Genomic DNA, 63,900 nt, shown 5'->3' with positions numbered 1-63,900 from the left:
ATAGGATGAATACAAAGTCAAAGATTGTTTCTGAGTTTTTTCTTCACCGGTCAGAACTCATTATACTTATCGAGCATTATATACAACATGTTTTATAATGTAATTGCTTTAGTTCATGCAAAAAGCAAAACAACAAGGAAGAACATCAACATAGACTTTTTGAATTTAGTTAACTGTATTTCCGCATTCCAGTATTATTCACGAAGATACTAAAATGCACGATAACCACCGTTTGATTAGTGTGTATGAACTGACCAACTGAGCCATCATAGGCGGCCTGTTTGAATATCTGGGCTACCTATTCCTGCCATCTGGATACTTCAACAAGTTATCTGTCTTTTGCTTGTTTCAACAGATCATTACATCAATTAACTGCACAATCTATTCAGGTGCGTTTGTGAAAAGTTCACTACCTTTCTCTGTATAAGTTAGGAAAGAGCACAATCAGAGATAATGTGGTTGCTGGCAACATACATCGAAAAGAAAGTACATTATTCAGATGTCGATTCCTGAACTGCTAACATATAATTGGCGATCACTCAATATTTGTCGTCAGGATCGATCAATAAAAACGAAAACGGAAATTTGTTGAAATAGTTTGCGCTGAGAATTCAATATTGTACCAGAAATATAATATTGAATAAAGCTAATAATAATAATACAATGATTGTTTAATTTTTTGGTAGTTAATTTATTTTGTATCTAAATATAACTGGAAGATAAATTGATTGTTTTAAAATATTCACATCTACTCACTAGTGACTGACTTCAAGAGATACTCTTGGAGTTCTAGTGAGAAGCCGTTACCAGTGGAGTTCAACCAGGTCTGTTGTGAGATATAAACTCGCTGAAAACAATGGTGTACGGTGGCACAACTTCGTGAATTGGTTGAAGTTAGACATTTACACCGTTGGATGCTGGCTCAGTGGACTAGTTGGTTAAGCGCCTGGAGCGAGACTGATATGTCCTGAGTTCAAATCTCGCGGGGGCGGGACCGTGGATGCGCACTGCTGAGGAGTCCCATACTAGGACGAAACGGCCATCCAGTGCTTCCAGGTTTTCCATGGTGGTCTAGCTTCGATTGACTCATGATTTCAACCAGTGAAACTACAAAGTAGTTAAAAACAGTTAAGTATCCACCTGGAGCACCTTCTGGGTTACTACCGGTCTCAAGCCCGGATAAAAGAGGAGGGTTGAGCATCGTGTTAGCGATCCAACCCCGTAGAAAACTAACTCGCCAAACAACGCTAACCAGAACAGATTATTCAAACCACTTAAAATCTGCCTTGGGAGTTAGGTAATCACTCAGAAGAGTTATGACGCCTCACGATGAAAGCCGAATTACTTCGGAAGTCATGGGGCCTCTTCTGAAAACCAGAGCAAACATGAATTTAGGTACAGGAATGCTCGTACAATGTGGGGGACCGGGAGAGTTTTTTTTTAGAAAAAAGATACGATTATTAATTTGTTTGACGAACAATTCTATTTAATCTATTTTCTTCAATTATATATTTATAAAATATTTGTTTAAACAACTACTTAGAACTACTAAATATTTCGAATATTTTAAGAAAAAAAGTATTATATTAGTTCAATGATCTATTTGTTGTCATAATTAGATCACAGATATTAGCACTGGACACACATGACTTACAATAATTTAATTTAGAAAACACCCATGACTTCAGATACTATCGCAAATTCACTCAGTGCGTTTATATTTGACTCAGAAAGTGGAATTACTTTTTAGGCGTGGTTTAAGCGCCATGAGGATCTGTTTATTAATGATTGTAAAGAGTGAGACAAAGGCCCAAAACAGACCATTGTTACGAAAACTCGGAATTCCTGAACATGAAAAGTTTGTAATTTTATTCTCCCAAATAAATCAGCCAATCTAACCTTCCGAGAAACGTATAGTTGGTGAACGATCACGAAAATTTCACACTAGATACCAGGGTCTTCAGCTTGTAAAAGGTCTACGGTACTGTTACGTGGTGTATGCCAGTATCGTGGATCGGGAGTGTGAGCAGTTCCATCTACAGAAATTGTCTTCAGACCAATTTGAATGTTCTATCTTTGTGTGTAGAATACGATCTTCCCACTACTGAAGAGTCGCATATTGGGACGAAACGGCCTCCATGCGCTTCCAGGTTTTCAATGGTGGTCTAGATTTAATCAACTCGAGATTTCAACTGTGGAAATCGAATATTTGTGAAAGAACCTCAGATATTAGTAAGACAAAGACCTGGTAACATTGTAGAGATTATTGTCACGGAATATAAATCTTTTAGTATTATTTCTAATATTTTTATAGCATGGATTGCGCGAATATGGTACAATCGAAAACTATTGTTAGACATGTGTTATGAATGACTTAAGTAGCCTATGTACATTAATACGTATGTAGTTTAATTTTCACGATAAATCAAACTTGTTTTGTCTGTACTATTGTTTTATTATCATCGTTATTATTATTTTGAAATTACTACCAATTTTTATTGTTTATAAGTAACAATTTGCATATATTTCTTGTTGATTAATTGTATGAACTGTCTACTTAATCCTGTTCATATATAATTTGAACTTTTATGAATGTAGAAAGTATTTACGATTACTTGAACCAGTTAACTGACGTATTCTCATGTATATTTTTTACAATTATTTTTTATTTATATGTGGAAGATTTGAGAAATATGAAATGAAATAAATCCACTTCAACTAGGAATGTTTGGAGTGTTTCTGTTTGATAAGGAATATTTATTAAAAGAACTAGAAGATCTAAGGGTGGTAAAAGTAATATATTTATGAACTCCGATATCATATCATCCATTTGATGTGTGGAAATCGTATGTTAATGTTATTTTGTTCCGTTTCTCCGTCTACACCAATAAAACACTAATTTGCCTTAGACAAATATCGTAATCTACACACAAAGATAGAACATTCAAATTGGTCTGAAGACAATTTCTGTAGATGGAACTGCTCACACTCCCGATCCACGATACTGGCATACACCACGTAACAGTACCGTAGACCTTTTACAAGCTGAAGACCCTGGTATCTAGTGTGAAATTTTCGTGATCGTTCACCAACTATACGTTTCTCGGAAGGTTAGATTGGCTGATTTATTTGGGAGAATAAAATTACAAACTTTTCATGTTCAGGAATTCCGAGTTTTCGTAACAATGGTCTGTTTTGGGCCTTTGTCTCACTCTTTACAATCATTAATAAACAGATCCTCATGGCGCTTAAACCACGCCTAAAAAGTAATTCCACTTTCTGAGTCAAATATAAACGCACTGAGTGAATTTGCGATAGTATCTGAAGTCATGAGTTTTCGAAGATACCGACATATTCTTGACCAACATTTCGCTGTTTCAATAATGATGTCAGATGATCGATTTTGTTGATATAAAATCCACTTTAACTGAAAATTTGAGCCTAGGTCCATTTTAACCACCATTGCCACTGAAGTAGCGCTTGGTTTTCTCCCTTACACCAATTTGCCAGACTAAGCAAACAACTATTCATTCTCCTCGCCTACACAGAAGTCAGTTGATAAGATTACTCAACATAAAACTAAAAGTTGAATCTCTGCAGTCAATAAAGTGATTATGAATTTTGTATGGGAATGTAGGATAATTGTATTTCGATTACCGATATTTACTTAGTGGGAACTATTGTTTTAGAACAAATCAGCTTACTTAAACTACTGTATAGCTAAACTTCTCAATAGATCTCTAGCTAGTGAGGACTTCATACAGTGAAATGATAGTTTATTTTAACATGCATATTCTTTTTCGTTATATACTTCCGAGTTTCTTGACTTTCACCTTCGATTTTTCGGAGCAGACAATGGACTATTTTTCCTAAATTTCTGTAGAGTTTTTAAACTTGAGTACGTTAGAATTATTTTTGAATTTTGATATGATATTGCATTTTAAGTTTAAAAATGACAAATCATGGAGTTTTGCTGAAAAATCACTTTTCAACAAATACTGTTAGAATAAAAATGAAAATGTCTAATTATATATGTACATATAATCTGGAGTAGAAAAAGAAAATTGAACAGTGACAAAGTTTTAGGATGGACGTTTATGTTTCCAAAATTTCCGTACATCTTCATGACCTGCTTTAGACACAACCATAAGTCTTCGTTCAGGATTTTCCCAGAGTAAAACACCAATGTTCTAAAGATAAAGAAAAAGCCTCCATTAACAAAAAAAATAATCACAAATTTACTTTAGCATAATCCCGAACCATTTCAAAATCTGTATTCCGAGAGAACTGTTCATACAAACAGCCTTCTTGAAATAGAAATCTATCTCGTTCTAATTCCCATAGTCGTATTTGATCGGTTAAAGTAGGCGGTAATATAGGATTCTGTAGTACAATTAAAAAACAGTAAATGGAGTTAGTGTACATTTTATAAGTTATGTCTAATTTGAAAACGAATATAAGCTTAGTTTTCAAGTAATGGACGCTCGTAAAGTCATTCAAACAGCCTCAGACTACGATGAACAGTGAAGAAAAGAAGTCAGTTGTCAGATTATTTTAGGAAAAGACAATGCGGTGATCCATCCCTTCTAGGACATTAGAACGGCGGGCGGAACAGTAAAGGACGATCCCACTGACCCTTAGCTATTCATTAGTTAACTTCTACTCATATATAAACTGGAATGGAAAGTAAAACAAGTCTCGTAAATTTTAGTAAGGTTAAAAACGTACCTAAATTGAAGGGGAAAGGCCTGATAAGTTGCTTTAGAAAACTCTTGAAGTATGGTGGGTCACTTTTGGCAGTTAAGTTTCTTAAGACGTTAGCTACGGTGTTGGAGACGGACGCAACCCCATCTGGTTGGTGTTATTCAAGATGCTTCAGTTGATCGTCAACGTTTATTTGGAATGGTAGGGCTCCATATGTTACATCTGACTAAAATTTAGCGAGACAGAAATCTATTTATGAGATATTCAATATAAAAAGTAGACGGAGTTGATGTTCCCCATCACACACGATCATGGTTGTCACGAAGCTGTCGATCTGTGTGGTTATTTTAGGTATTCATTAAATAAGTTTCAGCTTGAGTCAAAAACCAGAAATTCCGTGACAGAAATAACCGAAAACAACGCCTAAACTAATCACTGATAACGTCTATATGATACTGGCTGATAGGAGTTTGAATTCTACGGAGAAAAACGATTCACTTAAGAGTACAGATAAGCCTCGGTGATAAATATAAACTAGTCCAGGGCTCTTTACCGACTGTCTCTAAACACCTAACATAGAAATCATTGATCTCTATACATCAAATGGTTTATTTTAAAAACCAACTATTATACAGACCATTTACATACTTCTTTCATAAATATTCAAAACTAACATACTGAAACATATGCACAAAACCTTAGAGAATGTAAGAATGCCGTTAAAATTACTAAATCTTACGCTTGACAATTTACACATGGTTAACTATCTGTTTTGAGATTTCGATACAACATAGAAAATAAGTTACAGTAAGGAAATACAACAAACAAAATTTACCTGTAATAACATATCTGGATGTGCATTGGTTGTTAAGAAAGATAGAATCTATAAAATTAAGTTGGTTAAGATTAAAATGGGAGTATTATTAAAACTTACCTGATTTGCAGTTATTCCACGAATTAATGCTTCACGAACTGAGTCACGAGTTATATCAGCAACAACAAGATTAGGAAAACGTGCACGTATTTTGCTAAATAAACTAAGAAGAGCGGTACGAAGCGGTGAATCTACGAAAGAGAAATAAGTTCTGACATAAACATAGTAAAACGCAATTAACATACAATTTTATTAATAATAATAATAGTCATAAAGAGTGGAGATGTAAATATTTCGTATATGAAGATGATTAACCTGAAAAATGTATAAATCAACTACAAACTATAGCACGGGACTGAGAATCTTACTGACAATTAAACAACAGTTATATATCCATATAATTGTTTGATGAGAATCAGAGAGGTAAATGTAATGTCCGTAGAATGTTTGGATAATTAATGAAAATTGATTACAACGAATACTGATCAGGTGGAAGACGTTCAATTACCTGTCACAATTGTTCTCATCTATTCACCAATCAGATGGACAATTGCAGTACAATTCAATCTTTTTTAACACAATAATATTTTTTAAGCAGTTGAACAACATAAATTGCTCGCTTACCAGTATAGGCGTATAGTCGGAAATTGGTTTCTAGCAAAATATAACCAACATCGGAAGAATTCGATACTGAAATTTGCGAAAACATTTTGTTGCTATCGGTGGGATCTGTTTTTGAGACACCAGTAGGAATAACTCCTAATTGTGGACCCCATCCACCTGATTTACTTTCCAAGAAAGTAGTATGACCTCCAGCTACATCCAAAGCAAGAGGAGTTACATAAAAACGAGGCGCTGTACGCTTTCGTTGATAAGCTAAGCCGAGTTCGCGCATATGTTGTAATACTTCCTGTTGGGCAGTACTCAGTGCCTCTACTGGATAGCTCTACAGTGAAAGTGAAAACAGAAACGCAATATAGAAAATACTTCTGAAATACGAAACAATAATTATACAATACATTAGGCATGTCAGGAACTAGTAATCTAAGAACTTTATGGCAACTATTAATTATTGAGATTGAGAGATAGATCGCGTTCAAAAAGTTAAAGGTTGTGTTATTCATTAGATGAAAGTTAATGATATAATGTAAAAAATGTTCCATTTTTCTAGGATATTATCACGAAACTATTTAAATTAGGAAACTAAACAAATGCAGAACAAACTAAAGTTTTTTGAGGAGATTAGAGAAAATCTATATATGATACAGTTAACAGTTGTTTATTAGGAACGTAACAATCTTTCTAGTCGTTCACTTTGCTAATTACGTCCTCAACTGTTAAGGGGTATATTTATCTAAAAGAAAATATTGCTTTGAGGTTAAATCCGGAACAAAGTATATACAGAGCGAGGCATATTATAAAGTAATATCACAGTACCATTTAAGTAATATGAGAAATAGATAAAGAACAACAGGATGACTAGAGAGAAACAAATAGTGACACTGAATAAATGCGACAAATTCTCCTACATCTTTTATTAAAATTACTCCACGAATAAAACAAATAAATGATAGTAAATTGTGGAAAAATCGACACTGGATTCTCCTTCGAGTTACTTAAATACGATTGACACTAGATAATATACGAGTTAATCACTACTCATGAACAATACAGGATATAGAACAGATGTTCATAGATCTAAGTAAAATACTCCACATCAGAACATAAAAATAAGAAATAAAAAAACTATGCAGTGGAAAAGTAGCATCGATTTTAGCAGAAGACTAAACATAAGAGAAATAATTAGGAAGAAATAAATACAATCAAGAAATGAGATTTATTAAATATTATAAAAACTCAAATACTAGCGAAGAGAGAATCAATTTGCGGAGATTATAACATTTTCACTATTGAACTCATGAGTCGATCTAAGCTAGACAACCATTGAGAATCTGGAAGTACTAGACGACCGCTTCGCCTCAGTATGGGACTACTCCACAGAACGTATCCACGATCCCGCACTGTGAAAATAATGCAATCTCCACAAATCCCAATATTAATAACAATCATGTGATCACTAGTGACTAGCTTCAAGATGGAACTTCTAGAGTTCCAGTGAGATGCTTTGATCAGTGAAGTCCGATCCGTGTTAGATAGAGACAGGTATCTACTTCAAACAATGGATGAAGGGTTGCGCAAGATTATGGATAGACTGAATTTAGATATTAAGACCGCTGGACGCCGGCTCGATGGTCTAGATGATAAGCGTTTGCGCACGGGACCAAAGGTCTGAGGTCCGGACCCCGCGGGTAAGGTCATGGATGAGCACTGCGGAGGAGTCCCATACTAGGGTGAAGCGGCTGTCCAGTACATACAGGTTCGCAATCGACTCATGAGTTTAACAGCGTGAATTACAAATTATGAAACATCTCACAAAATGTCAGTAAAAAGCAAACTACTTATGAGTACCCTGAAAATGATATCGAAATATGTATAAAAGCAACATAGAGATTTTGAAAATAACCAACCACATTGTAGGTAATTGTTGCTTCACAATGTCAAAAAACTTTAAAATAAACGTCTAACTAGCAGAAATTAAAAGGTGAGGTTAAGTGATTTTCAAAAGCAGGAAAATGTGGAACGAATATCTGTAAGAATTCTCTGTCAACAGGATTGCGATGAACAAAATGATGAAGCTATGAAAAAGTACAACCATTATTCATTCCGTATAAGTTAGCGGTTGTAGAGTTATTTGAGACAGACTCAACAACAGAAATCCCATCAGGTTTCCGCGAACCACACTCTAAACAGACGTTGGACTAAAAGTAAGGTAAACAATCACCGACCTTACATAGACACACTTGTTTGGGCTTGGAAAAATTCATACCGACTGGAAGTTTATGTTAACCTTCTACTGCCCCCAAATGCCCTGGTATGAACGAGAGTGGGGAGAGTCAGCTCTCCCTCTCGATATGCTCTCACATGGCCACGTGCATACAACCACTGCCAGGTAAGTCCTCCTCACTGCCTTCTCATGGTGGTGTTGTTTACGAAATTGAGAGCATGAGAAGCGAATGTCCGGTGCTTTAACTGGGTTAGTGGACACCGAGAGTCCACCTAGAGAAGTTGGAAAATCCTGATTCCAAACCACTAGTGCAAATGGGCTCCAGGATGCTGAAGGAACAAATGGCGTATGAAACAATTATTGGTCACCTGCTACCATAGGACTGTATCTCCTTATGTTGCTCCACTGCCTTGGGGATTAGACTTTTAGGCCGAAGGCCATGTGTGACCCCCTAAGAAGACCAACTACTTCGGTTTGGGCACCTGGGCACTATCACAGCCCTCACACAAATCTCATTTGATTTGTAAGGCGCATATCTTTTTAGTGCTTCTTTGTACCAATGTTTATGTGTTTAAATAAATAAATACGATAATCTTCTACTTCTTTGGACTACCAGAAATAAATTACATGCTGAGGTAGACAATGGTCGGATACATGTTTCATGTATTGGAGCAATTTCATTTAATAAAGATTGTTTCATTAAGAGATTCGCGGTCTTTTAATCAGTCAGCTACAACGTAGGACCAGGCAAATATATGCCTCGTTCCAAGTTGACACACCTCATTAGCACAACAAGATGAATATCAAATTCATAAAACAGTTACTTCAATGGTAGCAATACATAAAATAAAGGATATGATACAGGAAGAAAGAATTAGTTGATAGAAAGAAAGGCATAGAGTAATTTTAGTCTCATGGTTTAAGGGAAGACAAAGAGTGCATACACCTACGCCATTGTGATCGATTCTGAAACAAGTCACTAAGAGCCTCCAACGACTGGTTACCATAGTCACGCAGACCCCAACCAAGTAGTCTGAATCTACCAACATGGCTCAGACTAGAAGTTAGTGACTTCAAGCACTAATGTCACGTTTTGGTTTGACCGCCCTAACTTTCTGCCAACCATTCCCAACACTAGTCAGAATTGCGCGCCGTGGTAATCGGTGTTCAGGCATACTTGACAAGAGGCCACAACTTTATCAACTGATTTACCATCATTCCCTAATACCCTGCGTTTAACCTCACTATTACTTACCCGGTGATCCCAGCAGACGCCAGCAATATTTCTAAGACATCTGTGGTCAAATACTAGTAGCTTACGAGTACCTTCTACTCCTAATGGCCACGTTTCGCAGCCGTAAAGTAAAACAGAACTAACTGCCGCGCAGTATACTCGTCCCTTAATTGATAGACGGATATCTCGCCTTCGCCATAGGTGACGTAGGTTGGCAAAAGCCAAGCGAGCTTTTCGAATGAGTGCTGAGATTTCGTCCGATACCAACCCATTAGGGCTGACCAGACTTCCAAGATAAGTGAAGTTGTCAACGTGTTCGACTACCTCACTCCACATCCTTAGTTCAGGTGTTGACTCAGGTCAGTCCTGAAGAAACAATTTGTATTTTGAGGGGGAGAAGTGCATTCCAAACATTCTGGCATTGTTGCTCAGTGCTACCAAAAGACTCTGCAGTTTACCAGTGTCTTCACCAAACAGGATTATGTCGTCTGCTTATTCTAGGTGGACATCCTGGAAAGAGAAATACGCCTAACCTCCAAATTTCTCATTAAGTCACCCAACGATACAGCAAGAAATGCTCTAAGACATCGATGACCCAATACTTGCAGACTGTGAATATCTGGTTTCATAGGTTATCTGCTAGCTACATAGTGTAATACAGAAAGGACAACTGCGCAGAAGGATATCTCGTCTAATGAGTGAGAGGCATATGCTTGTAGGGGCTAAAGTAGCTTTCTAAAATCATGCGTAGATTTTACTAGCCATCAAATTTTTATGGATAATGAGACTTTTACGATAAATTAAGTGGTCAACTAGCTCAAATTTATGCCACGTAATAAAATTTCTTCTCACTGTAGGCAAGTTTAGAATAGGCGTTTGGCTTTACTTTTGACTTCTGTTTGGATTCATACCTTATGATTCCCATCAAAAGCTCGACTTTTGCATTAGTATTGATACCAATATAATTACCCGTCATTTATTTTGCTCTGCGTATACTATTATCAATTGTCTGCTTAATGACATTAGTGTCAATGAGAGAAAATATTTCGTAGAAGATATATACTGGTTTCTCGTTAAGAAACTAATGAACTGCTGAAGAAATTTCAACTTAATGGAGAATATGTATAATTTAACACTTATAATTGCTTGAAATTTATAGTCGGTTAAATGTTGAGACTATGATTTGATGGTGACTCCGCCTCGAGACCTAACGTTTGATTCTGGTTCAAAGCCCAGATAAATGGAGAGGGTTGGACATGGGGTTACCAACCTTATCCGGTGGAAAAGAATCCTACTGAAAGAACGCTAAACAGAGGAGCAAATATTCCTATGGTGTGAAGGTTCAACAGTAATTTATGGATTTTAAGTTCGCTTATCCTGCTTTAGGTTACATAGGGATTTAATGTTAACCATTCCAAATAAAATGTAATTTACTTAGTCTTAGGGGTTTTGGAATACCCAAATACAACTTGTAAGGAAGAAAGTCAATATAGATTTAAAATGAATGTAAGGCCAACTTCCAGCACATTTTCGTTACATTACTTTAAGAACTTTCAATGGATTTTCACTACATATTTTTGGTGACAATTACCCAGCTAGTAAACTATAATCATTGTAATCTATATATAACCGATTAACTTACATGTATTTTAGTTATAATGGGGGTGGGTCATCAGCAACAAAGCTTCCATTACAAAAATGGGCCTACTTTAGTTAGAAGGGTAAGTAAGAAGAGGATAGTAGTAGTTTTATTCACTGTGTTGAAGTTGGAGTTGTGGAACATAAACCTAGTGTATGAATATAATAATTACCCATAACAAAATATGTGTGACCTACAACCTAAGACAGGAAAGTGTGTGCAGTTATTGGGTCCAGTGCATATTAACCTTATAAAACAAATGCAATTAAGCTCACCTTTGTCGGACACAAAAAACTAAGTTGGAAAACGAACTGTAGGGCTCCAACTAGATTTTTACTATTTTCCTGTTAAAATAAAAAATAATAGAGCACAGTTAGTAGCTGAATTACCTTTAAGTAGTCAAAGTAGTGCAGGATGAAAACTAGCACTTGAAACTGTCGACTCATAAGCAAGAAATGGAACCCATGCTTTGTGATACCGATTGGACAATCATTACCTTCACTGACAGTTAGTGTATACGAACATATATCCACTGTTAGAAATTTGAACATACCATTTCATTAAGTTGGACAATAAAAGGACATCCTTCACAACACTTCCAACTTCCGCTGATTCAGAACCTACCATAAAGTGAAGTATAGCCTGCGAGAAAGGAAATTAGTTCACACGTAAACTCACATCCCAACGTTCAGCTGCATACGATTTTAAAAAGTCAACACTTTTTGAGTACTTATCGTTTGTCACTATGCCTAAATCTCCAAGTAAGGGTTTTCCACTGTAATTTAATCATAAAGATTTAGAAAATGAACAAAGACTACCCTCCAAACAGTGATATCCGAATCGACTCTTGATACTTTTTATTTAACGACCAAGAGCCTCGAGAAACATTACTGTCTGTAGAATGCCATATTCTCAAATCAGTCAAAGCTTTACATGAGTCATTTAGAAGTGCACTAGAACCCTTTTCAACCCACCCAGAGACAATGGATTTTGGTATTGGTTGTTCAATAAATAAAAGTCGCATGACAAAATGTTTCGCTAGTTCAGGTAATTCTCTAAAAACGACAAGACATGTTGGAGGATGAGTGTACAGTTCGTCAAGCATATGAACACCAACATTTTTGAGATATTCAAACAAAGATGAATATGAGTGGACACCCATTTCTATGTGCGAACTTCAGTATCACTGTACAACTGGCTGCGATGATGATAACTGAAAGCGATAAAATACATATAAATATTTAAGGGAAGAAAAAATAGTTAGAATATATTTGCACACTCAGTAAAAAAATGGAAAAAACACATCAATGAATACCATCACTAAGACTTGACTTCATAATGTTTAATCAAAGTGAGTATTGTGTAGACTTCTTATAATATAAATGATAAATTTGTAGTAGCTCAAGTAATAGACTTGGTATGGACCACTTTTTTAAAAGAATTCTGAAGGAATATTAGGGATTTGCTTCTATGTCCAGTTTGGTTATTACAAGGGTTTCATTTCTAAGACAAATAATCGGAGAACGTTGTTCTCGAATCACTGTTGGACGAAACATGCAAATACTACTACATGTTTGTATGGGACAATATACAACGCAAGCACAATATCTTACTGACCTAAGTTTTTATTATTCGGGACAATACACGAAGGAAGAAAACAACATACCGATAAATCTAACGCAATGGTGACTTTTTATGATTTATGTCAAGATAATGGATCAAAATCAGGGGAAATTGTGAATCTGAAAAATGATAGAAATAAAATCAATCAGGTAGGAGAGAAAAAGACTTAGGGTTAAAGAAGGGAAATGAAAGCGGGCGGGGCAATAAAGTATTTATCATTTAAAGAAAAATAAAACCTGAATGCAAATGAGTCACTGTGAACTAACAATTTTCAATTCAATGTTTCGTCTGCTCGGATTTTGGCTGCGAAACAATCACTTCTTTAACAGAATTCACGTTACCAATTAGAGACAGTGAGTGGGAGTTTGAAAATAACAATATCGAGGATGAAATTTAGAGCACAATAAGCTATGCAGTTGGTCGGTAAGGGAATTTTAGGACATCAATGTGAAGACATATTACGTAACACTGAACAAATTCTATGAAAATAAGAGTTCATTATACCCAAAAGTATATTAAAAGTAAGAAAACGCAACAATATCTTATCTATTAAATGTTTGAGTTATTATAGTCTGCCAACATAAAACCCAAAAGCCAGATTGGAAACACTGCCTAAAACAATTAATAATTTTCTATCAACCGGCACCATGTTTTCAGTGAGAAGAATGAAGGACGAGAGACACGTATTAATCCTCACGATGCGAGACATTAACTAACACATGCTAGCTAATAATTTAGTGCTCAATATATACACAAAATATACCAAAGTAGTTTTAAATAAAAATGGATATACGAAATACACATAAGGATTGAGGCATACAATCGTACACCATTGATCAGTGACATTAAAGGGAAGTGATGAGACTACAATTTATAGGCAACCTCTGTACGGCGATTAAGTGACCTTGGTAGTGTTTAAGTACTTCTAGGGGTTATTTGATGGCTAGGAATTATTGTTGGAAGCGAAGATAAGAATCTACAGATGGACGTTAGAGTTAGGAACTAGGACTGGGATATCCGGTGAGACTATAATTTATGACAACTTTTGAGCGACGCTAAAGTGACCTTAAGAATGTCCACTTAATAACCAGGACCAAATGAAGATTATAAAGTTGTGTGAGGAGTTCGAATTATGATTTACAGTCGATGATTAATGTTAGGAATTAGACTCAAGGTTTTCATCACGAACTGACATTAGCTATAATACCAAAACTCTATCTAGCCAAATGAATGAGTGAATTTCGCTTCGTAATCCGAAACCTGTTATCTTATACCTGATTGATTCGTCCATAAATTGTCGTCTTGCCGGATATCCCAATCTCTCAATTTTGGAGAAACCGTTGTAGAAAATTTCGGGGAAATCTTGGGGAAATGGCACAAAACCCCAAATGTTCCCCCACTTCCAGAGAGAGACGACTGGACTTTGAGGAGAACCCCGAAATCTCTCAAAATAGGGAGATTGGGATACATTACGAAACTATATAAGCTATATTTTATTAGGTATTTATAAATCACAATTATAAACGTAAAATAGGCACACGAATAAATGAATTGAGCCCCTGAGTCACAAACCGGTTGTCTTAAATATGATCAGCCTGTATTCAGATTATAGTATCGCTAAAAAAAGAATTAAGATCTTATTACTTTTCGATGTGATATGATATCGATATTACATGAATAAGCAGAAGTAATTTAAAACAAAATTATTTCCTTTTTCATGTAGATCGTGTGAAACTCAGTGCAAAAACATTAACCCTTGAAGCAAACGTGAGAAGCACTTATAAGTAACCAGTGTATACATCCACAGCATCTAAGGTTTCAAGGCCATCCAAAAGTTTGGATTAGGCTCGTCCGTTCGCAACTCACGGTTCCAATGTGATTCAAATGGTCGATATTGGAAGAGTAGAAGCTCTCGCTTAACAGACTTCTGTGTCCACTAATGACAAATAATCAGTGCCTTCAAGCAGGAACCTAGCTTTATTTAACGATAAAAAGAGGAATGTTAGTAAACTGTAGTGAGAAACTGTCCTGAATCTTAAAGAATACGTCTCGTTTCCCATTAAAGGACACCTGTAATTCACTTGAACTGCACCATGTCAAAGCGTACTACAAACGTTTACTACTCGTAGACAGTAAAACATGTCATGACGGCTATTCTGTTATGTTGCCGATCTAAAATCTGGGTGTTCACTCTAAGATTTATATTGGGACTGAACCTAAGTAGGGGTTTAAGGCGATTCATAAATTCATTTGAAGTTCATCTTTTGAAGTGCCTATGCTTTGATGAGTAACGATTCAGTGGTTTGAAGCACTGTTCGTGAGGTTCCAATTTATGTCCACGAACTGATTTCTTGGCTCATCGTAGGATGCGTTCCAATTTACTCATATCCTTTTGAAGTGAGGAGGGAAATACTACATCTCTAAAATCTCAGTGAGGACTTATAAAACAGTTGATGGATGATTGGAGAGTTCTATTGTCAGATTGGCCGAAAATGCGCTTTAAAGTTACCAATACAAAATCTACTCAAAAAAGCATCATTGTCACAGTCAGTGTAAGACTTAAGATAATAGAGAATATACCCTTGGACCTTTTCCAACTCCAGACATCTCCGAAAGGGATTAACCTAAGTCTTATGTGTGGTAAGTAATAAACCGGACGATACTTGCTGAGGAATGTCATCTCTATAAACTGAGAAAAATACGAGGTATTTGTACAGGTAGTCACGTATACTGTCGTATATGCTGCACTTTATCATTTTTGAGGCTATTAAGAGTCTTACTAGTTGATAGCACGAAGTTCCACTAAATCGTCCTCCTTTAAAAAATGTCTAGGTATACTGTAGTATTTGAAAGTATCTAAATTATTACACGAAGGAGTGAAATTTAGACCTAGTGAGATTAAGTGAGCACAAATGAATATTTTGTATTTAAAATTTAAAATCAAGCAAACACTCATTTCTGGACAATTATTAATTAATACAAGCACCACATATACGCCAGACTCAAATTGTCTTCGATAATGAATGACTTGACCTAGCTAATGAGAGTTCATTAAAATATGCGATGTTGCTATAATCGAAGTAGCTCCTCTCAGTACAGCAGGTTGCACCATAACCAGGCCAAAAGAAGTATTCTTTTTTGAATGCTTAAGTTCCTGATACACTGGTCCAGCGCTTAGATTTACTTGCGGGACTGTTGCTGAGTATCAAGTGAGATCTTTGAAAATACTGTCTCCTCAGAAGTTCTGTGTCGTCATCATTGTTCGTCGGGCCGTTTGGATCTATCAACTGGTAAACTCCAGGTTGTACGGCGGAATAATCTTCAGATAAGGGACAGATTTCTCGACTATGTTGATCTGATAACATCGCCTTTTCCCTCTTGTCGCTCTTATGCATTGGTCCCTTGATTATTGGAACGACCTATATATGTTGTGACCACTAATTCGTCCATATTCTGTAGAGTAGCACCATTTAGGTCCTAGCATTGAACAGTGCGACCACTGATGGCTGTAGTTCACATGTATTCAAAACGAACAGAATGCGTAAAACCCCCAGCACACGACTGTCGCACCTCGCTTTTGCAGCAAACTCGCTATGCGTGTGAGATGACCTCATGGTGCACTGCACAGATTAATCGAGAACGGCAAACTCTTGAAAGCTCATATCACGTGCTGCCAGTCAGGAGAACAGAACCCCGCTGCTCATCCCAATTTTCCGTTGTTGTGAAATACACGCCGGATATTTTTAGATTACTGTCCGTGATTTAAAACGCTCAAGTCCCAGTTGTCCTTATTAGATGTGAAATATCAACATATATTAGTCCACGCAACTTACTGAGTTCGAATAACATTTGATTTTTCCGAATTCCATTGTTTGTCTAAATTGGACTAATGTGAATGGACAGGTAAACTCTCGTTCGGTAGTTTTTTCCTTCTTGTGTTCCTCTTGTCGTTGACGGTCCAAGTGTAGTTGTCACTTTCAGTTATTTTTAGTACTTAAATCCTGTCATGTATCATGTTCGGATGTACGTGAACTGCTGTTGGTAGATGGAGTCTGTTGACACGAAGCGCTTCAAGAGTGGTGGCTGCCATTATGGAGGAAAATAAATTAATGATCACCTGGATATTGTCACTAACGTATCTTTCAACTTTAATCCCTTTAGTTTCCACACGTTCAAAACAGGTATCATTACCTAGTACGGCTTAACCTAAAGCAAAAACGATGGTTTGCTAGATGAAACTTATACCACAGAATAATTTTATTCAAAAATTAAATTAAATGGTGGCATGATAGACGTGTTTATTTGTAAAAACTACGATCCTACACACTTTAGGCAATATATGGGTTAAAGTGCGAATTCGTTCACGTGAAAAGTTTCGCAAAGGAGATTGGGACGTCAAACTTCATTGACTGATAACATCCCGACCGTTATTGCTACCTTGACGTGCTAGTCGGGCTTGCTTATCGTGATGAAGCAACTGAGCTATACTGGCTGGAACAACCGTTCCTCAAGGTCCTACCATGCCAGACAGGTTGGTTGAAGAGCGGTAAGACTAAAAGCAACAAACCCAAGGTCCAAAGGCGAAGTCGTACTGCTGACTGTATAGAGGTGTGGTAGCAGCAAGGTGTTTCCTCCAGACAACCAGCATGAAGGCGATGATGCCTTCCCTCAAGGATGGGTGGGGTTAGAAAAGGTCGACCCTAAAAATGCACACCTCACCTTATCCCATGGATGTCCTTCTAAGGCGGTAAGGTCTCAACAAGTACGGAGCTAACACAAACATTACCCACAAAATAGTCGTGTGTGACCGACCTCAAGCAGTTGTCCCTTGAGCACAGCGGCCACGCGCTCGGGTCACTAAGACCACCCCTAATCCAATTTCCTTTTCAGGTACCTCCAGAACAGCCCTTCCACGGTGTGGCAACCGAGAAGTGACAACCGCCCTCATACCTCTAACAGCACTCAAGACCACTGTATTCATGATCAACCTCCCTCTTCCATTCCTATTACTCCTCCTACATCGCCTGTCAACTCTAAATTTCCCCTTTCGGCCTCCTCCTCAATTGTCACCATAGCCAACGATTTTAGTGCTCAAAATATAGTCCCAAATCTACTGAAACCTCGCTCCAAACTACACATTGGAGCGTCCAACGTACGAACCCTATGTCAAATCAGTCAGCAGGCTTCCTTGACTAAAACCCTAGAATCTCGTACGATTGATGTATGCTGTGTCTCCGAAACACGCATACAGGATTCCAGTGTGGTCATTCACTTGACCTCACCTCGGCAAAACGGAGAGCCAACGTAACACACCCTCCGTGTATCTGGTGACCCGGTGGCCAGTTCTCGTGGACTGGTAGGTGTAGGCATAGCACTAAGCATGAGGGCGGAACAAGCACTGCTAGAGTGGATCCCCGTCAACAGTCGTCTATGTGCTGTTCGGCTTAACGGCTATGCAAGAACTCGGAAGGATAGGGACAAACGTCGTTGCCTTTTCGTCGTTTCTGCCTACGCTCCCACTGACTGCAGCTCAGATGAAGTGAAAGATGAATTTTACAGAAAGCTACCTGAACTTCTTCAGAAAGCTTAACGTTCAGACATAGTACTCGTAGCAGGTGACTTTATTGCCCAGATAGGTAGTTTAAACCAAACAGAAAGGCATTTAGGTGGGTATTTTAGTATTCCGGCACAACGAACAGATAATGGTGATCGTCTGCTGCAACTGTGCTCAGACAATCGTTTATTTTTAGCAAACACAAATTTTAAGCATAAGGAGAGACATCGTCTAACATGGCGACCCCCTACACCAAACCAACGATGGACTCAAATAGACTATATTGCCATCAGTCATTGTTGGAGAGGGTCGGTAGAAGATTGTCGCTTATTCTGGAGTACCTGCTTGTACTCCGACCACGCCCTCATACGGGCACGCATCTACTTGCGCCTCACTGGACGCAAAAAGCCACATTAAAAGACCCATTAGAACTGAGTTGAGTAACGAGAAAACCAAAAATAAGTTCCAGGAACAACTGAGGTCACACTTAGGTAGTTCTGAAAACGAGGCTGACCCAGATGTTGCTTGGAAAGCTATACAAACAACTGTGGAAACAGCAATGAAATATATTAGTGACTTAAACCACAGAGTTACAAAGAACCAGTGGATTTCTTCAAAGTCTATCACACTGATGGATTCTCGCAAACTCGTCCCATCAGGCTCTGAACACGATGAAGAGCGACAACAAATCAGATCTAGGCTAAGAAAAAGTCTAAGAAGGGCAGCTAGTTCAGATGGACTGGCTCCAGAGGTCTTTAAGGATGGTGGTCCAATTTTAGCGATTAGGTTGACTAATATTTTAGCTAAGATCTGGGAGTTAGACGTTATTCCATCTGACTGGTCACAATCACTTATCGTCCCAATATATAAGAGAGGGTTAAAATCATCCTGTGACAACCATAGAGGGATTAGTTTAACTAATATAGTATCTAAAATACTAGCCTCGATAATTATCAGACGCTTAACAAAGACTCGTGAACTGCAAACACGAGAGAATAAAGCTGGTTTCAGACCTGGCCGAGGCTGCACCGACCACATATTTACCATTCGTCAGTTCCTAGAACACAGGCATACTTATCGGCATCCGACAGTGGTGGTCTTTCTTGACTTAAAAGCAGCATTTGACTCCGTAGACCACGAGATTCCGTGGCAGTGTCTGTCATTGAAAGGCGTACCTCAGAAATACATAAACCTTGTGAAGGCTCTTTACTCGAACACTACCAGTCGAATCAGAGCTTACGGCGAACTGTCATCTACTTTTGCAACTTCAAGTGGTGTCCGTCAAGGCTGTCCACTTTCTCCATTTCTCTTTAACTTCATCATAGACCTACTGATGGAAATAACATTCTCGTCGACTGAATTCTCGGGTATTGATCTCCTACCAGGAGGTTCACTTATCGACTTAGAATACGCAGATGGCATAGTCCTGTTTGGTGAAGACACTGGTAAACTGCAGAGTCTTTTGGTAGCACTGAGCAACAATGCCAGAATGTTTGGAATGCACTTCTCCCCCTCAAAATACAAATTGTTTCTTCAGGACTGACCTGAGTCAACACCTGAACTAAGGATGTGGAGTGAGGTAGTCGAACACGTTGACAACTTCACTTATCTTGGAAGTCTGGTCAGCCCTAATGGGTTGGTATCGGACGAAATCTCAGCACTCATTCGAAAAGCTCGCTTGGCTTTTGCCAACCTACGTCACCTATGGCGAAGGCGAGATATCCGTCTATCAATTAAGGGACGAGTATACTGCGCGGCAGTTAGTTCTGTTTTACTTTACGGCTGCGAAACGTGGCCATTAGGAGTAGAAGGTACTCGTAAGCTACTAGTATTTGACCACAGATGTCTTAGAAATATTGCTGGCGTCTGCTGGGATCACCGGGTAAGTAATAGTGAGGTTATACGCAGGGTATTGGGGAATGATGGTAAATCAGTTGATGAGGTTGTTAATCTTCATCGACTGAGATGGTTGGGCCACGTATTACGTATGCCTGAACACTGATTACCACGTCGTGCAATGCTAACCGGTGTTGGAGATGGTTGGAAGAAAGTTGGGGGCGGCCAAACCAAAACGTGGCATCAGTGCTTGAAGTCACTAACTTCTAGTCTGAGCCATGTTGGTAGATGCAGACTACTTGGTTGGGGTCCGCGTGACTATCGTAACCAATGGTTGGAGACTCTTGGTGACATGGCTTAGAATCGATCACAATGGCGTAGGTGTATACACTCCCTGTCTTCCCTTAAACTAAGAGATTAAAATCACTTCATATCTTTCCTTCTACTAACTAATTCTTCCTTCATATACTATATCCTTATATGCAATCTTTCTCCTATATATTACCACCTTTGACCTAACCACTCCTATGAATCCGGTGTTCATCTTGCTGTGCTAATGAGGTATGGCAACCTGGACCGATGCACATATGTGCCTGGTCCTATGTTGTAGCTGACTGACTGACTGACTGATAACATTTACATAACAAAATAAAGTTAGAGCAGTCAGAAATCCCAGTAACCCGTATATACACGGCTTACAATACATAAGGCAATACGTACAAAAATTAGTACATTGTTGAAGCAGTAGTCAAAATTATTTTCAATCACAGAACATTTATATTTTCAAACATTTCAATTTTCAATGAACAATATAATTACGTAGTGAATAATCTAAAATGTGGATACAAATTAGAATACATTTGAAAAATTTCAACATAGATATATCAGAAAAAATTTCAATAAGAGATTTAGACATATAACAAGAAGTACAATAATTCAAAAAAAAAAATCAAATTTAGTGTAAATGAACGTTTAAGATAACTGACAGGCCAAACACTAGAAGAAATATCATCACAGAAGAAGAAATTTACAGAGCATATAAAATCCAAAGCAACCACTGTATCTAAGAGGTAACTGAAATTTTTTTAGTTGTACGATCAGAATTATTGATAACTCTAAAGTTACAACTCCTTCCCAAGTTTTCCCAACTAAAAAACCAAGATAAAGACGAGAAGTAGTTTATTTGTTAGGACACATCACAAGTGGTGAAGATTTGTAGCTCAGGTGGGTGATTTTGATGGGGTATTGTTCTCTGAGCTGGATGAATGGTGAAAGTTCCACGACTAAACCATCCACCTCAAAGAACAAAACTCCATCAAAAACACATCACAAGTTGACAAATTCAACCTAGCAAATTGTTTACCAGGATACACTACAATGCAATTTATATTTGGTTCAGGTGATTTCAAAGAGGAACAGGTTATAAATATAAAACTTTGATACGTTTGCATTACAATCTTAAACTTTAATTATTGAAAGGATTTCTAAATAAATAGGATGAATCTAGCAAACAATGTTTCCTGATTACAACACAATATTAGGTAACATAAACTGATTATCATTTATAAGCAAAGATGGATAGTGGCTAGCAGTGGAATCCAGGACGCGCGTTTCGTCCTGTTTGGGACTCGTCAGCTGGATGTACCTGCATCTCAGAGTTGATGTTCACTCTGGGACTCGAACTCAGTACCGTTCGCTTCAAACGCCATCGCGTTGTCGACTTAGCTACTGAGTCCTGATAGCCACTTGCTTGTGAAATGGGGTGAAGTTTAATTAACTTGATATTGTTTTACTTGAATCTTCCCATTGATGTTTTAGGACTGAAATTGACCAGTACTGAGTTCGAGTCCCAAACAGGATGAAACGCACGTCCTGGATCCCACCACTATCCATCTTTGCTTATAATGCTTGTAAATTAAGGCAATATCGAGGCATACGCACAGTATGCACATATGCCAATAAGAGACTGATCAATTTCAGTCCTAAAACATCAATGGGAAGATTCAAGTAAAACAATATCAAGTGATTATCATTTAGTTAGATTTCCGGGTGTTTTTCAACACTGCTATTTCGGAAACTAGAAGAAAGGACCAGTGTAATCAGAAATTAAAACAGTGCATTTCTTAAAGAATCATAATAATTTTGAAACTAATGAAGTAAACCACTGCGAGACTATGGTAGATATATATTGCTTACATACTGTATATGGGTAAACTTCATCAATATATCAAGGAAACTACTATATGTTAGTTGACCTTTGAACAACGTAAGAAAACTCCATAGATGCAGGTAATTAGTAATTTTTTTAATTGATTGACCTAAGTCCATAGACGAACGGACTTAAGCCAAAATCAAGGAACAGTCCACAAGATTACGAAAGTTGCACTTAAAAGGAACTCACTTCTAATAAAAATTCACTCGGACTAACAAGATCACTACAGCCATAAGTAATATGTTTGGAATAAGCTGTACCAATATTAGGAGCGCTGGATGAGTCATGACCTCCTGTGCCAGGGCGACTGTTTATCCCATTAACAGAATTTGTTAATGATGTTGACGAAGTGCTAGATGTGCCAGATGTAGTGGAACAAGTTGATTTGACCCAATCTAACAGATTTTGGTACTCAACATAACTTCCGCCACCAACGACAAAGACAAAAGCTTCATCGAAAGGTTGTTTGACACGAGGCATATTACTAAGACAAATAAAAACAAAAAATAATCTTTACGAAGTGATCTAAGTGTATTTACTCACGTTCTTTAGCAAACACTGATCTAACCATAGTAATATTTAGGAATATGCAACTCAGATCAGTGACTGACTAATCACAAACTAAAGGAGGACGACTAACAGCGATTGCTCACATTTTTAGATATTGCATTAAAAAAGTAATTAGTAAGATTAAGTCTTAGAATTTAATTCTAAACATTTAGTGCTTTATCTCTGTTACATGCCTCACTGTCTTTTCAAAGACAGACCATATACGGAGATTTTAGCTTTAGGCGATTACTGTTATAGCACCTCTCCTACAATTAAGTTTGTTTACGGTTGATTGTGTCAAGCCCTTTTATTAACTTACTTAACAGACACAGTTGTTCGAACGGTAATGATTTGTATATTTCTTTGTACTATTATGATCACTATCATGTCTGTATAAACGTGTATGCTTGATCCCATGAGAAAGCCTACGTACATATCTCTCTCTAGCTTAAGTGTTAGTCGCTTAAATATCGCTCGATGAATCATTCGCTTTCCCATATATATATATATATATGCATACTTGAATCAAATTAATTGATACGATCAGGTTCGACTCAGAATATGCCTCTGTACTCGCTTGCTCGCGCGCATTAGCTTTGTGCTGAAATTCGCTTGGCGTGCTTGTAACTTTGTTATCTGCGCAATCCAATAGTAGTTAGTGCTTCGTGCTACCTGCCAAATTTATACACCGTTGGGATTTATTTAATAATGGTTATCAGGGTGATTGATAAACGAAGCCTAAAGAATTATCTCGAAGCCGAGCCACACTACATTCTGTCCTTTTGAAATACGAATTCTTAATTAGAAAGTGCTATTATACTATCTAATGATGAGAAATATAATGTATTAAACCCAGGTTGAACCCGTAATTTGATTTTTAACTGAACTTATTAGTATAACCATATTTATATAAGATATTGGTCCCTAGGATGATTTGTAAGTTAAGTGTGTTTTATACTTCAGTCTACATAATGATACTTAAACAAGTCAACCATTATTTTATAAAATAAAAATGTGATAGCTTCTAAAACAGGAAACAACATTAGCTTTCCAAATGATCTCTTATATATGAGCTCGGAGGTGGCAAATTATTTCCAAATGCCCTGTTGAAACCGAAGGTGACAGAAATTATCTGTTTGACAAGAACTACTTTCACACGACGGTATATTTATGGGGCATGGAAATTTTACTCATTGTCTTTCTGTAGAAACGGAATTTTAGAGCTAAAACTTACTGAGAATAGAAGGTTCATTTACGGAAGTTGAGAAAATTTAAGTGCAAACAAATGTTTCCCATTACTTCGAGATGAAAAATGACATTACTTAGATTACCGGCAACCAAGTTACTTTAATGCCTTCTGGACTAGAAGTGAAGATCAATAGTTGGCAAGTATCACTGTAAGGAAACTATCTGAGTTAGTTTAGTCGCCAATGCAGTATGTCACTTCTGACAAAAACTGATTTATAATGCAGTTTATTTTTTAGCTCTCCTCATGCTAAGCATTTCTGTTTCAATAAATAATTATTCACTTATTCATAGAAACATTTTCAAAATAATAATACTTAAATTCTAATCAAGTTTACCGTATTGATACTTTGTCAATTGTCTGTTTGACAGAAAAGAAGTAGTCAAATAAATTAATCATTATAGAAAGTACCAATAAAGCGATAATTACGAAAGATTTTGAACAAAAACAGACGATTGTCCAAATCATATATATATATATATATATATATATATATATATATATATATATATATATACTTTAAAAGCATGTATAAAACTCATCAAACTTAAATCTACTGTGAATGAGCACATAAATTAGAAGTGCAGCACGAGTACGTAATTAAGCAATTCCTGTTGCATTATTCGTTTACTAATCAACCGTCCATATTTAAAATAGGGATCCAGTGGGTGATAATTAGATGTCTAGAAAATTCCGTTACGACTCTGCTGTCACATGTGTAACATAAACACATGTAAGGTTGTAAACTGAAAATAATTTGGCGAGACTATAATTTATGGACGAATCAATCAGGTATAAGATAACAGGTTTCGGATTACGGAGCGAAATTCACTCATTCATTTGGCTAGATAGAGTTTTGGTATTATAGCTAATGTCAGTTCGTGATGAAAACCCTAAATCTAATTCCTAACACTAACCATCGACTGTAAATCATAATTCGAACTCCTCACACAACTTTATAATCTTCATTTGGTCCTGGTTATTAAGTGGACATTCTTAAGGTCACTTTAGCGTCGCTCAAAAGTTGTCATAAATTATAGTCTCGACAATGATTTTTGTTAAGTAATAAACTAAATCTCTACAGAGGACATCAGTTTATATTAACATCTATCGATTAAAAAGTTATTATTATTAGAAAGCAAATTTTTCAATCAGAAGTGAAGAACAGTAAACGAAATCATGATTTTAAGCAGACCAATGAAAGAAGTGTAGCTTTCAAGGTAAAAAAAAAACTCGGTTATACACTAGGTAATTCAAGCGAGGAAAAAAACTGATGAACACAAATCGGATTAACTTACGAATCTTGACGCCTGTACAGTTTCGGATCAAAATAGCGATAGTCTTCAAATTCAGAACCACCTTTATTTTCCATTAACTGAGATACGATGCGAGTAAACGGGAGGTACTGAAAATAAGTAAAGAAATAACTACTCAAATATACATATAAACATCCGTACACAGAAATCAGAAAATAAATCAATTCTCATACGTAATTCTGTTAAAACAGAATAATAAAAATAACTGAACATTGTAATGGTCACTAAATTTATTAGAACAAAATGTAGATAAATAATTCCAGTCTAATATTGTTACAATAGGCATGAAGGAAAGCATGGAGAGAAATAAAAAGTATGGATAGATATACTGCAAAGAGAACAAAATCACTATCAACAGAATTTTAACTGACATGTGACATTACACGGTTATAGAGATGACTGGTCATTCACAAGAGCACATATTGTCTTGAAAAACATCACTGTAACAAAATTGTTGTATAAATAATTGGTATATGATATTATTATTTAAAACAATTAAAAAGTCAACCATACTAGAAAATAGAAAAACTGGGTGTGGTTTTTGACTTACGACTACGTAGCGGATAAAAGAATTTAACGGATCTTAATAATAAACACGATTTTGAGGAATTTTCTACAGAAATATGTAACATGGATGGGGTATAAACCAAGGTACATAACTTACAACTATTAGGGTTACACGGATAAACAACGCTTCACTAGTTTTAACATAACTAACTGGATGGTACTCGCGCACTCTTAAATAGTAAGCCTGGTTTAAAAGTGTGAGAGTAGGCTATCGTCACTAACACAGAAATATCAAGTGGATAGGATCAACAAGAAACTTTGGCTGAAAATTTTTTTTATTGAAAGGAGTAGAACCTTTGAAGTAAATTATTTATAACTATCAATAAAGTATAGTCAGTTAGCCAGTCATATGCAACGACATATATGGATCGACTCAAGTGGCCACACTACAACAGAACAGCAAGAAAAAATTAACAAAAAAATCTCAGAATAGTAGAAGTTGTAACAATATCAGTAGTCGTAGGAAATATTAGGTATAAAAATACAGAAAAGAATGTCGAGAGATTTCGGCACTCATGTTATAAAGGAAGACAAAGAGTAAATACACCTGAGCCGTTGTGAATGACTGTGCCATTTCACTCGAAATCTCTAACAGTTGATTACAATAACCGAGCGGAGGGAACAAAGGATAAATATAACAAACTACAAAACTTTATAAAAAAGAGACTTAAACAAAGAAGTATTTTATCAAGGTTAAGTGGACACTAATCGAATTAGTCGATGTCAGCTTATGACGGTAACCTATTGAAAATTAACAAAAACTATAGTAAACATAGACTACAGATATTCGACTTACAGATTTCTGACTAATCAAATGTCTCATCCCAGTCAGCAATATAGCTGAACCATGTGAAACAATTTTATTAAGTACACTTCGACTGCCAGCTCCTTTAACATTCTCCATGATATTATCAGTTAGTTGACCAGCTTTTGGAATTTTCCTATTTAATTACAGAATAGAATTTGCTTAAAAGATTCAAAATAAATGTTATTTGAGAGAATTCAGTTATCAAGACGAAATACTAAGATAGGCGCAACTTTTGACCTAATACTATATACTGATTATTCAATCAAATAATAGCAAATGATTTAAACTTGTATGCTGATATGTTTATCTTCTCAGGAAAATGTACTTTGAATAACACTAGTACTTATGTCTATGATTAAATCAATTTTCAAATTAAATTATTAAATTATTATTTATCACGATCAGTTTATTAAAACATAAATAACTTATTAAAAGTGGGAAACCTTTGAGAAATTAACTCAAAGACTAATGAGCCGTTTATTTTTGTTATATTCTAACGAAGATTAAATTATGGGTAACTTCTGATAACTATTTATAGACTGCTATTATATATACTCTAATTGAATAACTGCTAAATAACTAGATTATATATATTTATATTCACTTTATCATAAGCTTTTATTTGACTTATTGGCTACTATCATACGATATATTATTCTTAAGTTATTCGCAATTTATTAGTAACAGTCTTACAATCACAGCCACTTTTTGGCTTGATCTAGTATAATTATTATTTCCCATTTTTAGTATGATGTGGTCGGGTTTGTTTGTAAATAAACCAGTTATGATTTCAGGAAGTGACATCACACTGTATGTTAACCTAGAACCCACTTTAATTTCGGTATATGTATGGTTAATTGTAAGTTTGACAGTCTTCAAAGGTGGGAATGGTGTAAGATAAAATGAATTATGTATATAACCAATTAATAGGCCTCTGTACGAATTATCATTGTCATATATAATTTATAAAAAAAAAACAGAATTGTAACAAATTGCACACAAATAGTCCCACAAAAACACAACTTACCTAAAGTGTTGAATATAATTCACAGGACTCATATCAAGATTGGGATAGGAGTTTTGTAACAGTGTTTTCAAACGATCAACTTCTGTATCGGATAAACAAAAATCAATACCACTAGTGTTTGAACTGAAATTATTTAATGCACTTCCAGATCCACTGGCAATCATATTACTTGATGTATTACTAGTGTTTGTACCAGTTCTACTGGTACCTGCTAAAGCAGCAATAATAAGCAAGCGTAATTTATCTTCAGGTGTACCAATTGACGGATTACTAATTAGCTCGATTAAACTTTGTTCCTTTTAAAAATGTTGGGGAAAGAAGTAAACGGATAATTAACATTCTGATGAGTAATTAAAATTTACATTCGAAGAAATAAACAAAAAAACATTGAGATTAAAAACCAGCCTGAATTAGACGTCCATTGAAAACCAAGAAGCAATGGACAGCCGTTTCATCTGACCATGGGACTCATCAGCAACGTGCATCCAAAACTCCTTCGGTGATCCAATCGAGGACCTTCATGTCTCGCTGTGAACGTTTAACCTTTCGACTAGTGAAAAAATTCCAATGGTTAACTTTAATTGATTCACAATATTTCCGATGGGTAACTGCCTCACACTCCACACGAATGAATATTACTAATCACGAGATCTCAACTAAATTTCGGAAGTTCCATGTTAGAACGAAACAAAGGTCCAGTGGTCTATGGTTCCAATGGTTGTCTAACTTAGGTAGATTTGTGTTCTCAAAAACATTCAACAATTTCTACAAAGCTCTAGACCGCAGATAAAAAAATACTCAAATGATGAATTAATGAGGATGTAAAAATAGCGATAGTAACAAAAAGTCAGTAAATTGGTTTGGCTAACTGGTATAATATCAAATATTGATACTGATAGCGGACAATTCCAATCAAAAACGTCAACACTGGATGAAAATCTGGTAAATTAATGTCAGTAAGAAGATAAATGTCTCAGAATTCGACTATAAGCACGAAAAGTTTGACTGCAGACCCTTTAACTAGCTTCAAAGATCTTTGATTTATCATTAAAATGGGATGATTTTCAAACTTGGAAAATACATTGGTGAAATTCACGTTTCGGTAATAATTAGAAGAGAGAATTTTGCACTCCTTTACGAACAGTATCACATAAAGCTATATAGATCTATCAAATAAATTTACACTTGACTCTTTTGATAAAGTGTAAGTAAATCGAAATATTTGGGTGCCGAAGACAAAATAGCCTGTCATAGCTTGACAAATCGTCTCATATCCAGCAAGGTATTCATTGCACCAGCTATTAAACATCACTGAACACATTAATGACAGATACAAATACAAAACTACTATTTTAGTAACACGATTGAATGCACAAAACATACCGTGGATGGATTGTTTTTAGAAAGAAGATGATCTTCTTCTTCAGCAAAAGAATGTATCTGCCTATCTTTGATTACATTAGCTAGACAAGTTGCAATATTTGTGTGCATATCAAGACATCGTTTACGTTCCATTAATTGGGGTAAAGAACTAAGAAAACCAAGATAGTAAGAACAACATTTACATAAAAAGAATTCTTGGGATAAGTAAGAAATAGTTCGGATGCAACGAATCTATCTTAATCACAATCACACGACCTAATGAAAATATTAGATCGATTGAGTTTGCTATAGAAAAACTGTATTTGTTACGAAGTGTTACCAATTCACCAAATTGGATCACTCTTACTGTTATGTCCCTAGCTTATACGATTACCCCAAATACGATTGCCAAATTTAGACACTTCGACTTATACGACCAACAAATGACGCATACACCTGAACGAACAGCCTAGAGTCCCGACTGGTCCTTTTCCCTGCCTGTTAAGTCCATGTTATCCCGATAAGAATAATGAATGGTAACTTTGGGATCCATTTATGGACCAAGACTATGAGTATATTTTTACCGTATAATTGTTAAATAACTAAACTGTTCATATTCATATCCCTCTTATTATGAGTTTTATTTTGACTTATGAACTATTATTTTACGATTTACCATTCTTGAATTATGCCCTGTCTGTTAATCACTACCTCCCTCATTCACAGCCACATTTGGCCGAATCCTGTACAAATGTTGTTTTCTATTTTCTGGTACGTTGTGGTCTGTTTGATTGGTATATGAACCCCGTATGTTTGAAACAAATGATTCATATCGCAGAGGCTGGGATTGGTGTTCTGCACTCAACTGGCTGGGCCAAGCGAAAAGCAGGACCAGTCAGGACTCTAGGCTGCTCGCACGTGTTTTATGCGTCATTGGTTCGATCGATAATTCTCTGCTCTCTGATTGGCGGTATCGTTGCGTTATACAATAAACAGGGCACACAGGTTCATAAGTTATAACAGTTCAAAACCCAAATTTCAGTTCCCGAGATATTCATCATATATTTCAAACATACTGGGTTTGTATATAAGCCAAACAGACCATATCACACCATAAAATAGGAAATAACATTTGTACAAGATCTAGCCAAAAGTGGCTGTGATTGTAATTAATAAACTGGGCATAACTTAGTCATGATAGGTCGTATAATAATAGTCTGTAGGTCAAAATAAAGCTTATAAGAGGAATACGAATATACATAGTTTAGTTACTTAGGAATTATACGATAAAAAATATATGTATAGTATTAGTCTATAAATAGATCCCAACAGTTATCATTCATTATTCTCGTCGGGATATAACACGGTATTAGGTTAAAGGACTAAGAGATGAAGTTATTTGTTCGTACTTTTTTATTACAGTTGAAAGGGATATGTATTTTGAGAAGTAGTTACAACAATAGTTCTGTGGCAGATGTATCGACGAAATTCTACTTTCACACCACTACAATCTTATTTTATTGGAACATTAAGTTATAAGTATACATAACTAACGACTTAGTATCTTCTTAAATGAGATAATAATGGTTAATTTGCCCAGGAATTTCAACAGACCATCTATTCCTTTTTTAAAAGGACATAATAATAGTTAAACACTAATAGGGTGAAATTGTTGATTTATGCTGATCAAACACCGGGTAATTATTCTATAAATTGATCTAAAGAAAACAGCCCACAAAATAAACAAAAAATGCGCACTGCTGAGGAGTCCCATACTAAGGCGAAACGATCATCCAGTGATTCGCGGTTTTCAATGGTGGTCTAGCTCAGACTGACTCATGAACTCAACTATTAAAAATACAAATACATAGACAGTTGTCAATGTATTTGTGTTAGCGGGACATAGACTAGATTAAAGCAAGCTCAATGCACGATTGCTTTGGTGCACGCTGATTGGCTAATTCTTATCCAATCAGCCCTAGTCGATAGTTGGAGAATACTCTAGAATCTTCTCATGCAAAAACTATAAATATACTGACGTTTTCTCTATCGTGCTTCTGACTTCCATCTAACCTTGTTATTTGGAATATAATCTCTTTCCTGTTCAACCGTGTTTTGATTTGGGGACTTGTCGAGTGAATCGGTGTCCGAGAATACTAAGCAATAGGAATAGCTGGGTCATAACCGTAAGAAAAGAGATTTATAACAATTTGTATAAAACTATTGAAGACAATGAAATACTATTAGTAAATGATAGAAACTAAGTATTATTCTCCAACACACTGAAATTTGTAACATTATTAGAATTCATGACAAAAAGAAGTATTGAATAAATCGTTTTGTTTTTGCTCTATAATTAGTTAAGCTAGTTAAATTCATTAGTCATCTTTTTTTTCACTTAACAAGTAATTTAGACCTCAAATAGCTCAATTCAATTTCAATGAAAATTTTTTAAAACACAAATCAAATATTATGAAAAGGGGTTTTGTGGGGATTTTAGAGATTTCACTGGTTAAAATCATGATTCAATTGAGTCGATCTCCGTTCAGATTATTGAAATGAGTACTGACAGTCAGTTTTTTAAATTATGTTTGTATATTGTTGAAAAATTAGGCAAAAAAGTTAAGTGAAATGATTTGGGTATATCAGTCAAAAACATATCGCACAAGCTTTTAATCTAGGAAATACTTAACCATTTAAAGCAATAAAAAAATAAGCAGGATTAGAACAAGTAGATATTTAGTATTTTAAGGAAGGTAGCTAACTTGATAGCATTTGTTAATTTAGCTGTACTATCATCTAGAAACGTCATTGTTGATGAAGTTGCCAGCATATTTATATCTGTTGAACCACCAAGTGATGATTTCAATTCACTCATACGTCTATCATAATCTTTTAGTATTGTCACTTCTTCATGTATAGCTTCTGCAACATCAGAAAATGCAGCACCTCTAAAATCTCTCCATATACGATCACATGATCCTGTTAAATCATACTCAACTATTTTAGAATTTGATGTTTTACTATTATTTTCTGGTATCCTGGATTTTTCATTATCTGAGATAGGCTTAGCCAAATCTAAATTCACATGAACACGATTGAGACGAATATTCTTTAAGGAAAAAAAAAAACCATGATTAGATGCAATTTACATATAAATCAGGTAAACTGAGTGCAGTTGACCACTTATCATAATTGATTTAAACAAGTGAGCTAGGGAAAGAAGACAGTTGTCAGATTATACTACAGAAAAAAAATTCTTTTAAAGAAGTATGCGATGTCGATGTAGAGTTGGTAACCAGAGTATAACGTTTTAAAATTAAACATTATTCTGCTCCACGATAACACAAATAAATTGAATCACTCTGATGATTGTAAATTATAAGTTAGTTAAATTCTTTGAGTTAAACACGTGCAAAGTACTTCTGATGTAGTGCAAGTAAAAAAGAGGATAGAATTCGTATGCTCTGTGTTCAAAGAGCATTTTGCTGACCACAGTAGTTGCAATATAACAAAAATTAAAAGATACATCACAACCTTAGTTTGTATGACGCTACGTTGATAATTGTCTATCCTCTGTGTTGGGTTGCCTAACCTCGTTACATTTTCCTCATATAAAAGATCTGGAAGCTTTTTTGGATACATATAGGATTATTACTAAGTGTAATAAATTTACAATATTAGCTTCGACAGTTTGATCACCTTTTATAATTATCTTTTAAAATTAAAAGGTACAATGAGTGATATTTACAGTTCGAGAGGCTGGATCAAAAAACTTGGCAAACAAATATTTTATCTATGTGAACACATAAACATTGGTACAAGGAGGCACCAAATATATATGCGCCGCACAGTTATCGTTGATTTGTGTGAAGGCTGTGATACTGTCCGGGTGCCTAAACCGAAGTGGGTGGTTTTCTTAGAGGGCCACACCCCGAGCCTTTGACCTAAAGGTCTAATCCATAAGGCAGTGGAGCAACTTAAGGACATACAGTCCCATGGTACCGGTGACCAACAATAGGTTCGTACGCCTTCTTCTCCCCCAGTCCTGGAGACTGTGTGCACCAATGGTTTGAAATCAGGGCTTTCCAACTCCTCTATTTGAATCCTCTATGTCCAAACAAGTAGTTTCTAATGAGGCGAATTAGCATGAAAGATGTTTCAACCTCAGGTTACCATTTGCTGATGCATCACTCATACCTCTAGGCGCACATAAAGATATGACACAGTAAACCGAAACTGCCAGATAAGGTTTAGGTGTAAAATAAGCCTACAGAATTGCATCTAAACAGCAAACGTTACTGAAGCAGCTCCTCTATTTACTAATATCTGGTCATTGGTATCGTATTTTTGTGTTTATTACTCCAATGTGATTGTCTGCCTCATATTTTAATGAATTCAATGTTATACTGCTTAAAGGATTTACTTAGTAAAATTATACTATTTTTACAGTTATCCTATATTTTATAGGTCAAATGAACAAAAGTCTAAAGTTTTTTTGAATTGCGAATATTAGTTTGTGGATTCAGGTCATCGGACCAGAGGAGATTAGGATCAATGACTTATTTGTACATACGATTTCTATATAAAGTTAGATAATTTAAACACATTGATTGCTTGCGTGCTTTAGAACCCAATAAACTACCACTTCAGTACGCTGGCTACAATAGATATTTGTAGAGTAAATGAAAATTCAACAGGTACACATATTTTGTTTCAAACAATTATAGGATTAAATATAGCACGGTTCATTTTACTATCTCCTAGAAAAGAATGGCATCTGTGTTTAGATTTCACTTTCTTTTGTATAGTGTGGAGAGTGTATGAGCTTGGTCAGTTTAGAAAATGAACCATTCTACGAAATCCACCATACAGCTAGTTCAGGTGGAAATATTTATCATAATGGAAACAATTACGAAAAGTCACCTACCTTACAATAAACTTCCTTTAATATGTCTCTAAATAAAGTACGTACTAACAAAAATAACTCAAATGACTCATTAATGTATAATGAATAATCTCTGTCCATGATTTGAGACAAGTATAAATCAAATAATTTATGGCTTACAAAGATATCATGGATTAAACTTTGGTAGGACAACTCGTGGTGTAGTGGAGAGGCCAAATCTAAACTACGATCTAAAATAATCAACAGTGGACGCTGAAATAAGTTTGGTGGTGAGCTCATTTGAGAGTTCCTGTTTAAAAGACTTAGTGGTGATGAAGAGTTCAATCCTAGACGTTCTCCAGACGAATCGTCATTTGCAGTGATACCATAACCGCGTGCTGTATTATTCATAAAAAGTGAATTCCTAGAATCTCGAAGGCTGTCACGAAATTTCGAATCCAGCTGGCATGCTACCATTTCAGAAGCATTACCACGAGGACAACGTATAATAGGTATTGAGCCAAGTGTCGCAAAAATTGAAAATAATCCATCAACAACTGAGTGGATTAAATTTTCCATATCCACTTCTGTAGCTTTCGCACGATTAAGAGCTGTAAAACGAAATGGTAAATAAAAGATAGTACAAGAGTACTAAATATCAAATGCGAAGACAATGTCAATCAATATAGTACGGAAAAAAATCGATATGCTTTGAAAATCCACACGCGATGCATGTCGCATAAATATAAGCTATTATGGGATACTTCCAGTGAATGGATGATACCATTTGACTTTATTTATCCCTATTATATAACCAGATTTATCGAAATCAACTTCTGATAAATATCCTACACATATGTCACAAACGAATAAAACCTAGAATTTCAAAAACCGTCTTAGTTCTTTTATGTGACATCGTAAGTAAATAATTCTGGCACTTGACTTTTAAAGGGCATTAAGACCCGATACATAAATATGATACAATAAGATTTACTTGAACTACAGTTCTGATAGCCTTGATCACATTAACGAACACTTTGCTGAACTAATCACCCTAACTTGATAATTGCAAATACGAGACATGATATCTTTTGAAGTGAGTTCAGAAGTTTATTTTATCCGCTTACGAATATAGCCTATAGGGATGGATACAGGCCAGTACTTACCATCAGCCTACATTTACGTGCTGATCATCTACGGAATTTAATAAAGTGTAAGAAGTGGTATCGCTCCAAGCCACGATAATGTAAGTCATCTTTCTCTACATCCTATCAGGATAGTTTGTATAACCTTACAATGAAAACATTTTAAGGATTTTTTGGACATTTCCAAGGGCTCATAAGAACAATAATAAGGAAGGAAAAACTGACAACTATGCACAAATTTGATTGCTTGCATCAGTCTGATCGGTTAATGAGTGACTCTACGTTGGCCATATTTAAAAGGTGATATTTTCAATACGCAGATCACAATAATACTAGGGTATATGTAATATTAGCATCAAAATTGACTTCAAGATAGCCGCTAGCAAACTGGGTGTATACGCATATTTTACCAAACTTAATGTGCTACTTACACACAAAAGATTCAACTAAGATTGTCTGGATCTAAGCTACACATCAACTAACAAATGAATAAATCACGTATAAAGTTAAGAATCAGAAGGTAATTATTCATTATACAGTAATGACCGTCATATCCAATAAATGTACAGTGAACACAAAGCAAATACGTCAACTAATTTATATAGAACCAATGTGTTACATATGAGATAATAAACTCACCATAAAAGGAAGAAGGACCATCAATGGGTGAGCTAAGAGTCAATAAATCATCCTCCAAACAAATAAAATTTGTATACTGATCGAAAACTTTTGAAATTTGATGAACACAGTTTTCAGATAATGCTGTTTGAGCTATTTCTTCAAGGTATTCGCGTGATATTGGACTGATAAAATTCAAGTAATACGAATCATATCTACCTGCTTCAAAATCCTTTGAACAATAAGTCTTAAATATAAAATCATACCAACCTTGCATATAGCATTAATATTATCTTTGGAAGGGTAAACGAAATAAACAGCGGGAACATCTGGGATCTGTTCACGTGGCGAGTGTAACATTCTGACAAGTATAATTATTTATATTCAGTATTATCACTTACAAATGTAATGTGACACCAAGCATACGTAAATCCTTGACTGTTAATAACGGTGAGATGATATCTCTTCCCAGTTGATCGTATATCAAGATCTATAATAATATAAAAGAGTCTAGAGCAATTACGAAGGCTTACTTTCCATTGCGGTCCGTCCGAAGAATTTGGAGGGGCGTTTAAATTGAGCATGCATTTTAATGCCTCTAAATAGTCAAAAGGAAAGTTTTTGCAATTCATTAGTAATTTAAACAGAACAAGACGAATCACAAAAATCTATTTTTAGATAAAAAAAACATCTGTTGAATGCGAATTTTGTGTATAAAAATACAGTAACTGGAATAGACAAAAACCAAACATGACACCCAGGTTTGGAATTGATTAATTTATGAATGATCTTTCAAATACGTACTGTACAGTTGCTAGTGTTTCGAACGTGTCTTAATAACGTTTATTTTAGTGTTAATGTCTCGTAATTGCCACGATAATATAATAACGAAGTTAAGCTCTAAAAGAAATCGCAATAATTCAGTACCCTGCATCACTTTGATCACCGTACTAGTTATCAGTCCAGTAAAATAAAGCGTCTTTATAGACGTAAGCCTTTCCTCTATAGCAATAACACAAAGAAATAAAATATGCAAAAGTACTAATATTATACACCACAGGTTTCTCCAGCTTGATAAAGTATAATGAAAACTGAACAACTGAACAGCGACATATAATTAATGTATTTAATTGACCACAATGTCCATTGCTAAGCGGTTGACTGAATTTAGTGTTTTGTATGTGTACATCTGAGATTTTAGAAAAGTTACCAGATGAGAATGATATCAGTCAGCTACAACGTAGGACCAGGCACATATATGCATCGGTCCAAGTTACCACACCTCATAAGCACAACAAGATCAACACCGAATTCATAAAGCAGTTACTTCAATGGTAGTGATATCTAGATGAAAAATTGCATAAAAGGATATGATACAGGAAGAAAGAATTAGTTGGTAGAAATAAGGGCACAAAAAGTTTTAATCTCAAGGTTTAAAGGAAGACAAAGAGTACATACACCTACGCCATTGTGATCGATTCTGAGTCATGCCACATAGAGTCACCAACCACTCGTTACGATAGTCGCGCGGAACCCGATCAAGTAGCCTAAATCTACCAACATGCCTCAGACCAGGAGTTAGTGACTTCAAGCACTAATACACGTTTTGGTTTGGCCGCCCCTAACTTTTTGCCAACTACCCCAACACTAGTCAGCATTGCGCATCGTGGTTTTCGGTGTTCAGGCAAATATAAATCTCACCTGTGATGACTTCTCTATACTCAGCGTCCAATTTATGTCAAACCATCCGTTCTAACATTGACAAACATTCGCATAAATTATTTTCCAATCGAGTTAAATTATCAAAGAAAATATATAACTGACACAGTCACAGAATTTTTAATCTACGATGACTAAGTGAAAAACATGTTTTCAGAAAAGGTTTATCTTGCACAACAAACCTCCTTATAGCAAGGAGGCAAATGGATAAAGGCTCTAGAGAATGGAGAATCAGCGGATTTTTTCTACACAGACTAAAGCAACGCATTTAACAGTGACAACAAATAGACTGCTATCGAAGCTGGAAATTCTTGGAATTGTCGGACCCCTCATAAAATGGTTTGAGGATTTCCTAGTATGTCGTAGATAGAAAGTAAGAGTAAATTCTAAGTGTTCCATCTGGAGACCAGTACTTAGTGAATTACTGCAAGATTCTGTCCTAGGCTTTTTACTTTTTATACTGTATGTAAATGAGCTCCCAAGTATAGTTGAATCCCCAATGTTACTAAAAATTTGGCTAGAAATAACAAGAGGCAAATTTATGTGCATTTCAGACAGACTTAAATATTGTGATTAGCTGGTCTAAAGAGAGACTGGTGCGTATCAACGCGGCAAAGTGCGTCTACAAGCACTTTGGGGATATAAAAGTTAATAGGTACAATAAAGGGAAGTACCTGTAGCCGTGGCCCGGTTTTACAAGGATTTTAAGGTGACAATGAGTCGTCAGCTTATGACCACGACCCATTGCGCGGAGATTGTAACTAGGGAGTTTAGAACCCTATGGGCTTTAAGACGGACATTCAAAAAGTTGAAAACTACCATGTTCACTACAGTATATTCAACTTTAGTGAGAGCTAAGTTTGAAAAATGCGTTCAGGCTACAAGCCCCCGTTTAAAAGGTAACTCGGATACCGTGGAAAAAGTACAGAGGGGAGCTACTCGTGCAACTCCAGAGTTTACTATACAAGGAGCGGTTTGAAAAGCTAGACGTCTTTACTCTACCCTACCGCAGATTAAGAGGTGATCTGATTTTCATGTACAAAATAATAAGAAGTGATTTTAGACTTGATATATCTTCCCATTTTTCTTTCACTAGATCGGGACATTGCAGGCGAGTAGAAAAGCCCAGAACGGACAGAATACCCGTGGCATACATGTTTCCACCATCATTGATACTTCGAGACGATTACTCGGGACGGTGATGTACACACCTTCAAGTGCCTTATTTTAGAGAAGAATAAAAACTCAGAGAAGCATACTAGAGAAGGAATAACAGAGGTCGTAAGTAATCTCTCTTTACTACAAGAATTTGTATGCCCAATGATTATTACTGCCTGAAAGATCCTTTACAACTGGACAAATGCTGAATATTAGAAGTCAACTGGCAGAGGGTTGTATAGAAGCCAAATAAGCAATTATTTATAGAACTAAATAAGCACCGTGAATACAGTAACTATCTTTATATCATATACAAACAAATCTATAACGAAATTTCCCTCGAAATCAAGCATGATGGGATGGATGGAAGATTTAAAACTAAAGGAAACAAATAGATTTATTTGATTTATGGTTATCGCGAAACAAACAACGTAAGATAACATGTAAAATAAAATAATATCAGAACTTGCCGATTTGGCGTGCTTTTGTAGTTCCCGCCATAAAAGTTTGTGCATCAATTCGTGTTACCGTAATAAATACGCACTTATCCGAAATTTTCTCGACTAATACTATATTCTTATTTCTATTATTTCTTTGTTAGTTTGTTTCAAGGTGTTTTGATGGCGGAATTTAAACTTTGTTTGTACGTCTTCAATCTGCATTCTGTTTTCCAATGACTGATAACTTGCGAACTATTAAATGTGTTGTAGTTGGCGATGGGGCCGTTGGGAAAACGTGTTTACTTATATCGTACACCACAAACAAATTTCCGATGGATTATGTTCCGACTGTAAGATCACTGGTTATATTGCTATAATACCTACAGGTCTTCGATAACTATGCTGTAACTGTTATGGTTGGAGGGGAACCGTACACTTTGGGACTTTTTGACACAGCTGGTCAAGAAGATTATGACCGTTTGAGGCCCCTTAGTTATCCTCAAACGGATGTTTACCTTATTTGCTTTTCTGTGGTCAACTCCACCTCTTTCGTGAACGTCGAGGAAAAGGTAAAACCACAGTTTTATTTTTAATTTTAATATCACTGCTTGCTTGTTGTCCTTACATTCTGATTCGCTCTAATTATCAGTCATTGATACGCGGAAGTATCCTGTGATTTAATTAGGATTTACTGTTGGACATTAGGGTGAGGAAATATAATTAGGGTTTTCGTCGCAACCTGATATCAGCTATAACGCCAAAATGATATGTGCTCCCATGGATGAGTGAATTTCACATCGAATCTCAAGACCCGCTATCTTAGATCTGGTTGATTCGTCCATAAATTATAGTTAAACCGTAATTACACAAATTAATGTCAGGGATTTCAAGAAAAATCCACCCACACACTTTTCAGGAAGTTCGCTTGTTAGTAGTTCTTCCGTTCGGTCGTATGCGCACAATCCTTCTGAACTATATGTTTTAGTCACCTTTGTTGTCTCACTACTTCACTCTTCGTATTCTACTCCGACATTACCATTCAGTCGATCAGCAAAGTTTTAATGATAAACCATTTTTGTTCTATAAAGCCGCAGCCAGGAGTTTCATGATTCTTTGATGCTTCTCAATATTCCTGATTATGTAGCCTGAGAGTCTTTATTTTGACACCATCTTTTGTTCCAAAAGGTGTTGGAACGGAATTTAAGTCTGCAACTTAGTATTCGGATATGAGTGCGTTAACTGTTATGTAGAGCTGTATTATATCCGTAGCTTCCAGACTCTCAATGATCATAAAATCCGAAGCTTGCTCATATACTTCTTTTCTGATGCGGAACAAGTCAAACGTAAGGTTGTTTCCTGCTCAAACATAAATAGCGATTGTCTCGGTTTACCATGGTCTACTTGTCTTTATTCGACTATCATTCTCCCTTATAAGACTTTTATGTGTTTACCTAACATTCGACTGACCGTAGTAACGATATCAGTCCAGTTTTTTTCTCATTTTTTAAGGCTATTACTTAAGTTATTGGTTCAACGTCCTAAAAGAAAGCTATACATACATTGATTTAAAGCGCTTACTGAATAATTGGAGAGAAAAACTGACTGCAAGTGCTTGTATTCGCCTTTGGGCTACAATTGTATGAGTACTGGTGAGACTAAAGTGTTGATTGGGCTTTTACAGCTAAGTCCGTTAATGACTTACGCCTGTTACTCCTCGTGAAGGAGCATAGGCTGCTCACCAGCATTCTCCACCCAACACTGTCCCGGGCAATCCTTTCCAGTTGTTATTCATCCTTTCCATACCTGCTTCTATTTCCCGACGTAATGTGTTTTTAGCCTTCCTCTTTTCCACTTCCCTTCAGGATTCCAAGTTAGCACTTGTCCCGTGATGCAGTTTGGTGATTTCCGTAATGTATGTCCTATCCATTTCCATCGTCTTTTCCTAGTTTCCTCTTCAACTGGAAGCTGGTTTGTTCTCCCCTCCAATAGGCTGTTACGGATGGTATCCGGCCAATCGATGTTGAGTATCTTGCGAAGAAAACTATTTATAAATACTTCTACCTTGATGATGGTTGTAGTAGTCCTCCAAGTATCAAGTGTCTTGACGTTCGTATGGAAGATCCTGACTTTGATACTGGTTGACAGTTGTTTTGAGTCCCAATAATGAACCTCAAAATTTATCTCTCACTACGACTGTCATCAATTTCGCACACTTAATGGTTCATTCATGTACAAGTAGTGCTTCAAAGAAGTTAATATGATGACTTTCTGTTATATCAGTACTAAAATACCATTCATCTGAGTGTTGATGTAAGCAGTGGATTGCTGTACATTAGAATGGCAACCAAGTCAGTAATTTTATGCAAATAATGCATTAAGATAAATTTCACATTGGTAATACGAATACTTACGATTCCATACGGACACCACATGTTGAATATGTTTGAACTATCTGGCTATTTGTCAAGCACCCACTGATCTGTTCTTCGTAGAATCCGTTTGTGGCGCATATATATTTGGTGCCCTCTTGTACCAATATTTATGTGTTCAAATAAATAAAATAGGATCCGATTGTTGATTCTTTTAGTAAGTACATCTACTTACGTCTTTCAGTCCTCGAGGTGCAGGGGCCACCGACCAGGATTCTCTGTCCTGGATTCGTTTTTAGTTCTTGTCAAGTGCTACTCATTTTTTTATATCTGTCTCTAATTCTCATCGCAATGTGTTGTCTGATTTCCCTCTCTTCCTTTTCCCTTTAGGATTCCATGTTGGGGCTTGCTTTGTGATGCAGTTTAATGATTTCCCCAATGTGTTTTATTCATCTTTATTCATTCTTTGATTCTCTCTTTATCTGGAAGTTGACTTACTCTCTAACAGTAGGTTATTATTGGTAGTGCTTGACCAACAGATCTGGAGTATCGTGCGTAGACAGCCGTTTTTTTACCTTTAGATTTTTGATTATGGTTGTAGCAGTTCTTCAAGTTTAAGCTCTGTACAATAGGAACACTTTGACTTTTGTGTTAAAAATTCTGGGTATGATGTTGGCTGATAGTTACTTCGAGTTCCAGATGTCCTTCGACTGTAGGAATGCTGTCCTTGCTTTGCCAGTCTGTCCCTTCATATCTGCATCAGATCCTCACTGTGGGCCGTTGCAGGGATTGTGTATGGCAGTGACAATCTCAGGTACAGAAGTGTCGAAGGTTTTATAAGGTTCTATTATGCACTATGTCGCATGCTTTCTCATAGTCAAGCAACTTTTTTCCGTAGTAATGAGTCCCATTTAGTTGATTGTTTAACAATGATCCTTAGTGTTGCTATTTTACGGAATCCAGCTTGTTGATTCCGAAGTTGGGCTCTGCACCACTGTTGAGAACTTTGCCAGGTACTCAGAATAGTGCGGTGTCGTTCTCAAACTTTCTGAGATTTCCTTTCTTTAATATCTTAGTGAGTTATCGTTTTTTCCGTGTCAGTGCTTGTTCTTTCTCTCAAATTCTTCTGTAGAGAATGTAGAGCATCTTGGCCGTTACCTCTGTCAGTCTTTACTGCTTCATCTGGTGCTCTTGAATCTCGGGGATTGTTCGCCTTCTTCGTTCTTGACTGGTTGCTCTGGTCTACTATATTTCCCGCCTAGGTTGTTCGTTATATCATATAATTGCCTTATATTCCCTACTCTTGTAGTTTTGTCATTGTTAGGTCTTCCACATGTTTCTTATTAATATATGTAATTCTCCTCGTCACTCGCTTGTTTGCTTTTGTGTATTCGGCCTGTGGGCTTGAAACCTGTTTTTGAGTGTGATCTTTAATTCGCCGAGTTTTTCAGTATCTCAAAGGAAGGCTGTATTAAACTTTTGTAATGCTGTTTGTCCAGTGTTTTTTCCGCGTCACTTTCATCTTGGCCACCACTAAATGGTGATATAAAACTATTAGTACACTGCTGTGATGTAAAGTGGCTTGCACGTCGTATTTGTAGGTTTCATTTTCCTTTTACCATACAAGGAGCGGGATGTCATCCATTAGGTCATCAGAATCGTTTGCATCAGGTACTTTGCTTATAGTGTTCTATCTTCATGCAAGCTATCTTGTCTTAGTCTATATAAGCGCTCTGTTTTTTATTCCCAGTGGGTCCCGGAAATAAGACATCACTCGCCCAAGGTTCCATTCCTTCTTGTTGGAACACAAATTGATCTTCGCGATGAAGGCGCTACAATAACCCGCTTGCATAACGACAAAGCGAAAATGGTCAGTAGTGATCAGGGTAAAAAACTCGCCGAACGTTTAAAAGCCGTCAAGTATCAGGAGTGTTCAGCTCTTACCCAGGTCAGCTTTTGTTTTTCTAGTTTATCCATGCATTAGAGTTGTTTTTTTATTTGTGATGAATATCATGCGTTTCGTAAACAGTTTTGTGTTGATTGTTTGGTAGTTAACCATCAAATTTGAAAGCTAAAACGATGAGATGCTTGAAAAAATAATTCCGCTGGTTGATTTCTGTTTACTTGTAGTCTAGTTCTAGCCTAGATGTGACTTTGTTGAACTGTTCTTAGATTTAAGTAGTCTTATTGTTCGTGAAATAACTAACTTCAGCGACTATCTTAACAACATTAGTCTGTTTACAACTCCTTTTGTTGGTTATCACACTTAACATGTAAAGTTTAGTTTTTATGTGTAAAATTTGTAACACTAGACAGCTTTTTAGGCTAATAAAACAAACCGGAATCAAGAAGTCAGTTGTCAATCAGTTTTGGAAAAAGACGACACTTATCTGCTCTCAGCCCAGACGTTTAGAACGACGGGCGGAACACTTTAAGGAGCTGTTCAGCCAGCCTTCAGCTAATCTACAGTTACCCACCATTTTCAAACAGCCTGAATGGAACATTGAAATAGCTTCCCCCCGACTGTAATTGAAGGTCAAAAAACTGTAGCTAATCTGAAACGAAGAAGAGCAGTTGTTCCGGATGGATTGGCTCCAGAGGTCTTAAAGGATGGTGGTCGAGTTTTAACGGTAAGGTTAACTAGTGTTTTAGCTAAAATATGAGAACTAGACGTAATCCCATCTGGTTGGTCGCAATCACTGATCGTCCTAATTTATAAGAAAGGGTCAAAATCATCCAGTGATAACCATAGAAGAATTAGTTTAACTAATTTAGCATCTATAATACTAGTCTTAATTATTATCAGACGCCTAACAAAGACCCGTGAACTTCAAATGCTAGAAAATCAGGCTGGCTTCATACCTGGTTGTGGCTGCATCGACCACATATTCACCATTCGTCAGGTTCTAGAACACAGGCATACTTATCGGCGTCCGACAATAGTGGTCTTTCTTGACTTAAAAGCAGCATTTGACTCTGAATATCGAGAGGTCCTGTGTCAGTGTCTATCACTGAAAGTTGTACCTGAGAAGTACTTAAACCTTGTAAAGGCTCTTTACTCGAACACTACCAGTCGAATCAGAGCCTATGGTGAACTGTCACTTGATTTTGCAACGTCAAGTGGTGTCCGACAAGGCTGTCCAATATCATCATAGACCTACTGCTGGCAATAACTTTCTCATCATTTGAATTCTCAGGAATCGATCTTCTTCCAGGAGGTCCACCTATTAACTTAGAATATACAGATGACATAATCCTGTTTGGTGAAGACGCTGGTAAAATGCAGTCTTTTGGTAGCGTTGAGAAACAATGCCAGGAGTTTTGAGATGCGTTTCTCCCCCTCAAAATGCAAATTGTTTCTTCAAGACTGACCTGCGTCAACAACTCCACTTATCTTAGAAATCTGATCAGCTTCAATGGGTTTGTGTCTGACAAAATCTCTGCATGGATTCAGAAAGCTCGTTTGGCTTTTGCCAGCTTACGTCACCTATGGCGAAGGCGAGATATCCGTCTATTACTAAAATGACGAGTGCACTTCTCTGTAATTCGTTCTGTTTTACTGTACGGCCGCGAAACGTGGCCAATAAAAGTAGAGGATACTCGTACCGCCGTCTTCTTTGATTTTTTTCGTGACTCGCGCTCATGATGCTCTTGAAACCGTCTCTACATTTGACTGACATTTACGCGCTTCTACTTGTCTTCTCTCCGGATCGTGACACTGTAGGATCCTTCCCACTTTGGGATCAGCTTCCCTGATCCTCTTCCCGCCGCTATGGTACCTTCCCGTTTTCTACACTTTAACAGGTTCCCCACTGCAAAAATCTGTTCCGCCTTATTTGTGTCTGATATTTCTTTCTTTTCCACGTTCATGATTGCCTCCCTTTTCTTAACCTTGTTGTCGTTCTCTTCTGCTGTTGTGACCAGGTCTTATTGTGCATTAGATGTCGTGGCTATCTACAATACATAAGCAGAAAAGGTGGCTTCTTGGTTGTTCTTTGTATGGAGGCTCGGTGCCCCAGCAAAATAACTGGTAACTCATTCTTCCAATTTCCTCCTCTAGAGGCTGACTATTTCCTTAACGTTCGGTCGCTTCTTTTCATAAACTCGTTCGTCTGAGGGTGATACGGTGTAGTTCGTATCCTTCTGATGCCAGACTGCTTTATATGGGTTTAAACTCGTCACTTTCAAAACAGGGACCTTGGTGGGGTAGTATCATGACACGCTACAATATGCTGGATTAATACTTCGGTCACTGTAAATGGTTTCTTGGGTTCAAGCAGTTTGAGCGTCATCTGGTGGTCGTCTAGAATGTTTTTGATTCTGTTGGGCGGTCTCAGTCCTCGTAAACTTAGTGTTGCCCAACAACTTATATAAGGTCTCTGCTATTTCGCTGGAGCTCTTAACGTACCAATTGTAGAACGCCGCCTTTCCCAGGAACTGTCTCAATTTCCTTTTCGAATTAGGTACTGCAATGTTCTTTATGGTTAGAATTTTCTCACGCAGTGGTCTTATTTCTCCATTTTCCACTTCATGTCCCAACAACGTGACGCTTCTTTTCGCTATCTGTGACCTGTCCTTAATAATTCGAAAACCAAATCCTTCAGTTCGCTTTACGACCGCTTCCACATGCTTGACGTGATCTGTTTCTGTATGGCTGTACACAACTACATCGTCGCCATACACCTTGACGTTATCTAGATCCCTGAGCAACAGCGTCATTAATTTTCTGAACGTAAACGGTGCACTCACCAACTCGAATGGCATTTGTTTATATTGATACTGTTTATCACGTACAGCAAATGCTGTCTTGTTTCGATCGCTCTCTTTTATAGGCAGTTGCTAATAACCTGACCGCGAATCCAGCACTGTAGCATGCTGAAGCCTTCTCCTTCACCACAATATTTCCTTCTACAGCTAACAATGCAACTTTACCCCTTACCTCGAGTTGCTGCGTTTGGTTTTAGGGAACTTCAACCAACCTCTTTGGCATAGTAGGACCTTAAGTAACAAGTTTTCCAGCCAATATAGCTCAGTTGAATCATCACGACAGGCAAGCCCGACTACCATATCAAGGTAGCAGCTACGGTTGGGATTCATGTTATCATTTCTGAAGTATTGACGATAACCAATGATAGGTTCATTCTTAGATAACATCGTATCAGTTGTGCATATTGATGGTTAACACTGACTGAAAGTCAACGGTGTATTATATGTAGCATGTTTGGTATGTCAGATCCCTAGAAATAACTTGATAAAATTTCTATTTTTGTAACCTAATTGTGAAGATTTAAATTTCTCGATTTCGTTCCATAAGCATTCATTAGTAGCTTCAGTTTGTTTCCAACCTGAAGGATCCTAAACGCCATTGATTTGCCTCTTTTAGTTCTCTATTTCGTGATACTTCTCAAGGAGATTTTTGTATTGTACATATTACGCGTGAGTTGAGTGCTTGTTATTCGTTTTTCCGGGCCTCTAGTGGGATTGAAATATTCACCCTACTGATCGTGGCCTTTTTCCTCTAGTTTGCTGGGGTTAGGCGCAGAGGAATATCTTGGCTTCATTTTGTTATTACGTTGCTATTTTACGTTCTTTCCTCGGTACTAAGGTGATATAATATCTCAAACATCGTAGAGCAGTAGAGTGGTGAGTAGTTGGATTAAAATCTGTTGCTTGATTGTACTTCTTTGTAAAGGTCCGTTTGTATGACTCAGTTACACTTATTACTTAGTGTTCTTAATTTCACTCGACTAGTCCTGAAAATCAGAACACGGTTGAGCAGGAACTAAATTATGTTCCGAACAAATCACGTCATCGAATGAAAGTAAGGAGAATTCAATGAAGAAAATTTTCTTTGCTTTTAAATCAAGTTGCATGGGAGTAACAATCACATTGTGAAAACTCGGCAGCCTTTTCATTGATACTCAAGAATATTCTAGGATCTTCCGGTGATGACTGACTAAAAATGTCCCAACATCACCCTGGATGGAACATGCATTAATCCAATCTATATCTTGCTAACATTTTTACTGTAGGTTCCAATAGTTCGGTCTGTAGTGAAGAGCTGTTGTTCTCGTCAACGTAATTACTTACCGTTACTGACCTCTGCATAATTACTACCGTTGTATTGAACAGAACATGGGTGGGGACAACCGAATGTATTTGACACAAAATTACAGAGCATCTCAATAAAATCTGAGAACTATATATTAAATCGTTAATTTGCAAAATGTCCACCAATTGTCTCAAAATGCCTCAGACTTCATTGTTCTTACATTTTCATACAAATTGCATTCCATTCCCGCTCTTGCCTTCTTGATCTTCCCTCATCTTCTGCTGCCAGACATTGCATTCCTGACTCTCATAATATACTACTTATATCAATATAAGTAGCACGCACAACACCGTCTCTATACGATACGTATTTCACTTTTTTCATCATCATTGTTAGCTGAACAGTCAGCGACTTGATCCAAATTAAAATCTTCGGGTTCCTGATGGGCTATTCATCAATATAGACTTACAGCATTAATTTCTGACTAAATTTCCTCGTCATTAAAACAAGTTCTACTCAAACAGCCATACTATCAACTAAAAATAAATTTATTTGCCCTTAATTTACATACGTGTTATTGATTTTTTTCATTTTCCTATTTGTTACAACACATCAAATATATTCTTTCTTTGTACAGAAGGGTTTGAAAGATGTGTTCGACGAAGCTATCCTTGCTGCTCTGCGACCTCCAACAGACCGTAAAAACAAACGTTGTTGTCTACTGTGAAAACTGAGTCCTTTTGCCAATCCGTCCTTTAATTATTGATTTAACTTGTTATGGAAAAATCAGCAAAATTTTTAGTCGGATTCCTTACAAACCTTACTATTATCTCCATATTATTCTTATCATCATTAATTTTTATTGATACTATTGCTAATACAACTCACAGACTCAATTATGTGTTCAACAGCAATGTGAGTACTTTGACAAATGTGGCCTTGTTCCTTTATTTTCTCCCCTTTCTTTTATCTCTACAGAACGGTGATCTTGCTGTTAATTTTAAAAAATTCTACTGTTAATGCTATTTGTTAAATAAATCAATGCATCTTCAGCGACTTTCTTTCCCTATCGTTTGGTTGGCTGATTATTTGTTTCCAAGTAGTGTTTAATAGTCAGTAATGACATTATATAAATTCATTCTGGCACTAATGTCCCAATAACTTCTGTTGGCTTATTGTCGTCACATCAACTGTTGTATGGTGTGTGTCTGGAAAAAGACATGCTTACGGAGATAAGTCAGTTTGTTCAATCAAAAATTAAAAGATGAAAAGCCCTACAGGATAAGGACAACATTAGGTCACCATTCAGAATGTACTATTCTTACATTTGCAACGATGAGCAGTGGGTTTGTGACTAAGTTAAAATATCAAATATTGAGCACTTCTAAATCCAACTACGTAGTATGTGTTGGAGCAATGTGTAACTAGCATTCATTCTTCAGTGCCTTTTTAAGTGAGCGACCCCAGGATTTGATGTATCAACTGACTCCGCTATTATTAAACATATAATGATATGTAGTCTCCTCAAGATAGTAGAAGTATTAGCTATGTCAGCGGTTGTTAAACACTCGCGTATATTAATGGTATCCTTGTGTGGCGCATATATATCTGATGCCCCTCTTGTACCAATATTTATGTTCAAATAAATAAATAAATGGTATCCTAACTATATATATATATATATATCATGGGTGTCAGTATCAACGCACTTATTTGTTGTGTCGGCTAGAGAAAATAGTGATTGATTGTTCTCTTGGACAGACTGGTAGATAGTCTAACAAATATTAGATGTGCCACATATATTCCTCTACCCCTTGTACTGAACCGATTGTTAACTGATGACCAATACATGTACTAGTTAGACGAACCGCATGTTCTTGATTTGTGTCGAAGCTTTGTAGAATAGTGCGTGCTGACTATCTAGTATAAACCGAGTTAATTATAAATGCAAATAAATCATTCATTGTTCATCCTAAGCAATTTAGTGTCCCGTTGGCGTAAAGAAGAAGCACGAGCGCTTTGAACCAACGGTATATCGTCAATGTAAATGTTGAATTTGTTTTTTAGAGAACAGCTTATTGTGTATATAAAATTTCGTGTCACAGCCTTGTTTCTTGTACACAATGAATAACCCATTTTATTTGTATTTGTGCTACTCAGTAAAACTTATAATTGACATAAGTCTACACCACTTATGAGCAAAATAATTCAGTTGTAAGGGGAAAAAGTAGTGAGAAATAATCTTATAGGTTTGAAAATTTCATATTCACTTCTATGCAGTGTCTGAACCCCTTACTTACTTTATTTTGGGTAATATTGTATATTTTCATATAAAAATTATAGTTCAACGTGAGTTTCATAAATCTGTACCCGGTTACGAGGTTACACTGATAAATTGCAATAACGTAAAGGCTTTAATATTTTTCTCTTTATAAAATGTAATATATCAATATTAAAATCAGTATTTTGTGTGCCACTTATTTAATTATGTTAAATTACTAATGCAAAACAGTGCTATCGATCTTATTTGACAAAAGCGATATTGTTGTTCACTTATGTGCATATTGTTCACGTAAACAAATAGAGTGTTAGACACTATTTGTTATTTCAATAGACTTTTTATCTGAGGTGAATTATTTAATTAATTTACTTAAATTAAAGTACCATAGATATATTGGCACAAACTTTTACATTGCTAACTTTTTTTCAATAAATTTTTCTAAGATATTTAGTACAAATCGTTAAATTTACGGTGAAGTAAATTTCAACTAGTGGTGCTTAGGTTTGAAACTTGTCGACAGACTTTAGAAACGTGGCTCAGAATTGTTGTCAATGCTCTAGGTCCATCCACTCTCCTTTTTTCATTGAAACTTGAGTCCCGAAGTCTTTATACGGATGCGTGTGTTCCAGATTCTACGTTGCACGTGATTGACTGGTTAAAGTTCGAAATTCACTTCATTTTCTTTCTAGCGTCGTAATAATGTCCTAAATCTTAGTACTATATATACTTCGTTACTGGAATGCATTTCAGAGCCACAAACAATAACTCCTGTTCTACTTATATTCCTTGGTTTTTGGCATTTCTCAGAGGGATTCACAATCCTGACATTTGAGTCTAGTATCTTTAATGCCACAAAAATAAACTTTGCTACTTACATTGCTCAGTCACACCTAACTTCCTACGTGTTTGAAATACCTGTACCAGTCAGTTGTTGAAATATTTTCAGTTTAATTTTAAAATTAATTAGTTTGTTGTTGTGTTTATTATTCATACGGAACAAGTTGTCCCATTCCAGCTGTCTAGTGTCTACCCTTAGTGTTTAAGATTCGTTTTTAAATATGTTTTCACTTCTATTACATTGATTTACAGATGTTCACAGGGAGATAACATCTTAAGATTCAAGATAATTGGTAGGAGTCGTGCGATCCAACTATACTTCCACCAATTAACGAGATATGCCACAAATATCTGATGTTAAATATTTATTAACTACATTTGTTTCATATACCTTAGATTCTTTCACTAAAGTTGTTTCATAAGTTCTGCTGGAAAAATCACCACTCTCACTTTAGAGACAGCTCTTAAATATTAAACAGATGTAGATGACGGAATACATATCTATTTTATTATAGACTTATCTGTGTTAAAGAAACCATAAACACGTTTGCATAGTCTCATTAAATGACATAGAAAAATTCTCCTAACTTTATTTTAATGTTACAATGGGCTTTTTCGATTTTCGAACTAAGCTTCTGAATCAGGATTTTTCGACGTTTAATACAACAATTATTGATATGATAGTTTTAAGCTCTCTTATGAATTATTGGAATAAATATCATACAATCTAGTATTGTGTAATATCTCCACGCGATCTGTAATCTTTTTAGATGTAAATTAAAGTTAATCGACTCAATAACATCTCAAGTCATACTATCTGTTATGATGTTTATGGACTCCTGGAATTCCTAGTGAACAGTACTCATCAATAATTTATTTATTATTATCTAAACACATAAATATTGGTACAAGGATGACCAAATACATATGCGCCACACTTCGTCATTTTATTCGTTTAAGGGCTAGAATATTCCTCGGGCTCCCAAACCGAAGCAGGTGGTTTTCAGAGGCAACCACTCCCCGAGCATTTGACCTAGAGGTCTATCCACATGGCGGTGGAGAAACGTTACGAGATGTAGTCTCATTGTAGCAGGTGACCAACGATTGGTTCATACGCCATTTGGTCCTTCGGGATACTGGAGCCTATGTGCACCATTGATTTGGAATCAGGGTTTTTCAACTCTTCGAGTTGGACTCTCCGTGTCCACCGACCCGGTTAAAGCGCTGAACATTCGCTTCTCGTGCTCTCAATTTCGTAAACAACACACCAAGAGAAGTCAGTGAGTAGAACTTTCTTGATGGTGGCTATGTATGTGTAGCCATGTGAGAGAATTTTGGGATGGAGAGTGAACTCTCCCCACCTTCGACCGTACCATGGCATTTTGTTGCATTCATCAATGAACTAAATTCGCTTCTTTGTTGAATTCTAACTTAGTGAACTTCTTTGGCCGTCTCATTTACTTTGCACGTAGTTATAGATAGAAATGCTAGCGCTAAGTTAATTCACGGGGTACAAATCTACTTCAGTACTTATTAACAATGAATGGATTTAGCTTAATGTTAATACTTTTTATTTACATAAATGCGAAGCCATGGCTTAAAAATTGTTGTTGATTTTTTGGAATTTTAGTGCATATTGCCGGCTCATAGTGGTGTGACCTGCTTATTGATTATATTCCGTGTTGTGCATTTGTGAATGGGTAATCAATAATGTGACTTAAATCGTGAGAATTTGAACAAAATCATATGTCGAGTAGTGACACACTTAATTGTGATTTATTTGTACAAATCAATAGTATTTGAATGTGCCGGTTACCTATCACATCTCATACTATGCTGTAAAACCCACACATGATTGTCTAATGAAAATATAGGAATTGTTGTGTTTGGACTATTACATTTGTAAAATGCCTTTATTAAGATTCCCGACCAACTCCATCTTTTTATAGTATTAGGAAAAAATACTACCAATATCAAAGAATAATTTCAATTGTTACAGTTAAAAAACTGTTTCCAATGCTATTCGTAGTGGAGTGACAAAATCACCAATTGGACTTCGCGCAGCACCGATAAACTTGAATCAACGGTGAGCTCTTACGAGTTCTCGATTCGGTAGCTTCTCTCCCTGCTCTTCCCATTGAGCCCAGAACTCAATAATCAGCCTCCATTGTATGAATGCTATATTTCAGTTTATATGCGAGCAGACGAGACCTCATCAAACCATAACATAGAAAATGACAATTATACAACGTGAAGTCTAAGGTTGCTGTGAGTTGTGGGAGACTGTAACTAATGGATTGTGAATAAACTGAGCATGTTTAGTAGTATAATGGTAGTTAATATGGTCAAACTAAAACTAATGATAAAAGGGATATAAATATCTGTAATCTAGTTACTTAATAATTATCCTATAAGAATATATATGTCATAATATTCCATAAATAATTCCTGGCAGTTACCATTCATTTAGTCTTCGTTAGGGTATAACACCTTATTTGTAGCTTGGTTGAAAACATTTTCCAAAGGTGACTGTCTACTAATCCTACTGGAAATCTTGCTCAGTTATACAGCTAGTTCAGTTAAAAAATATTGGTGATTAAAACAGTGAATATAGAATACCGCTATCAATTTCTGCTTTATTGTATTTCGAAAAAATAGTTATCGATAATCAATAAATTTTGGCAGATACCGTGTTGCTTTTCTTGTCGAATCAAATAATCGATTGGAACCTCTAATAACGCCAATCGAAAGTGGGATGCCTGACAGCAGAAGGTCGAGAAGATAAAATAGAAGAAAACGGAAACGGAGAGCAATTGGTATGGAAATGAAGTAATAACAAAGTCTGATATATTTTGCAAATGAATGACTATATGGTTCTCAGATTTAATTAAGGGATTCTGTACATTTGATTGTCCCCGTTTGTGTTCTCGTTCATTACATTATGATCTCCGTCCAACCTGTTTTATGAGATTGGGAATTCCATATGATAATGATTACTTGTACAAAACAAAATATCTCATAACCCTATGTGACTTTTTGGATTTATTTCCATTAAATTTAAGTAAATTTATATGAACCTGTTGTGTCCCGATAAGCATAATGAATGGTAACTTTGGGATCCATTTATGGACCAAGACTATGAGTATATTTTTACCGTATAATTGTTAAATAACTAAACTGTTCATATTCATATCCCTCTTATTATGAGTTTTATTTTGACTTATGAACTATTATTTTACGATTTACCATTCTTGAATTATGCCCTGTCTATTAATCACTACTCCCCACGTTCACAGCCACATTTGTCCAAATCTTGTACAAATGTTGTTTCCTATTTCATGGTACGATGTGGTCTGTTTGGTCTGTGTACGGGTTTTATGCGTCATTGGTTCGATCGATAATTCACCGCTCTCTAATTGGCGGTATAATTACGTTATATATTAGCAGGGCACTCAGGCCACAAGTTATAACAACCATTAACGTAAATTATAACAATCTTGAACTCTATACGAAAGTTTCATCTATATGAAGTGAATTTTGTATAATAGGTTGATTAAAAGTAATTTGATTTACAATAACCTAAAGTATAAAGGAATAAGTTAGTATTCAGCTATTTAATTATAGCTCATTTGATCGTAACCTGATTACATAAATATTAAAACTTGTAATTGACTCAAATGTTCTAAATAAATCTTAAATTTTACGAGTAGATATAGAAAGATAATACTTTTTTTTTATAGATATGAATTACAATGAGGTGTATTTATGTGTCATTAATATTCAACTAACACTATACTTTCTTGACACATTATTGTCATAAAAATATTGTTATCAGATGGACATTCTCATATATCATAATAAATTTATTTTTTTGTTATATCCTAATGAGTAGAAAAATTGTATTTCTGACGTTTCGTGACTTGATGTAAGCCACTTTTTCAGAATAAACAATTAATCGAAATAAATTAACACACAAGTTTAAATAGTACAAAGGAAATAATACAGAATATTTTTATTACTATTTATTGTACCTATGCATTGTTTCAGCAATTCTATGAAATAACTAAAATAAACACGTATCAACTTAAGTTATATCATTTCGACAGGGGATTGTAATAAAAATTTAGCAAACACAAAGTATAAAACACGCATCTCCAAGTGGAAGTGAAAACACTTTGCAATAACAAATAATATGTCAGTTTGTTACATAATTCTTAGTTTTCATCTAAGTCTAACGGTATCCCTTTTGGGCATGTAATTATTATTATTATTATCATTATTATTAATGGCTTTATTCAATATTATATTTTGGTACAACATAGAATTCTCAGCACAGGGTATTTCAACAAGTTTCTTACACATAAAAAACAGAAACAAAGACAAAAGAAGGTTTTGAAAAAAATCTGAAAAACTGTACAACTTCTCAAACTAGAGACATGTTAAGAATGCAGGTTATTGACTAGGTTAACTCTAACAACCTGTTCGTCACAGAGTATTATGGAACTCTTATACTTTTGTTTGCGTGCATGGATCTTAATGTAATTACGTCTCGTTCTACCAGAAGATATACAAGGAGAAAGATATGAGTGAAGGGGATGATTAGTATCTGATAAAATGATACCTGCCAGGAGTTTGCATGACTTTAGATGTCTATCCACAACCATATTAATTATGACATCGAAAGATTCACCACACACCTTGCTAACTGCCTTCAGCAATACAGCAAATTCTTTTCTCAAAAGCCAAGATTCTCGAATTACGACGACACCACAGTTACAATACATATTTTGACTTAGTAGGAATTGAAGATAGTCCACTTTGTTGATTAGTGATCGGCAGTTAGAGTTTAACAGCTCGGGAATCGACATACGATTAATGTTTATTCTCTTTAACGCATATTGCCGACCACCACGATGTCTTTTATAGTACTTTTTGTAACTTGTGCAGTTAAAGGTCGTAGGCTTTTCATAAACGCGCGTGTATAGGTTATGCGATTAATGGACATGATGAGACGTTAAAACAAAATGAAAAAAACAGATGACTTGTTGAAATAATTAGATGGCAGAAACAGGTAGCTTAGATATTCAAGCAGGCCGCCGCTTTTCATACAACATTTAATCTAACTGTTGTTTACTTGCTAATTTATGCTGGTAAAAGTCTTCGTTGGGCTTAACCAATTATTTCTGCCATTGCTGGAATACTTGTGTTGTGTCTTGTGACTGCAGATTTAACGGCAGCGAATTACCGATCGGACCAATGACACGTAAACACGACCTAAAGCCCTGATTGGCCCTGCTTCCCTGTCTAGCCCAGCCAGTTGAGTTCAGAACTCAAGTCTCAGCCTCTAAGATATGAATCGTTACAGTTCAGTCATACTCTGTTTATATACCAATCAAGCAGACCACATCGTACCATAAAATAGGAAACAACATTTGTACAATATTTAGCGAGTGAAATAGGGAATGTCCATTTAAAGTCCAAGGACACCATCAGACTTAACAAGATAATTATTGGTATATTTTTCCGAATATCCCAACAACTTGACTATTTATTTATCTATTTATTCTGACTGCCCTAAGTAATAATGAAAGTATGTTCTGGAACTAGTTACTTTTCCGCTGGTCAACGTTTAAATTAACGATATAGAGTATGATTAGCTTGGCATATCAACTACGCTTATGTAGGAAGTGATGTATGACGAAATCGAATCACGGATTATAAAGCATGATTAGCTTTTGCCAACTTGAGTTACTTACGGCGTAGGCGAAATGTTCATCTGTCGGCAGTTTTCTCTGTTTGACTTTATGACTATGTAACATAGTCTTTAAGATAAAGGATATTATTAAGCTACTATTTAATTATGTGTCCTTACGAAACTTTACCATGAGATTTTAAGACCAGGAAGTGAGCAGTGCTCAGGGTGGATTTTAGAGACAAGTTAAATACGGCAAGTCGTTTGGTGAAGTTATAAATCTTCAAATAAGGTGATTGGAACAAATATTACGTATGACCAACTGTCTCCTACTTCAGTAGGTGACTTTTACTGGCGGCGAATTAGGTTAGAAGTAAGCAAAGGGGTTCAAGTAGAACTTGGCATCAGTATGTGGAGTTACTGACTTTTAGACTGAACCCTGTAGCTGAATACAGACTATCTATTGGAGATGCACGTTGTAAGATTGTTAAAAATTTTCAAAGACAATGTTATGATTCGTTCCCAGCTTGTACTAAAGTAAAGAATAGTATATTATGATTTACCAGTGGAGTTCAAGGATCCCAATCATTTATAGTAATGTACGATCATAGTATTTCACTTAAGAGTTTAAAAATTTTTTTAGAAAGAGATATCATATAGCCTGTCATTGATTGCTGAATAATTATCTTTTAGCTTCAATTCTGAAAATTGTAGACATTAAACTAATTAATATCAGATGGGTTTTTTTTTTGTGGAGATTGTAGTAATTTCAATGGTTAAGATCATGAGTCAGTTGAAGCTAGACCACCATGGAAAACCTGAGAAGTAGTGACCAGTGGAGTTCAACCAGGTCTGTTGTGAGATAGTAACTCACTGAAGACAATGGTGAATGTGTCGCTCAATTTCGTGGATTAGTTGAAGTTAGACATTAACACCGTTGGATGCCGGCTCAGTGGTCTAGTGGTTAAGTGCTCCGGCGCGAAACCAGTAGGTCCTGGGTTCGAGCCCCGCGTGGTGCGGGATCGTGGATGCGCACTGCTGAGGAGTCCCATACTAGGACGAAACGGCCGTCCAGTGTTTCCAGGTTTTCCATGGTGGTCTAGCTTCAACTGACTCATGATCTTAACCATTGAAATTAAACTAATTGTTAATGATATATAGACCAAGTAAGAGCGTCTTATTAAATTCTGTTTTTATTTCGATAATTCTTTGGTGTATGAGGAGAATTAGCCCCAGATACTCAATTTGTATAAATATAATTATGCTGAATAAATACACAATTGTTAAAATTTTATAAACGATATCTCTTTTTCACTAATTAATAATATGTGTTCTTTTAAAGAATTCAAAGTATTTCAATGGTTCTATGACCCTTTGTTTACTCTAATAAGTACAATACTTATTTCATATTCTGTACTAAGTAACAATGTATTTTAAAAAATTGCCATAAAATTCAAAGATCAATCCTAATTGATTTTGGTTTGAAGTTGTAAATAATTTCCATAGATAGATACTGGAAGTAAATTCATTGATTACTACTTTTGTCAGAAGAATAAAACAAGACGCAACTGCTTATTGGTTAAGAAGAGTTTATTTAAAAGTTGTTTCTACTAAATATAATATCTAACAAGAATTTGGTATAAATTGTTGAACCCATAATTCACTATTCTTTACACATATATAGCATTGGTTTGTTAGACTATTATCATTCATTTTTGAATTAGCTGTTTTAATCTCATTGTTAATGTTTAGGATTGTAATTAATCGGTCTCTAATTCACATATTTGCATGCTGTACGGATTGCCTCGATATTGCCTTAAGTCACAAGCGTTATACGCCGAGATGATAGTGGCTAGCAGTGGAAACGCACGTCTTGGATTTCACTGCTAGCCGCTATCATCGCTGCTTATTATTATTATGCTGAAATCACAAAATGCAAAAAATTATATCACATAACAGTGTGATTCATCGATTAAAAATGATAATTCTTAACTGAAATTTTTCAGGTACAATGTAATCGATATTATCTGAGCATAAATGACAGCATACCCAGCTGTTTTGCTTGAATTTATTCACATATAAATTGACTGAATCAATATATTTGTAGTAACGTACACTAGAATGAACACTCATGGATTAAAAAAATTCTACATTAATTTTGTAAAAATTATCACGCATCTTCTATTTGATGAATGTAAGTATACTCAATCATAGTTTCAGCTGATATATATAATTATATGTTACTATGTGAATTTCCGTTCAAATGTACTTCAGTCTAAAAAATGTAACAGAAATTAATGAAGCCAACCGTACTGAGCGTGAGACCCTAAGTGAGAATCAACTTTGGAATGCAGGTACGTTCAGCTGACGAGTCCTAAATAGGACGAAACGCACATCCTGGATTTCACTGCTAGTCACAATTCATCTCTGCTTATAATGCTTGTGACTTGAGGCAATGTCGAGGCAATCCTCACAAGATGCAAATATGCCAATAAGACACTGATTAATTGCAGTCCTAAACATCAACGGTAAGATTCAAACAACCAATTCAAAATGAAGTAATTAAGGAGTTATAGTAGTATTATTTTTCAAATATATATATTACTGAACAAGAAGAGTTGTTAGGCATTGACTACTATTGAAAGCAGTTTTCCGATTTCTAAACTCAGTAATCTACGTGAAAACGTTCATTTTGGTTCTCCAAGTTGTTTGAAACGGTTGAATTGGATTAACTTGCGTAGATGCGGTTGAACTCTACTGGTCACGGCTTCTCACTGGAACTCCGAGAATTACTAGGACAAAATGACCGACCAATGCTTCCAGGTTCTCATTGGTAGACTGACATTGATCGTTTCATCATCTCAATAAAAACTCAACAATCTCCACAACCCTACACTGAAGACTAATAACTCATTAACTTGACAGCTATGGCTTAATTAATTCCTTTGACTGAAAGAAAAGTCAGACATAAACTTAGCAATGTGTACCTAGTGTGCAAGTAGATTAGCAAAAGAATATTTAAGTGATGATATCATATATGGAAGTACATATTCGTGATAATATCTATAGTACTTAAAAATTAATTAGATGGAGTTAAGTAGGTTGACAAAAATGTGCCCTAATGAACAATAATATCCTATAAAATATAAGCTACTACGTTTATTCAATTTTTCAGTCAAATGCATCTTTAAACCGTTGGGTAAAGAACCTGGGTCATTCAAATACCAGTGCAGACGTGTCATCAAGTAAACTGATTTATTCACGTTCATTGTATTCATAATATTTAGTATAAGACGTTGGTATGTTTTAAGTAATGTGCAATATATATGCATGTTTTGTTGACTAAATATTTTTCGAAACTATAGTTGTGGTATGCTAATAACTAATCAAGAAGTATTATGTAATTTGCTGAGGAATTTTGTTACAAGTCTTTGTCGTTTAAATAATACGCAGTAGTGACAGACTTTAAAAGTGGCAACATGAATTTTATCTAGGAATTTAAGGCTATTTAAATGAAACAAATGTACTCTGATTATAAGAATTGTCGAAAATGAGTTAAACTTACCTATAGATTGGTAGAATTTACGACCGTGTCATTTAGTTAAATAACTAATACTTTCCTCTGTGTAGATATACTTATTGAGAACTTTTTAAAAACTGTTTAGTTCTTAGATTTCATCATTTTTATCACTGAGTTACATGTCAACCACAAAGAATATACGTTTACACCAGGTAGTTTCTTTGAATACATAAATTCATCTAAGTTAGACAACCAGTGAAAATCTGGGGGCACTGGATGGCCATTGCGTCCCAGTAAGGGACTCCTCATTAGTGTTACTGTCTAACTTAGCTAAATTGTGCCTAATGTGAGGAAATTACCCACCAAAGAAAACGAAAGATAGTCGCGCTATGTCGTGGACTGATTGGAGTTAGACATAAACACCAGTGGTTGTTAGCTCAGTGGTTTAGAAATTAAACGTTTGAAAAGGAGGTTGAAGGTTCTGGGTTTGATTTCTGTATATAGGGTTTTGGGTGCGCATTAATGAGTCATCCCATACTAGGACGAAATGGCTGTCCTGTGCTTCTAGGTTATCAATCGTTGTCTAACTTCAATCGGTTCATAATTTCATTGAAATTTATCAATCTCCAAAACTTTACAGGAAATTATTTTTTATTCACCTCATAATTTAGAAAAACAATATAAATTATGAGATTATATCTCAGTACAGTGCTAGCATTTTGTTATATTTGTTACAAACTTGGATCAAACTATTTAATTCCATTGTTTTGATAGTGTGGTCAAGTTTGTAATGGTCATATGTATTCTTGTACGCTAGTATAAATCAGTGATATAGGCATAAGATTATCAACCCTTGTGTAACTGATTCTAGTCTATTTTATTTACTTAAAAATTTATTACCAGTATTGACTTACTAAATGATATGGCTTCTAGACCGAACGCTAATTTTGTTATATCTGATGATCGCTAATTGTTATGACGGAATAGCTTACCACTTACAATCGAAAACGAGGAACCAGTGCAATTCCCATGGCACGAAAGTAAGAACACAAAGACTAGTACAATTGAAGATTTACTAACCCCAAGATACAACGACGACGATCCCAGTTGGAAATACACTGATTTATATATTGATTGTACGCCCATTTTGATTAATAATTAGGATGAAATCACATATACAAAAAATACTTAGTTATAACAAATCACATGCTACATGTCATGCTGAGCATAGTTCATGTCAATGGAATACAAGAATATCGCATATTATACAGAATAAAATATCACACTGGGAAACAGAAACAAATACTACATTGAGTAATCATCATATTGAATTAAAACGGAAATAATGTTGAACAAAAATCATAATGAGTAAATCAATCTAATTTTGACTTTACTTCCCGTCATATCAACCATACTATTGATCGATCTCTAAATCTATTTTAATTATACTAATAATTCCTATTCGTTTACCTGAATCTCTCTCTCTCTCTCTCTCTCTCTCTCTGGATTCAAATTACGTGGTTATAGATAATGACATCTAATATCACTAAGTAACTATGGATCAAAGTAAGAAAATCTCGTTCAAATGTACCAAAGTCAATAAACTTAGTACCTAAATAGAGGTGGTGAATGTATATTACATAAAGAAGCTATTGACTCTTTTATTGTAGTATTTTGTACATTGTAACTTGGATAACTGAACTCAACCACCGTTGAAGTATATCCTCTTATGACTTTCAGTCAATCTTGAAACAGAATGAAACAGTAGAAAATATTCCTATCTCAGGTAGATACCTTTCGGGGTTTTTGTACTTTGGACAATGTCAATAGCGCCTAATTTACGTAAAAGCTTTTTCAGGTTAACTATCCAAAATTGAGAACACAATACATTCGAAAGCATCATCTGGACTAAAAATCCTCTTCATCGTTGCTAATTATACAGTATAAAAATGAATAAAATATTTAGGCTTCCACAAATAATTCACTCTGTAAAACAGAATATAAACCTTAGATCACTAGTTTATCAATTACTAATCGAAACTATCAACAATATCATTTCTTTACTTCTGTTTTATGTATTTCAATAATATTTCTTTGTATTATATTCCTTAATGAGCTAACATGTTTACTTTATTGGCTTATCTAAAAATGTTCATTCGAATGATATTCTTTGATAAAGAAACAGTTTATGCTTTTACTGACAATTTCATCCGGTTATGATCATAATTTAGCAGCATGAGTGAGAATTTTGTAAAATTAAATCAATGATAGTAAATCCTTTAAATAACTATAATAACTGAATATAATTCTAATTGTGAAGATCTGTACAATTAATCGATAAAAATGTATAACTGAAGTGTTGAGATCACTCCAAAGATTCTATGCTATCTTCTTTTATTTCTCAAGTTATAACTTTTCACATCCACTTGTTTCATGTTAAGAGAACCAAGAAAAAAAAGCACTCATAAATAAAGAAAGTATTGGAGCAGAATAAGATCGATATTAGGTTGCAAACTCTTGAGAACGTATGATGAAAGTTATATTTGTTATGAATTATGACCCTGTCTAATATTAAGTTACAAAACCACCAATCAAAATATCAATTTCTATGGTCTTATCCTGAATCTAACCTATTATACGCCAACCAGCACTAGCAGCTTTGAGTTAGCTCTAAATGCTTAACAGTCCTCAGCACAGAAGCTTCTCTCCCTGCTCTTCTCGTTAAGCCCAGAACGCAGTAATCAGACTCCATTATATGAACGTTATATTTCAATCTATATTCAAGCAGACCAGAAGAACATATGGAACTCAAAACAACTGTTAACTAATATCAAAGTGAGAACCTTCAGTACGAACGTCAAAACAGTTCTGCTGTATGGAGCTGAAACCTGGAGAACTACCATAACTATCATCAAAAGTGTACACGTATTTATAAACAGTTGTCTTCGCAAGATACTTAATATCCGTTGACCGGATACCATCAACAACAGCCTACTGGGGGAGAGAACAAACCAGCTTCCAGTTGAAGAGGAAATTATGAAAAGAAGCTGGATCTGGATAGGACACACATTATGTAAATCATCAAACTACATCACCAGACAAGCGCCTACCTGGAGTCCTGAAGGGAAGTGTAAAAGAGGAAGGCTGAATAATACACTGCATCGGGAGTTAGAAGCGGACATGAAAAGAATGAATGATAACTGGGAAGGATTGCCCAGGACAGGGTTGGGTGGAGAATACTCACAAACCATTCACTCATTCAACTCCTTGTAAATACAAGATCTTGCTAGAATCTCCTTCAACTCACGTATAACAGTGTGTGTGTGTGTGTGTACTATCTTTTCGTAGTGTGCTACAAAACGCCGTTTGAGTCTGAAGTTCTCTGTTATTCATTACTCACAAATATTATGAAGATAGAACCAAGAAGGGCATAAAAGGTACCGTATGGGAAGTGCATACCATCAAATGATTCTAATATATTCATTTTCTAAAATAATAATAAATTAAACTTAAACTTTTAATCTTTGATAACCATAAGAGTGAAAATTTAACGTGACAATATCGATTACCTTTGCTTAGTCACTATGCAACATTCTGCATAATATCAAATGTCATGAGATTTTTCAAATAAATATTTTTAATTCAGTCAAATGTTTCATAATGTGTATGTGTGTGTGTGTCCGAATTCGATTCCCACTAAAGCTGTATGAATTTGAGTAAGTTATTCATTCAGTTTTACTTAGATTTTAAAATACAATCTGTATTAATTTCTCTAGATTTTTTTT

The 63,900-nt window shown here is 35.7% G+C and overlaps 3 protein-coding genes across 5 annotated transcripts; 1 reads left to right on the top strand and 2 right to left on the bottom strand.

Annotated features, from left to right (window-relative positions):
* Window positions 1-3,917: 3,917 nt before the first annotated feature.
* GTF2H4_1 (General transcription factor IIH subunit 4) lies at window positions 3,918-14,768 on the bottom strand. 2 transcript variants are annotated; one of them, XM_051219213.1, is made up of 11 exons: window positions 14,709-14,768; window positions 12,115-12,509; window positions 11,975-12,071; window positions 11,850-11,938; window positions 11,686-11,797; window positions 11,572-11,640; window positions 6,203-6,524; window positions 5,639-5,769; window positions 5,540-5,587; window positions 4,243-4,383; window positions 3,918-4,190 (listed from the first exon to the last, which is right to left on the bottom strand). In XM_051219213.1, the coding sequence occupies exons 2-11, from the start codon at window positions 12,456-12,458 to the stop codon at window positions 4,083-4,085; spliced, it is 1,461 nt and encodes a 486-aa protein (XP_051068172.1). In that variant the 5' UTR covers window positions 12,459-12,509; window positions 14,709-14,768; the 3' UTR covers window positions 3,918-4,082. The 2 variants fall into 2 exon arrangements, with proteins under 2 accessions (XP_051068172.1, XP_051068173.1); XM_051219214.1 differs by lacking the exon at window positions 14,709-14,768 and adding an exon at window positions 12,963-13,122.
* Window positions 14,769-21,066: 6,298 nt separating this feature from the next.
* On the bottom strand, window positions 21,067-39,425 carry SCFD1 (Sec1 domain containing protein 1; the record flags this gene model as incomplete). The annotated part of the gene is made up of 13 exons (XM_051219212.1): window positions 21,067-21,457; window positions 22,711-23,005; window positions 25,615-25,721; window positions 26,996-27,140; window positions 28,035-28,330; window positions 29,418-29,565; window positions 32,162-32,508; window positions 34,465-34,895; window positions 36,069-36,279; window positions 36,318-36,408; window positions 36,449-36,537; window positions 36,581-36,645; window positions 39,395-39,425. The coding sequence occupies 13 exons, from the start codon at window positions 39,423-39,425 to the stop codon at window positions 21,431-21,433; spliced, it is 2,283 nt and encodes a 760-aa protein (XP_051068171.1). The 3' UTR covers window positions 21,067-21,430.
* Window positions 39,426-39,543: 118 nt separating this feature from the next.
* Window positions 39,544-50,261, top strand: CDC42_1 (Rho GTPase). 2 transcript variants are annotated; one of them, XM_051214984.1, is made up of 4 exons: window positions 39,544-39,714; window positions 39,751-39,933; window positions 43,484-43,681; window positions 48,423-50,261. In XM_051214984.1, the coding sequence occupies exons 1-4, from the start codon at window positions 39,598-39,600 to the stop codon at window positions 48,510-48,512; spliced, it is 588 nt and encodes a 195-aa protein (XP_051068169.1). In that variant the 5' UTR covers window positions 39,544-39,597; the 3' UTR covers window positions 48,513-50,261. The 2 variants fall into 2 exon arrangements, with proteins under 2 accessions (XP_051068169.1, XP_051068170.1); XM_051214985.1 differs by lacking the exon at window positions 43,484-43,681 and having other exon boundaries at window positions 48,423-48,837.
* The last annotated feature ends 13,639 nt before the right edge of the window (window positions 50,262-63,900 follow it).

The sequence above is a fragment of the Schistosoma haematobium genome, chromosome 2, assembly GCF_000699445.3.
Source record: "Schistosoma haematobium chromosome 2, whole genome shotgun sequence".
Lineage (NCBI taxonomy): Eukaryota > Metazoa > Platyhelminthes > Trematoda > Strigeidida > Schistosomatidae > Schistosoma > Schistosoma haematobium.
The sequence above is the reverse complement of the archived record's forward strand: the minus strand, read 5'-3'. Positions and strand labels throughout refer to the sequence as shown.

Bases quoted from the DNA above. Each gene is read 5' to 3' on its own strand.
- CDC42_1 (XM_051214984.1), top strand. From the start codon at position 39,598: ATGACTGATAACTTGCGAACTATTAAATGTGTTGTAGTTGGCGATGGG. The intron at 39,715-39,750 runs GTAAGATCACTG...TAATACCTACAG, and splicing joins CGATGGATTATGTTCCGACT to GTCTTCGATAACTATGCTGT. The intron at 39,934-43,483 runs GTAAAACCACAG...TTTTATTCCCAG, and splicing joins TCGTGAACGTCGAGGAAAAG to TGGGTCCCGGAAATAAGACA.
- GTF2H4_1 (XM_051219213.1), bottom strand. From the start codon at position 12,458: ATGGGTGTCCACTCATATTCATCTTTGTTTGAATATCTCAAAAATGTT. The intron at 5,588-5,638 runs GTAAGTTTTAAT...TTAATTTTATAG, and splicing joins GTGGAATAACTGCAAATCAG to ATTCTATCTTTCTTAACAAC. The intron at 4,191-4,242 runs GTAAATTTGTGA...CTTTATCTTTAG, and splicing joins TGGTTCGGGATTATGCTAAA to AACATTGGTGTTTTACTCTG.